This window comes from Pavona decussata, unplaced genomic scaffold (genome assembly GCF_977016875.1).
Source record: "Pavona decussata unplaced genomic scaffold, jaPavDecu1.1 SCAFFOLD_84, whole genome shotgun sequence".
In the NCBI taxonomy this organism is placed as follows: domain Eukaryota; kingdom Metazoa; phylum Cnidaria; class Anthozoa; order Scleractinia; family Agariciidae; genus Pavona; species Pavona decussata.
In genome coordinates this window covers 955073-1026893 of record NW_028145502.1, presented here as the reverse complement: position 1 = coordinate 1026893, position 71821 = coordinate 955073, and the positions used below count along the sequence as shown (strand labels likewise).

At 38.1% G+C, this 71821-nt stretch overlaps 3 protein-coding genes across 6 annotated transcripts in view; 2 read left to right on the top strand and 1 right to left on the bottom strand.

Moving 5' to 3' along the window:
* Positions 1-17477, top strand: part of LOC146475313 (neuronal acetylcholine receptor subunit alpha-7-like) — an 18517-nt gene extending 1040 nt beyond the window's left edge. Inside the window, exons 1-6 of one of the 2 annotated variants that reach the window (XM_085115694.1) lie at positions 1127-1340; positions 7701-7849; positions 10603-10647; positions 11225-11334; positions 13011-13246; positions 14021-17477. In XM_085115694.1, the coding sequence (XP_084971820.1) occupies positions 1313-1340; positions 7701-7849; positions 10603-10647; positions 11225-11334; positions 13011-13246; positions 14021-14748 (1296 nt within the window). In that variant the 5' untranslated portion in view covers positions 1127-1312 and the 3' untranslated portion in view covers positions 14749-17477. Of the gene's footprint in view, positions 1-1126; positions 1341-7700; positions 7850-10602; positions 10648-11224; positions 11335-13010; positions 13247-14020 lie in introns of those variants that run through there. The other variant, XM_085115693.1, reaches the window with a different exon arrangement.
* Positions 17478-33182: 15705 nt separating this feature from the next.
* LOC146475312 (uncharacterized) lies at positions 33183-41186 on the bottom strand. Its single transcript, XM_085115707.1, has 9 exons — positions 41102-41186; positions 38498-38721; positions 37385-37486; positions 36845-36890; positions 36184-36366; positions 36017-36080; positions 35377-35655; positions 34685-34947; positions 33183-33780 (listed from the first exon to the last, which is right to left on the bottom strand). Exons 1-9 carry the CDS (start codon positions 41136-41138, stop codon positions 33533-33535), a joined length of 1446 nt encoding a protein of 481 aa, XP_084971833.1. The 5' UTR covers positions 41139-41186; the 3' UTR covers positions 33183-33532.
* A 9053-nt stretch (positions 41187-50239) lies between these two features.
* On the top strand, positions 50240-70696 carry LOC146475311 (uncharacterized). 3 transcript variants are annotated; one of them, XM_085115697.1, is made up of 20 exons: positions 50240-50326; positions 53073-53359; positions 53939-54082; positions 55173-55346; positions 56556-56660; positions 57032-57100; positions 57790-57990; positions 58537-58785; positions 59875-59944; positions 61033-61116; positions 61463-61610; positions 62329-62461; positions 63074-63181; positions 63564-63707; positions 64437-64772; positions 65285-65611; positions 66639-66878; positions 67242-67361; positions 67653-67748; positions 68406-70696. In XM_085115697.1, the coding sequence occupies exons 2-20, from the start codon at positions 53081-53083 to the stop codon at positions 70002-70004; spliced, it is 4626 nt and encodes a 1541-aa protein (XP_084971823.1). In that variant the 5' UTR covers positions 50240-50326; positions 53073-53080; the 3' UTR covers positions 70005-70696. The 3 variants fall into 3 exon arrangements, with proteins under 3 accessions (XP_084971823.1, XP_084971821.1, XP_084971822.1); XM_085115695.1 differs by lacking the exon at positions 50240-50326 and adding an exon at positions 50352-50390; XM_085115696.1 differs by lacking the exon at positions 50240-50326 and adding an exon at positions 50606-50761.
* Positions 70697-71821: the final 1125 nt, after the last annotated feature.

Genomic DNA, 71821 nt, shown 5'->3' with positions numbered 1-71821 from the left:
GAAGCTTCCTTCTGAAAACTGTGTAATTACATATAGAACTTATTAAACCTTTTTTTCAGCTAATGGAAGCCACTCTAAAATACTTCAATAACGCATCATTTTCTCTCGAAAAACAAGCCGCATTTTTTATTTTTTGTGCAAGCTGTTTATCTTTTTTTCCAATCACGACAGTCAAAAGTATTAATTAAAAAAACTATAATAATAACAAACTTAAATCTTTTGTCAGAATGCATTTTTTATAATCATGAAAACCAACAAATATCACTGAAAAATTCTCGTCTTTGAATGTCACACCCAAGAATTTTCAGGAATCATCTTTTTTTTTAATAAAACCACCTCGTACAGCATAATGAACATTACGGAGTAATTAAAGTACTGCTAATCGGCTGTAATTTCTGAATAGAGTTGTCATACTTCACTGAGGATTAATTTCATCTACAGTCTCTAAACTTGAACTGCCTTCAGTGTACAGCACAAAAACACCACTGGATAGTTCTGCGCAATAGCTTTGATTTGAATGGCGCAAATTTAGGATTTTGGTCCACAGACGAAACGGCTGGAAACACTTTGCCGTAGAGGCTATTAAAGACAATAAAGTGCGTCACTCCATGGAACCTTCATCTTAATAGCTTGTATTGTAATGGTCATACTTTACTAACTTTAGGATTTCAGAATATAATTACAAGCACGCACTCCCGTCTTACGTCAGAACATATTGCCTTTGAAAGGCATCCGTTTGTAGAACTTTTAGCGATGAATTATAACTCGGCCTTACAAGAACTCTTTATATCATCGACTGAGCTTTGACGATGCATGATCTACCATGGAGCTGTTTTTAAAAGCTAAACTGTAATTTATGCACCTATCATTATCGGTCATGGTAATTGAACTGAGTGGAGTGCATTTTGGTCTGATGCGCGTTAGTTAGATTTTGAGATCACGCGTATGATTTCAGACCAAAATTGCACTCCACTTAGTTCAATTAGCACTTCATTACAACCATTTTGAAATTACACAGTTGGCTTGTGCAGGGAAATTTGATTGGTTATTGTTATTTTAATTTTCATTTTAATGGGCTAAAAAAGGGAAAAATGCGATTTATAGCAAAAACCGTGCGATTCGTGAATAAATCGACTGTTGAGAACCCATTAGATTGCAAGGAATACCAGTGATTTCAAAATGGGTGTAATAAAAATCATAACCACCTCATTTCTAAAGTTAATCACCTTTTGCCCCCATCACAGCGTGCATCAGTGTGATTAACGATGCATTTCACTGCGTGAATCGATTGGATCATTGACTCAGTCCCTTCATGAGCTCATCATTCTCGCAGTCAACTGGTGAGAAATATTTGAGGGGACGAAAACTTCTTGTTTAAAACATAACTTTACGTTCGTTTTGCACCATTAAACTGCAGTCAACGCCCCTTTGCGACTACCTCTTGAAATGAACACTTCCAAAATATACCAAACTTTTCCCCATCTCTTACAAGCGCCCGCGACTTTTTCCTCTCTAAGCGAACGGGAACGTTACGGGCTATTCTGTACTTCAACGGAAAACTTCTGCGAAAAATCTTGGGGAGGATTAACTCAAAGGAGAGCTCGCTTGCGAGAAAGGGCCGTCACTCCCTCGAGGTACCAAGAACTAGCCGCAACTGGATGGCAGAATTAACAGCGACAACTTCACTGACTTTTGGTCCCAACAGTAGTTTATTCTTGAAAGTCGAACTGGCATATGTTCGTCCAACAGTAAGGTTGTACTGAATCATGTAATCACTTAGCGCTACATACAGGGTTGTATATATGTGATTTGTACATGTATCCATTGTTGACGGAATGCAATAAGTGTGGATATGAAAAGCAATTACACAGGAGTGGACGCTGCAGTACTTTGAATAACGCGTAAAAGATTAAAAAGCCAAGTTTTAGCACCAAAACCTCCGGCACTATTGACTACACTTGTTAATTAAGGAAAACTTGCACTATTCAACTGTCCTAAATTAAAAGTTCTTGAGGTGCGTAAACGTTTTCCGAAGTCTCAGTGAACGACTCGTGCCGTGTAATTACCGTCATTACAGTTCACAAAGAAACTCACTTAGTATTTATAACTTAAAAGTTGAGCTATTCATACACAGAGCGGAGCAGGATTTGTAGTCTGTAAAGGCTGGCTTAAAGATAAATGACAAACTAACTAATTGTTGATTAATCCTATTGAATACTCCATAAAACGTAATTACAGAACGGTACTCATTTCAAGAGTATTCATTATAAATACAATATTTCAACAGGGAGCCAACGTCACAAAATGTGGTTTTCAGTGAGGCCCTGCATTTGAAACGAAACCTATCTACTTCAATTTTAAAGGGCATACAATTAGTTAATTACTATATTATGCCCTTCTCCACTCCTTTCTTACGCACTATACGATCATGCATATGTGGAGTAAATAAAAAAATACAAAATAGAAAATACTTCAAGCAACACTTCTAGAACCTCTAAGTTGATTAACCTTATTCAGGTATACGAAGATAATTTAAAATATTTCCTTGCATAGCTACTGTCGGCTTTTCTAATTATTTTCCCTTTAGTAAACAAGCATGATAAGGTTTTCAAGATCTTTTGCACAACTTGGCAAATTACTGAAAAGCTAAAACGGAAACTAAGGTTACCAGTTGCTCTTACTAATTGAACGATATACGATATAGAGCCAATAATAACATAACCTTAGAGGGGAAGTGTCATGATGTTTTTTACCTCTTTTCTTAAAAATGGTTCATGAAATAAGGCCTTAACTTAGATGCAAAATAATTCTAGAACAACAAGAGGAATTGAAAGAAATTAACTCAATTCTTGAATTAAAGGAACGACTCGTGATCTCTTCTAGCGCATTTTGGAAACAAAAATGCGAGAACTTGAAAAAAGTTAGGCTAATATTTTTCAATTTTCAATCCATCCCGACCTACTCTGTCTCTGACTAGAGACGCTAATCGACAGTTTTGTTACAATGGGGTGATAATTCATAACAAAACTAGACATTTTTTTTCTTGTTTCTGTTCACAGACAAACGTTTTTGGGTTTTCAAATGACATCAAATTCTCGTGATACTTCCCCTTTAAGCCACAAAATATACTTCGATAAAAATGAAATATTCCCTATAAATTCGAATACGAGTACGATAAATATCGACCAAAATTTCCCTAACACGACAACTCAGTCTAAAGGGGCGGGTAAGGTCAATTGACGCGTCCTTCGGTCCCAAGCGCCACATGACCCAACAAACTGCCCTGTGATGGATTAGCTTCTCATCCAGGGACAGGAGGAGGAGCAGTAATACTCCTAGTCACTTCATAATGGGAATCAACTGATGGACCATGGACCACAGTCCCAAGGGGAAGTGGGTGGGGGGCAGTAATAGTCCTAGTTGCTTCATATTGCTGGGGATCCTGTGATGGACTGGTATTCCATATAGGGGGAGTCGTAACTAAATCAAACTGATTGCAGGGCTGACACAACGGCAAAGGGCTTATTTATTTGGGCCAATATTTCAACTAGTACAACTAGTCTTGGACCAGAGTTACCTTCTACTACAAGAGATCCGGCAACGAAACGTAGTCAGGACAGTTTATTTTGCGTCGTGTGGTCCCCTGCATCTAAAAGTTTCGGAGTCGTAACACTCCTATTAAACTTCATGCTGGGTATACTGCGCTGGACTAGCATTCCATACTGGGGAAATAGTAATACCTTCTTGCCCTGCAGGCTGGGGAGCCTGTGCAGGACTATTGTAGGTGCTAAACTTCGGTTTCGATTTTCGATTATATATGTAAGCATTTCATGTACGGTTTTTGTAAATCTGATTAATATTAGGATAAATGCCCTTTAAACGACACATTCACTATCAACATCCGACAAAATTGAGTGGAGTTACAAAAGCTCAATTAATATTGGCTAAAATACCATACATTTATTACAATTTTGGCCATTGCCCCCAACCAAGATGTCGCCTTCCAAGGGTGCCATATTGACAGCAACAACTTCACGAAAATTAAAACAGAGATACCAAGATAAGAAATAACTGAAAGAAAAAAATTATTCACAGAATATTTACTGCATCCGTGTGTAGCCAGCGTCTGATATTTCCTTTGCTTGTACTTCCGCTTGAAGCAAGGTTTGCAATGCGTGACAAAAAAAAACCATTTGCATGTCTTGAGATGTCAACACTGCATGACCTCAACTTCCGAGCTAGATGCAGGAATAACAATAAAATAAATCCAGATTAAAGAATATTTTCATTGTTTAATCAAGAACAAGCAACATTTGCGAAAGTGAATTTCGGCTGAGTTGTTTTGATCAAATTTTCTGTATTTGAATATCATTACTCCTACAAGACGATTCATAATATCGCGAACATCATTGACATGCCGTGCAAGGTTGTTTATATTAACACTACTAAAGCGTGCCAAATCGCCACGCGAATTTCCTTCTTTGCCCTTTAGTGATCCACGACGAAACGGCATCCTTTGCAAACAATACATAAGCACTCCTCTGGAACAGTAGATTCTTGAAATATCCTTGATGACGTTAGTCGCTTGGAATTAATCGACCATTTCGAAATTACTTCAACATTTTGATATTTTAAAACTATTGCTGGAGCATAAAATATCGCTACTGCTGGGCAGATAATCTCAAAATTAAAAGAATTCCTAAACGTTTAGACTAAAGCCATGTCTTGAAACGAAAATATAGCTCAATAAAATTCATAATTTCCACATTAACACGTTTATCAGCGTTTATAAACCATGCAATAATTAAACATTCACTTAACCTTATTTTGTTCGTACATTTCGATTATTTTTAAGATATAGCTCTCATTTTTCAGGAAATCTGTTTCTTTTAAGCAGCTAAGTTGATATTTTCTATGCCGACGACTAAGCATCAAAATTTGTCAAACGTTTAAACTTGCGTCATTAATTCCATTTTCACTCCGTCGTATCATTTCCAAGCTGTGGCGCTTGCTGATATAGACGATGTAGTTCTTGTTTTATGTCCTCAGTGTCTTTTTCGATTTTGCTAAAATCATTTCTTAGTCCTTGTACTCCTGTGAAGATATCCTGTAACCCTGCCTCGAGTAGCTCTATTGTGTATAGCATCTCGCTCTCATTGAAATTCTCTTTTCCCTGTTCGGCAGCTCTTTGTACCAATCTTTGTATTATAAGGTTGTCGACCTCTGGACTAATTTCGGCCATTTGAGGGAAGAATTAGTTAGAATTGATTCCAGACGCAATGCTCTCGTCTTTACAAAGGTCCTCTTGGTACTCGATCAAGTCTCTTGCTTCAATAAAATCAAAACAATTTGTTTTCCTCGGTATAATCGGTTAATTATGTCCCGTTGTTGACAACATGAGTTGATATCCGACCTCGACCCCTTGGTGCCGTTTGAACCGGAAACCGCTGTTCACAGCCTGCCTATTGATTAATGTTTAATTGTTGCTGTTTCAAATAACTTACCTCCGCGGATATGGCGGATGTCCCTTCAGAAAATGAAAACAATTCGTCAGTGTGCCGGTTTTAAATAAACCGAGTTAATAACGCCGGGAAGCTAGAATAAAAATTTCGTGGTTTTTTTTTTTGCATAAGTAAAATAAATACATGCCAAGCATGATTTTAATATTCACAAACCGCTGATCAACTTTCGCTTCTAGCGAGTAGGCCTTTAAAAAATTAATAAATAAATAAATAAATAAGATTAAACACTTATCATGCTGACATTAACATTACACCAAACACCTGCGCTAAATTTATGACCGACCACAATCGCTTTTTTTTATTTTATATTTATTAATTTGTTTTTTTTTTGGGGGGGGGGGGGGCAGGAAAGGAGTGGGTCTGTGGAGGAACATTTTAGGAATTATTTTTCATTAAACTTTCCTCACGGATCCATTATTTGTTTTTCGTCTTTTTTTTCCCTCTATCTCTCTTTTTGTTTTGGTTGGTTAGCCGGACCTTTGGTCTTCTCTAGGAAATTGGAAACTTTGGATTTAACGTTTGCGGCTAAGTGGAAAGTTTTATCGCACTGAGTCAATTACTGAACAAGCCATACTTTCCTCCGGTTTGCGCGTAAAAATACCTTGACTTTCTGATCATAACTCCAGGCCCCAGTTGTTCAAAGGCCGGATAACTTTATTCGGTGGATAAGGCGCTTTTCAGGGTCTAAAAGATACTTCACGTTAAATGTTGTCAAAGGTTTTCGCACATTCCCAAACTAAGCTGTGATTAGAGTGTTCATATTCGCTTGTACAAGAGGAAATCTTTGCACTGATTGAAACTGTCGGAGAGTGACTTATCCACTGGACAAAGTTATCCGGCCTTTGAACAACTGGGGCCAGCAAGTTAGATTCTATTTTATTCATAATGTAGGCATGTATAGCAAGTTCTTTCCCCGCTGAAGGTGCAGGCTGACTGTCAAAAACTAACGTCAAAAGTTGTACAGATCTTGAATGCTCCCAAGGTCACCTCTAAACCCTGGAATAAAGGCAACCTCATTCCCGGGGTCTCTCCTCTTCCCGTAACCTGAAGCGAGACGGGATGGGATGGGACGGGACGGGACGGGAAATAAGGTTGGCTCCCGGATCGGGTACAAATCCGGTTATGGGAATTTTACAGCTCATTAGCATTTGAAATATAAAACTTAGATTTTTAGTGTTCTTGAGTCAACCCCCATCTGGACCCTGAGACTGGTATTATGCCGTTCCTCAAAGGGCAAGCCTTTATTATGAGGTGCTGTTGGGAAAGGGAACTTCAAAATAATTAGATGGAGATCTGGTGGATTAACGAAATCATTAGGGAGCTTGAGCAGCGACGACGGCAACGGCAACGAAAACGTGACCGGAAATATAACTTTGTGCTTTATTTCATTTGTGCTACTTAGCGATCATTTCAACTCGCTCAACTTCTACAGAAACGGCGAACTACCCAGGAACCAAATTGGTTGGAGCGGCGTTCAAGTAAAGAAAGAAAATGAGAAATCCACCGTAGTGTCCTCACGTTCTCCAAAAAACTTAGAATTTAGTCATTTCACGTTGTTGTTTTACAGAGGACGGCAAAGAAATGTACCAAAATGTAAAACGCACGTGCAGAGCGATTGTTTTTGCTCATTAAACCTATTGTTTTGCGGCATCGTTGCCGTCGCCGTCGTTGTTGCTTAAGGACGGTGCCTACTAATAGCGAAGTATTTTTGCACGGTTTATCACTATGCGGGAAAAGTAGATCTTGGTAGCGGCTATTGAAATCCAAAAAGAAAATTGGGGGTAACCACGCATTTTTTAGAGATAACTGAGCAACAATTATTCTAAAAAGCAGCAAAATACAAAGCAATGTATGGCGCTTTTTTCCTAATTGAAGCTTTATTCTCTCTGAAAAATGCATGGTTACCCCCAATTTTCTGTTTGGATATCAAAATCAGCTGCTAAGTTCTGCTTTCTCCGCATAGTTTTAAAGCGCGCAAAAATATCCCTGTAATAGTAGGCACCACCCATAGGAAACCCGAGTATCTCCAGATGCGCAGAACGTATGCGCGGTAACAATAGTAGGCACCGTCCTTAAGCTCCCTAACAGAACTTCTTGATCAATTTGTTTCCCTAAGTTCTAAAAAAAGTGATAGACCAGCCTTTTTGTATCTGATTTTTTTTTTCTGTCGTCCCACAGATTCTGTGACAGCTACTCTTGGGACTCCCGAACAGAGATTACGTCACGACCTTCTCAACCAATACCATCCTACTGTGCGGCCTGTGCTCCGTCAAGACGCCATCATTAATATCTCCTTCTCTTATAGGCTGGCCAGGATTGTATCACTTGTAAGTTGATATTATTGTTCATTTTATAAGAAGCAGACAACTCGCAGTATCGTACACTCAACCCCTGGATATTATGTGAGCGGGCAAGACCCCCTGATTCTGTCTCTGCTACTAGGCTATCAATTCTAACTTATAGCTGACCAATAAATTTCCTCAGAGTCTGATTGGTTTATAGAGATCACGTGATGATGGTGCTCATCCGCGGGCAGGCAGTATCTGTCAATAGATTCCGTGCGGCAAAATGCCCGGATTAAAGAAAAGTCATCTACAGCCGAAAAATGAAATGTCGGCCATTATTTTTTAAGGTCAACAAACAAGTTGCTTTCATTGTATTCATAGCCCTTTCGCTTAAAGATTAAATTGGATCCACGATCCAATCAAAGAGGTAGCCTCCCACGCAGTCCCCTAAAAACGACTGCGTGGGAGGCTAATCAAAGAGGGCGCTCACGTTTTTCTTCGAGTTCCGAAATACTTTCTCTTTAATATTGTCAGCAAATTTCACTTCCAGAGTAATCGAAAGAATGCTAGACACGTTTAAAAAATAAAGTTTTTGTAAAAGGTGTATTTAAAAAAAGTCATCCTGGAAACACGGACGATAAGGCTTGACTGCGATAGACATTACCGTCCTCATTGAGCAGTGGTACAAGATTGCGCTCCAAATCGTTTCAAAGCTCAATTTAAATGTTTGGAATGTTTTGCTTTCAGTTTATCTTTTGTCGTTATTTTCTGTGCTATTTTTTTATGTGAATTGGTTACCGTTTGATCACTACCGTGAGAGACGGCTTTATGTTAGCAACTACTGAATATAAATCAAAGATGGCGGTTGATGTTTCAGTTTTCTTGGAGTTCATATTATTAAATCCTTACCTTATATTTAAATCAGTGTATCAGTAAACTTCGCTTCAATTCAAACAGAAAAAAATTAACGTTTGAATAACCACCAAACTTACTTGAACTAGAAGTTTCCAAGATAGGGGTTCTGTAAAAATGTTACCACAACGAGTCGACAAAGCAAGGTGATTTTAATCCCTTTCCGACCGTGCGGGCCAATGTATAGGAAATTGTACGAACTTGCAAGACCAGCCATAGGAGTTTCGAATTTTTTGAGAAATAAAGAGATGTGCCTTCTTTTTAATATATCTTTCACCGTTGTTTTCTGCATTATCCTGTTTTAATCCGAATTGATTTGAGTATTACCACGACCACTTACTGGTAGCTACCCAAAAATCCAAGATGGCGGCAGTACTTCTTGTTCGAGTTCAAATTACTGCCTTTATAATTAAAAACATTCGCTTTAATTCTCAATTCAAATCATAGAAATCATATTTAGGGATATTGAAATTTTACTCAGATAAGCCTTAAAACGTAAACTAGGAAAATCTGTGAAAGTTTAATGACGAGTTCAATTTCCTCTCCTTGATTAAAGTCACCAGTGACCTAAAGTTTCCGTAGACTAGTTTTGCGATGCTTGTTTGAGTGTATTTTTTCGTCAAAGTTATATATTCCTAGCATAAAATAATTCTTCGTCATCTAATTCAATTCTTCTAGTCACAGTTATGTTCAATTACAATTTTATATTTGAGTTGGCGACCGATAAATCGAGATAAAGTCCTACCTCGTGAAGACCAAGCTTTCGAATCACGCAATCTTCCACAATTTTCCCTTGTGTGGCTTGCGTGACGTTTTTACCGCCCTTTACCTCGTAGCTATTTTGTTATTACAACCACTTTAAAATAAAAAGTCGCTGAACCAAACACATTTCTAAAATGTTCTGAAGCATTCTTCTACTGTATGCATGCAGCATCTGTCAAATTACTCCCCTCCAAGTCCAATAAAATCAGTGTATATTTTGCCAATGTGATAAACAAGAAAGTTGCGTGACAGGCTTTCTTCCAATATAAAATACACTTTAAACGGATTAAAAACAATTCGGATTAAAACAGATCCCTTGTTTCTTGGTCTAGCAATGATTGAATTTTATTCTGTCTACCTGAGTTTTCCTGGAAAAAAATCGAATTGCAATTAACAACGAAACATTCTTCTCTATTCGTCTATGGTAAACGCTGTTCAACCACTTTTTTTTTTTTTTTTTTTTTCGATCTTTGGTTGGAATCGAATTCGAAGAATTTTCTCACTTTTTGATCACGTTACCTACTCTTATGGCCTACCTGATTAATGGTTCTCGTTCTTGATCATTCTTTCTTAAATGTTGAGCAGCACTTCAGTAGTTTGTAGAATCTTTTAAGGGTGTGAAAATTGCCGGGTTGCCATGGACGCTAGAAGAATGCTATTCAAACAGTTATGTCCTTGATTTACGCACGGGTTAACCGGTAATGGAGATGAATCGTGATTGAATCGTGGAGGCGCAGTGGTGTAGTGGTAAGCGCGTCGGACTTTCGATCGGACGGTCGGAGGATCTGAGGGTCGTTGGTTCGAGGCCAGGTTGGTCTCTTCATTGCTGTGTTGTTTCCTTAGATAAGAAACTTTGCTCCACGATGGACTAGCATCCCATCCAGGGGGGAGTGGCAATACTCCTAGTTTCTTCATGCTACAGAAACCGGGCTAAGCTCCGGCCGTGTGGGCCACTTAGGCTCTCGTGCGACTTTACCTTACCTTAATAGAGATGACGGCTTCTTTACAGATGCAGGTAATAAAACGACCATACATGTAAATTGATTATTGGAACAAAATAAAAGATTGATCGATTGGATAACGTATTCTGATTAGGCTCAAACCTGTTTCTCTTGTCCTAGGACACTAAAGCGCAGGTTCTCACCACGGATGCATGGATCGTTCAGGTAGGTGGACGGTTCTATGCTTCTTTTTTGCTAAAAAAGGAAACGTGCAAGACCTCGCTAAGTTGGTTATCGAGAGATGCAGTTATAAAGATTAATCATCACATCTGTGATTAACCACCACAAACACACACCTGGTCAGACAGCTTGGGACTATATATACCTTCTGGATCCAAAATAATTTTTATTTCAAGCTTCATTTCCCAATTTTAGTATGAAATTTATAGTTTCTCTTTTCAATTGGGGTGGGGGGGGAATAGTTTATTTTGTCAATTACTTTGTACTTCGAGTCATTCTTTCTCAATCAATCAACAATCTTTATTTGTTCATAACATAAAAAAAGACATATCTTATGTTACAATAAATGTTATATATATTCTACATCACTTATGTCCTGAAATGCACCTAACCCTGAATTTGGGAACTGTAATTAGGACAGACCTTTTTGTCATTTTCATATGACTTCATGTGTGACAGAATTGTTTATGTTTTAGTAAGAATTAAGGTTTGGAGACATCTGGTGATGTCTATCATACAGTTCAAGCATCTCATGAGCGTACGTTTCTATACACTGTCATAGGAGTGGAAAAATCCATATCTAAGTTGGAATCAATCCCAGTATGGCGGAGTACATACACTGCATATGTCACCTAATGATATCTGGGTCCCGGATGTTGTACTTATTAACAAGTGAGTGTGCAAGTCAATCAGTCCCCTCTACAGGTTACCATCATTCCATGCGCTCCTCGTTTTCTCCTTCTTTCCATATTTCTCCCAGTTTCTTATTTTCTCAGCCTTGCCACTGAGATCAGCGGTTGTCACGCTGTCATTGCGGCGTTTTAGCCGTTTCCCAATCTCGGTGTACCCAGAGTCCTCAGGCTCTTTGGCCAGCGGTTGGTTGCCAGGGGAGACTCTGAGGAACTGGAATTTATTACCGCAGGATTTCTGCGGTAAAACAATGCAAACTGTTACGGGGCAGCCAATAAAAAAAAATTAAATATTTTCGAATTCTCCAGAGTCTCTCCTGGCGCCCACCCGCTTAGGACCCTGGGTACGAGATAGGTCGGTTCTGAGAAGAAGTGTTACAACCCAGATAAAGCGTGATAATTTTGTAACTAACCACCGCGTTTAGTTCTTACTATTTTGAGTAGTTTCGATATCTAATTAGTGAATTTTTATGCTGTTTTCATGTACTTTATATTGTGGCAAATTAAAGTGCGTGATTATTGATTTCTGGAGCAATTGCGGAGGATTGATAAATTTATAGTATCCTCAATTTTCAACGTGTTTATTGTTTCTTCATTGTTACACAGTATTTAAAAAATCCTGAATAAAAACCGTAAAAGGGGGGTTATTTTTGTCTGTTTTTGCCTCCAAAGCTCTCGATTTTCATTCTGCGCTTAAGACCATTGATGCGAACCAAACATATCGCAGGCTCATACGGTTTGGTTATTACTAGTAATTGTTAGAGTTGTTTAGATATATATTCATCTCATGACTACATGGAGACACTTTTGAATGCAGAGGTCCACACAACGCAGGAATTAAACTTGCTGGTAATTTTGCCGGATCTCTCTTGTGAAAGACCTCGTGTCAGGCGTCACTTGGACGTGAAAATACAAAACTGAATGCAAGGCTGGCACTTATAAATCTGGCCACTAATAAATCTGGCCTTTGCCGTAGTGACAGCCTTGCATTCAGTTTTGTATTTACATGGAGACCGTATATGTTTCATGTGTTCACAGAATTTTGATTTCATTTGACTACTTACTTATCCAACGCACCGCTAGGAGTTCCTAAAGTCGATAAAGCAGGCTATTCGTGCAAGGCCGGCGAAGGGAGAACTGACTCTCCCAGTTCTCTCCCAGGGTGATTCCCTTGTTCGAGTTTGTTTTGCCCTTCTGCGTGTGATTAGCTCACCTTGTCGACTACTAGTCGTTACATACTCCACCGATAGACTATATACTTATGTATTTGCTGTAAATACTTTTTTCCCTTACTGATGTATTTTCCTCTCCCGAGCCTAATTTAGCTAGCAGAGCTCTACAACCAGTGTTATAAATTGTACTTCTCCCCATTTTATTTGTAACTGCACAGAGGTAGTGGCCAACACGAAAGCCTTGCTCCTTTGGCCACTACGCACTTCTTTCTTAGAAGGTAAAATCACTTAAATAAATTTCTCTGCACGTTTAATTTTTTCTTACTATAAAAAAATATTGTATTTCATTCAAAAAGTGTGACTAAAAATTGAATTGAATTGAATTGAATTGATGCCCAAAGCCCTCAACGCACACCCTAGCGCGCGCCTCCCTTCATCGCAAAACCAAGGCCATCCTTGATCCCAACTCTTAATTAATGTTTCTCAGCGCGGATGAAGGGGTGACTATGGCGGGGTTTACGGAGAAGTTCAAGACTTATGTGGTGGTAAACAGCGAAGGTGTGAACATGTGGATGTCGCCAGCTACATTCAAGAGCTCCTGTGATATGGTCATCAGAATGTACCCATTTGATACACAGAACTGTAAATTGACGTTCGGCTCGTGGACATTTGACAGCAGGTTACTGAAAATTATCACAAGGGATAAGAAACATTCAAAATCAGGTAGGAACACGAATAGCATTCTACATATTACATGTCATACGTACTCATTTAAATGTAAGAACTTTTTTTTTTTTTAATATACTTTGCTTCTTTATTTTCACTACACACGTTACAAAAAAAGCAAAACAAGAGTACGAAAGATATATATTACAATACATTTGAAAATACTAATGACTAAATGTTACAGTTTTGGCAGTTTACAACGCGAAAAGAAAAAAAATGATAGCACCCTGAAAACTAAAACCTGGAGACTTAAAGTTTCAAATTTTATTTATTTATTAATTATTACAGATGAAGACTTGAAGTTTCACTTTAGGTATTATTTATTTATTATTAATAAATTTATTCATTATTTATCAATTATTTTAATGGAGCGTTTAAGGTTAGACTGGCATTGTGATCAAAACAAGCAGGAGTTGTTCACACTTCAAGATTTCATTCACAAATTTTAATACAAGCTTGCACAGCGCCAAAGCTAGTAACACTACAGGAAAGTACAAGGATTTCATACAGACACTTAATCGTAACAATCACATAATTTGTCTTAAGAGAGGGGGGAAGATTTTAAAAAATTGAACCACTAGTCATTAAGCATGATTACTGACTGTCATCATAAAGATTGCAAGATGAAATAAAGCGTGCAGTAGTTTGTAATCCGCTCAACGCATGTATTTATCTGCCCCTGGTAAAGCGTTGAAGATTAATATTTGCTCAAATAAACATTATGTTTTGTGTTGCATTGATTACTGTATATGTTTTCATGACTTTCCTCAGCTACGTTCATTGAGAGTGGAGACTGGGAATTGAAACTCGTGACATTCGAAACCGCTGACACGACTTATGAATGCTGCAAGCATCCCTTCTCTGACGTCACGTACAGGCTGCAATTCGAACGCAAATCACTTTATCACGTGCTGTATCAAATTCTCCCGTGTGTGGTGATCGTCTTGCTTGTTGTTCTTAACTTTATTATGCCGCCTGACAGTGGAGAAAGAATCAGCTTCTGCATCACTATTTTACTGTCCATGAGCGTGTATCTTCTTATCCTCTCTAACTCCCTGCCCGAAACATCAGACGATTTCGCGATACTTGGTGTGTATTACATGATGACAATGGTTCTTATCGCCTTCAGCCTGGTTAGTACTGTTGTGGTGTTGAGGTGCCACTTTGCAGAGGACCAACCAACTGAAGGTCTCGTGAAGTTCGCCAAGTTTGTTCTCAGGACTAAGGAAAAGAAAGCCAACAACAATAAAGTTGACAATACAACAATCGTCGACGAAGAAGCAAACGGTGTTTCGGAAATTAAGAAGACAGATGAGAATTCATTCAAGGCCGATCCTGCCCTAACGCTGATCGCCCAAAGCCTCAAAGAACAAAAGGAAAAAGAGAATTGGAAGGATTCGTGGAAAGAGATTGCGAAAGCGATGGATCTATTCATGCTCATCGTTTTTGTTGTTATCACTGTAATTGCTACAGTAGCTATCTGGATGCAACGACCATGAATCAGTCAGCGTCTCGAATACCAAGGAGACGGAAACGAACCCACTTACAGGGACACTGTCAGGGATACTTTGCTTTATTTTGATCAAAGCCTCTCAAACATCTAACATAGAACCTTTTTCTCTGACATAAAATTCCTTGTAGAGCACCACGAGGAAAGTATTGAATAACTTCACTAATGAAGAACAAACTATAAATCAGTTTTAGCAATTTCTCCAAAATACACAGTTGCAATCCATTTCTATCCAAGCCAAACTGCAACAGAAGATAACAAATACTAGATGATCTATACTTGTAGGGTACTTGTTAAAAATACTGAACCATTATTTCAACATTTCCATTGATACAAATATGTTTTTCAAATAAATGTGATGGTATATTTCAAGCCTGGTGAATGAATGAGAATGATGTATTATTATTGTAGAAAGTGACACAGGCATACTCGGAAAAAAGAAATACGAGTGCTCCTATCAGGAGTCAAACCTAAGACCTTCCGATGACTAGTATGGACGCTAGTTCCGATTACTAGTTCGGATACATCCGAACTAGTAATCGGAAGGTCGTAGGTTTGACTCCTGATAGGAGCACTCGGATTTCTTTTTACCGAGTATGCCTGTATCACTTTCTAGAACAATACATCATTCTCAAATATGGTTTTGTTTTATTTTCCTATTCAAAGCCACACAAAAAATTGTTGACGCTGCCCCTTTCAACCTACCATCAAACGTAACACTCCCGTCCGCGCAAGCTGCTTAACCGTCAATAGAACCTTTTCAACAATTTGTCACGTGACCAGTTAACATGAGACTTGTAGTTGGGACTGTATGATTTCAAAGATGGGAATGGAATATTTTAGCTAGCGAAAATACAAATTTTCAGATGAGTACGTCGTAAAATGGTGAAATTTTGTGTCGCTTTGAATTCTTCAGGTATTAGAAGCTTTCGTATGGAGATGACGAGTCCTTGTACTCCAAATTAATTTTCTTTGATTAATTAATCCTTTCAAACAGAATGGGGTTTTATGTAACTGTACGGAGCAAGAATAGCATGAGAAAATAAACCGTAAATGCACATTTCAGCGTTATTAAACCGCAAGAAAGATATTTTATGGGAGTTTGAAAATTTAGAAGGATGTTGGAGAACAAAGCTGCTTCCCATACAACTCCTTCGCAATTCAAACGGCCAGAGTAGCCCCCTCTTTGGGGTAGGTTGAAATTTCTTATTTTCTTTATGCTTTGTTCAATTCTAATAAGATTACTTCTCCAGATTGGATTGGTTACATGTTATTCACGTGACCAACTGTTGCAAAAGGTCGAAAGTCAATAAATTAAGACCGAGGCTTTTGTTTTTTGTTCAAAGTACTTAACAACAACAACAACAAAATTTATTTTTATACCACACTGGAATACAGAAGAAATAAATGTAAACACTACATATGCAAGGTAATGCCAGCTGGAAAATAACTAATAAGCTAATCTATCAAGGCTGCTGAAATAAAATGATTTTGGAAGGTTTGTTTGCCGAACCAAAAGAAGATGGAAAACTGCCAGTATTGATATATTTTTATCAGGTAACTTGACTTATATTTTATTGTCATACTCAGAGCATCTGTCATTTTAAAACAAGAGTTATTGAAAGTTTAGCTCAACCTAAACTATACTTAACCCTATCTCGACCTTGGGGGAGCGGCGTGGAAAGTTTGGATGCACTTTCAGTTGTATGTTCGGTTTTGTCAAAGAGTGGGCCTATTATGCCGAAAATCTCATGCAGTTGTTCCCGTCCATGCCATCATAGTTAATTCAAGGCAATGGTTATGAAACCTGACAAACGTCTTTGTTTTATGTTTTTGTTTGTCTTTTTGTCCTTGACCCTGCTCAAACAACAATAGAATTTGGAATGCGTTGGAGCAACTGAGCAATCGAAGCGTTTTTGTTAAGATATTTAACTATGGTGTGAACGTTAAAACAAAGGATTGTGCAGGGTCACGGCCCTTCCAACATAAATAGCAGCACCATCGTTTTCATGGCAAGGTTTCCAAACCAGTTCCTCGATTAACTATGGTGCCATGCCAACGCGCAAATTGGCGTGAATCTATTTTCTGTCTGTTGTTCAGTCGCAGTCGATCGTGGCTGCTTTTTTAGCTTTCATTCATTCAGTTATCTGTCTGATTTTGATGCATGACCCAAATGTTAATCTTATTTTGATTTATTTATACTTATTTTACATTTAATTACACCCCTTCCCCTTTCCTTTTTTTATCATTGTTTATTTCATCTGATTTCTTACGGCCCCTTGTATCCCTAATAATTAAAGCTGGTGACTTTAATCTGGGAACAATTTAATGTAGTCGGTGAGTGTATATTGACTTTGATGTTACGATAGCAAACGATGTTTGACAAACCGTTTCAGAAAATGAAAAATCCCTTTTTAAGTGACGAAAAATTACTTTTTTACTTTAAATGTTATGTTTTCACCTCATATTAGTGTTTTTTAAGTGGTTTGGATAACATTTCGTTCAATTTTGCCGCTTTCCTGAAGTTTTGAGGACATCCAAAAATCCAAGATGGCGGATCCAAGATGCCTGCCATTTGGCAATTATGACGCACTTACCACGTAATAGGACATCACCAACTGTCGTTGTGGAACAAAAAGGTAACATCTTTGGACGTACTATTTATACTCCAAGTATCATTGCCACAGCTTAATAGCCTCGGTGTTATCGAGGGAGGATACCTGCAACGTTTGCAAGTTCTTACATGGTTGGTCGAAAGGACAAAATAACGAACAACAGAACAACGTTCCCAACCCTAAACAATGCAGTGTAAAGTATTAGGATGAAGATTGGGCCAAAAGCCATAGTCTATAGCATTAGGATAAAAACTGGGCCGAAATCCATAGTGTACAGTATTAGAATGGAAATTAAGCCAACATCCATAGTGTATAGTATTAGGATGAAAATTAGACCAAAAGCCATAGCGTATAGTATTACGATGAAAATTAGGCCAATATCCATAGTGTATAGTATTAGGATGAAAATTGGGCCAAAAGCCATAGCGTATAGTATTACGATGAAAATTGGGCCAAAAGCCATAGCGTATGGTATTAGAATGAAAATTAGGCCACAATCCATAGCGTATAGTGTTAGGATGAAAATTGGACCAAAAGCCATAGCGTACAGTATTAGGATGAAAATTAGGCCACAATCCATAGCGTATAGTATTAGGATGAGAACTGGGCCAAAATCCATAGTGTATAAAAAAAGTGTATAAAAGTGTCTCACGGGACGTTTTCGGACATACTGATTCGATTGGAAGCTTATTAAGGGGTAAGTCCACGGTTTTGGATCAAAAATGACACAATTTTGAAGACGCCATTTTGCACTCCTTTATGTCCCTAGGGATCTCGGCGTGTCGTAAAACTACCTTAGTAATAATTTTTAAGTGCAAACAATGCCCGGAGAAAGAATTTTCTTTGTTACCCTAACCCTGACTTCATCTTTTGTGGGCTATTTCTTTGTCCCTAGTACCTTGGGAGGCCTAAAAAGTGCTTTGGAGAACGTTTTCGGACACACTGATTCGATTGGAAGCGTTTTAAAGAATATTTGTTTTCCGTCCAAAAATCAACTTTTCTCCAAGGGGTAAGTCCACGATTTTGGGTCAAAAATGGCCAAATTTTGAAAGTGGGAATTTTTCACTCCTTTATGTCTCTTGGGATCTCTACCTGTCGTAAAACTCCCATGGGAATCACTTTTAAGTACAAGTAACGCCCTCAGAAAGAAGTTTCTTCTCTACCCTAACCCTGACGTCATATTTTTCTGGCTATTTCTTTGTCCCTAGCCCCTTTGGAGTCTAGGGTTTTGGGTCAAGAATGACCAAATTTTGAAGTCGACCTTTTTTACTTGTTTATGTCCCTAGGGATGTCAGCGTTTCACGAAACGCTCTTTGTAGTCAGTTTTAGGTGCAAATAAGGCCCTGACAAAGAATTTTTTGTTAATCTCTCACCCTGACTTCATCTTTTTTGGGCTATTTCTTTGTCTCTTGTCCATTGGGAGGCCTAATAAGTGTCTCAGAGGACGTTTTTAGACACACTGATTCGATAGGAAGCTTTTAAAACAACATTTGTATTTTGTCTAAAAATCGACTTTTTTCTAAGGGGCTAGTCCAGGGTTTTTGGTCAAAAAATGACCAAATTTTGAAGACGACCTCTTTCACTTGTTATTGTCCCTAGGGATGTCAGCATGCCTTAAAACGCTTTTGGGAATCATTTTTAAGTGCAAATAAGGCCCTGGGAAAGAATTTTCATTTATTTCTAACTTTGACTTCATCTTTTTTGGGCTATTTCTTTGTCTCTGGTCATTTGGGAGGCTTTAAAAGTGTCTCAGGGGACGTTTTTGGACACACTGATTCGATAGGAAGCTTTTAAAAGAACATTTGTATTTTGTCTAAAAATCGACTTTTTTCTTAGGGGTTAGTCCAGGGTGTTTGGTCAAAAATGACTATATTTTGAAGTCGACCTTTTTCACTTGTTTATGTCCCTAGGACTGTCAGCGTGTCACAAAACGCCCTTGGCAATTATTTTTAAGTACATATAAGGGCCTGACAAAGAATTTTCTGCATATCTCTTACCCTGACTTCATCTTTTTTGGGCTATTTTTTTGTCTCTGGTCCCTTGGGAGGCCTAAAAAGTGTCTCAGGGGACGTTTTTAGACACCCTAATTCGATAGGAAGCTTTTAAAAAAACATTTGTATTTTGTCCAAAAATCGACTTTTTCCTAAGGGGTTAGTCCAGGGTGTTTGGTCAAAAATGACCAAATTTTGAAGTCGACCTTTTTCACTTGTTTATGTCCCTAGGGATGTCAGCGTGTCACAAAACGCCCTTGGGAATCATTTTTAAGTGCAAATAAGGCCCTGACAAAGAAATTTCTGTTTATCTCTCACGCTGACTTCATCTTTTTTGGGCTATTTCTTTGTCTCTGGTCCATTGGGAGGCCTAAAAAGTGTCTCAGGGGACGTTTTTAGACACACTGATTCGATAGGATGCTTTTAAAACAACATTCGTATTTTGTCCAAAAATCGACTTTTTTTTAAAGAGTTAGTCTAGGGTTTTTGGTCAAAAATGACCAAATTTTGAAGTCGACCTTTTTTACTTGTTTATGTCCCTAGGGATGTCAGCGTTTCACGAAACGCTCTTTGTAGTCAGTTTTAGGTGCAAATAAGGCCCTGACAAAGAATTTTTTGTTAATCTCTAGCCTTGACTTCTTCATTTTTGGGCTATTTCTTTGTCTCTTGTCCATTGGGAGGCCTAATAAGTGTCTCAGAGGACGTTTTTAGACACACTGATTCGATAGGAAGCTTTTAAAACAACATTTGTATTTTGTCTAAAAATCGACTTTTTTCTAAGCGGTTAGTCCAGGGTTTTTGGTCAAAAATGACCAAATTTTGAAGACGACCTCTTTCACTTGTTCTTGTCCCTAGGGATTTCAGCATGCCATAAAACGCTTTTGGGAATCATTTTTAAGTGCAAATAAGGCCCTGAGAAAGAATTTTCATTTATTTCTAACTTTGACTTCATCTTTTTGGGGCTATTTCTTTGTCTCTGGTCATTTGGGAGGCTTAAAAAGTGTCTCAGGGGACGTTTTTGGACACCCTGATTCGATAGGAAGCTTTTAAAAAAACATTTGTATTTTGTCTAAAAATCGACTTTTTTCTTAGGGGTTAGTCCTAGGTGTTTGGTCAAAAATGACCAAATTTTGAAGTCAACCTTTTTCACTTGTTTATATTCCTAGGGATGTCAGCGTGTCACAAAACGCCCTTAGGTTTCATTTTCAAGTGCAAATAAGGCCCTGACAAAGAATTTTCTGTTTTTATCTCACCCTGACTTCATCTTTTTTGAGCTATTGCTTTGTGTCTGGTCATTTAGGAGGCCTAAAAAGTGTCTAAGGGGACGTTTTTAGACACACTGATTCGATAGGAAGCTTTTAAAAAAAACATTTGTATTTTGTCCAAAAATTGACTTTTTTCTAAGGGGTTAGTCCAGGGTGTTTGGTCAAAAATGACTATATTTTGAAGTCGACCTTTTTCACTTGTTTATGTCTCTAGGACTGTCAGCGTGTCACAAAATGCCCTTGGCAATTATTTTTAAGTACATATAAGGGCCTGACAAAGAATTTTCTGCATATCTCTTACCCTGACTTCATCTTTTTTGGGCCATTTTTTTGTCTCTGGTCCCTTGGGAGGCCTAAAAAGTGTCTCAGGGGACGTTTTTAGACACCCTGATTCGATAGGAAGCTTTTAAAAAAACATTTGTATTTTGTCCAAAAATCGACTTTTTCCTAAGGGGTTAGTCCAGGGTTTTTGATCAAAAATGACCAATTAAGTTTAAAGTCGACCTTTTTCACTTGTTTATGTCCCTAGGGATGTCAGCGTGTCACAAAACGCCCTTGGGAATCATTTTTAAGTGCAAATAAGGCCCTGACAAAGAATTTTCTGTTTATCTCTCACTTTGACTTGATCTTTTTTGAGCTATTTCTTTGTCTCTGGTCCCTTGGGAGGCCTAGAAAGTGTCTCAGGGGACGTTTTTAGACACACTGATTCGATAGGATGCTTTTAAAACAACATTCGTATTTTGTCCAAAAATCGACTTTTTTCTTAGGGGTTAGTCCAGGGTGTTTGGTCAAAAATGACCAAATTTTGAAGTCAACCTTTTTCACTTGTTTATATTCCTAGGGATGTCAGCGTGTCACAAAACGCCCTTACGTTTCATTTTTAAGTGCAAATAAGGCCCTGACAAAGAATTTTCTGTTTTTATCTCACCCTGACTTCATCTTTTTTGAGCTATTTCTTTGTGTCTGGTCCCTTGGGAGGCCTAAAAAGTGTCTCAGGGGACGTTTTTAGACACCCTGATTCGATAGCAAGCTTTTAAAAAAACATTTGTATTTTGTCCAAAAATCGACTTTTTCCTAAGGGGTTAGTCCAGGGTTTTTGGTCAAAAATGACCAAATTTTGAAGTCGACCTTTTTTACTTGTTTATGTCCCTAGGGATGTCAGCGTTTCACGAAACGCTCTTTGTAGTCAGTTTTAGGTGCAAATAAGGCCCTGACAAAGAATTTTTTGTTAATCTCTCACCCTGACTTCATCTTTTTTGGGCTATTTCTTTGTCTCTTGTCCATTGGGAGGCCTAATAAGTGTCTCAGAGGACTTTTTAGACACACTGATTCGATAGGAAGCTTTTAAAAGAACATTTGTATTTTGTCTAAAAATCGACTTTTTTCTAAGGGGCTAGACCAGGGTTTTTGGTCAAAAATGACCAAATTTTGAAGACGACCTCTTTCACTTGTTATTGTCCCTAGGGATGTCAGCATGCCATAAAACGCTTTTGGGAATCATTTTTAAGTGCAAATAAGGCCCTGAGAAAGAATTTTCATTTATTTCTAACTTTGACTTCATCTTTTTTGGGCTATTTCTTTGTCTCTGGTCATTTGGGAGGCTTAAAAAGTGTCTCAGGGGACGTTTTTGGACACACTGATTCGATAGGAAGCTTTTAAAAGAACATTTGTATTTTGTCCAAAAATCAACTTTTTTCTAAGGGGTTAGTCCAGGGTTTTTGGTCAAAAATGACCAAATTTTGAAATCGACCTTTTTCACTTGTTTATGCCTCTAGGAATGTCAGCGTGTCACAAAACGCCCTTGGAAATCATTTTTAAGTGCAAATAAGGCCCTGACAAAGAATTTTCTGCATATCTCTCGCCCTGACTTCATCTTTTTTGATCTATTTCTTTGTCTCTGGTCCCTTGGGAGGCCTAAAAAGTGTCTTAGGGGACGTTTTTAGACACACTGATTCAATAGGAAGCTTTTAAAAGAACATTTGTATTTTGTCCAAAAATCGACTTTTTTCAAAGGGGTTAGTATAGGGTTTTTGGTTCAAAAATGACCAAATTTTGAAGTCGACGTTTTTTAATTGTTCGTGTCTCTAGGGATCTCAGCATGTCACAAAACTCCTTTAAGAATCATTTTTAAGTGCAAACAAGGCCCTGACAAAGAATTTTCTGTTTATCCGTCACCCTGATTACATCTTTTTTTGGGTATTTCTTTGTCTCTGGTCCCTTGGGAGGCCTGAAAAGTGTCTCAGGGGACGTTTTTAGACACACTGATTCGATAGGACGTATTAAAAAGAACATTTGTATTTTGTCCAAAAATCGACTCTTTTCTAAGTGGTCAGTCCAGGGTTTTTGGTCAAAAATGACTAAATTTTGAAGTCGACCTTTTCCACTTGTTTATGTCCCTAGGGATATCAGCGTGTCAGAAAACACCCTTGGGAATCATTTTTAAGTACAAATAAGGCCCTGACAAAGAATTTTTTGTTTATCTCTCACCCTGACTTCATCTTTTTTGGGCTATTTCTTTGTCTCTGGTCCCTTGAGAGGCCTAAAAAAATTTCTCAGGGGACGTTTTTAGACACACTGATTCAATAGGAAGCTTTCAAAAGAACATTTGTATTTTGTCCAAAAATGGACTTTTTCCTAGGGGGTTAGTCCAGGGTTTTTGGTCAAAAATGACCAAATTTTGAAGTCGATGTTTTTCACTTGTTTATGTCCTTAGGGATGTCAGCGTGTCACAAAACGCCCTTGGGAATCATTTTTAAGTCCAAATAAGGCCCTGACAAAGAATTTTCTGTTTATTTCTCACTTTGACTTCATCTTTTTTGGGCTTTTTCTTTGTCTCTGGTCCCTTGGGAGGCCTAAAAAGTGTCTCAGGGGACGTTTTTAGACACACTGATTCGATAGGAAGGTTTTAAAAAAACATTTGTATTTTGTCCAAAAATGGACTTTTTTCTAAGGGGTTAGTCCAGGGTTTTTGGTCAAAAATGACCAAATTTTGAAGTCGACCTTTTTCACTTGTTTATGTCCCTAGTGATGTCAGCGTGTCACAAAACGCCCTTGGAAATCATTTTTATTTGCAAATAAGGCCCTGACAAAGAATTTTCTTTTTATATCTCACCCTAACTTCACCTTTTATGGGCTATTTCTTTGTCTCTGGTCCCTTGGAAGGCCTAAAAAGAGTCTTAGGGAACGTTTTTAGACACACTGATTCAATAGCAAGCTTTTAAAAGAACATTTGTATTTTGTCTAAAAATGGACCTTTTTCTAAGGGGTTAGTCCAGGGTTTTTGGTCAAATATGACCAAATTTTGCAGTCGACCTTTTTCACTTGTTTATCTCCTTAGGGATGTCAGCGTGTCAGAAAACGCCCTTGGGAATCATTTTTAAGTGCAAATAAGGCCCTGACAAAGAATTTTCTGCATATCTCTCGCCCTGACTTCATCTTTTTTGATCTATTTCTTTGTCTCTGGTCCCTTGGGAGGCCTAAAAAGTGTCTTAGGGGACGTTTTTAGACACACTGATTCAATAGGAAGCTTTTAAAAGAACATTTGTATTTTGTCCAAAAATCGACTTTTTTCAAAGGGGTTAGTATAGGGTTTTTGGTTCAAAAATGACCAAATTTTGAAGTCGACGTTTTTTAGTTGTTCGTGTCTCTAGGGATCTCAGCATGTCACAAAACTCCTTTAAGAATCATTTTTAAGTGCAAACAAGGCCCTGACAAAGAATTTTCTGTTTATCCGTCACCCTGATTACATCTTTTTTTGGGTATTTCTTTGTCTCTGGTCCCTTGGGAGGCCTGAAAAGTGTCTCAGGGGACGTTTTTAGACACACTGATTCGATAGGACGTATTAAAAAGAACATTTGTATTTTGTCCAAAAATCGACTCTTTTCTAAGTGGTCAGTCCAGGGTTTTTGGTCAAAAATGACTAAATTTTGAAGTCGACCTTTTCCACTTGTTTATGTCCCTAGGGATATCAGCGTGTCAGAAAACACCCTTGGGAATCATTTTTAAGTACAAATAAGGCCCTGACAAAGAATTTTTTGTTTATCTCTCACCCTGACTTCATCTTTTTTGGGCTATTTCTTTGTCTCTGGTCCCTTGGGAGGCCTAAAAAAATTTCTCAGGGGACGTTTTTAGACACACTGATTCAATAGGAAGCTTTCAAAAGAACATTTGTATTTTGTCCAAAAATGGACTTTTTCCTAGGGGGTTAGTCCAGGGTTTTTGGTCAAAAATGACCAAATTTTATAGTCGACCTTTTTCACTTGTTTATGTCCCTAGTGATGTCAGCGTGTCACAAAACGCCCTTGGAAATCATTTTTAAGTGCAAATAAGGCCCTGACAGAGAATTTTCTTTTTATATCTCACCCTAACTTCACCTTTTTTGGGCTATTTCTTTGTCTCTGGTCCCTTGGAAGGCCTAAAAAGAGTCTTAGGGAACGTTTTTAGACACACTGATTCAATAGCAAGCTTTTAAAAGAACATTTGTATTTTGTCTAAAAATGGCCTTTTTTCTAAGGGGTTAGTCCAGGGTTTTGGTCAAAAATGACCAAATTTTGAAGTCGATGTTTTTCAATTGTTTATGTCCCTAGGGATGTCAGCGTGTCACAAAACGCCCTTGGGAATCATTTTTAAGTCCAAATAAGGCCCTGACAAAGAATTTTCTGTTTATTTCTCACTTTGACTTCATCTTTTTTGGGCTTTTTCTTTGTCTCTGGTCCCTTGGGAGGCCTAAAAAGTGTCTCAGGGGACGTTTTTAGACACACTGATTCGATAGGAAGGTTTTAAAAAAACATTTGTATTTTGTCCAAAAATGGACTTTTTTCTAAGGGGTTAGTCCAGGATTTTTGGTCAAAAATGACCAAATTTTGAAGTCGACCTCTTTCACTTGTTTATGTCCCTAGTGATGTCAGCGTGTCACAAAACGCCCTTGGGAATCATTTAAATTGCAAATAAGGCCCTGACAAAGAATTTTCTGTTTATCTCTTACCCTGACTTTATCTTTCTTTGGCTATTTCTTTGTCTCTGGTCCCTTGGGAGGCCTAAAAAATTTCTTAGGGGTTGTTTTCAGACACACTGATTCAATAGGCAGCTTTTAAAAGAACATTTGTATTTTGCCCAAAAATTGACTTTTTCCTAAGGGGTTAGTCCAGGGTTTTTGGTCAAAAATGACCAAATTTTGCAGTCGACCTTTTTCACTTGTTTATCTCCTTAGGGATGTCAGCGTGTCAGAAAACGCCCTTGGGAATCATTTTTAAGTGCAAATAAGGCCCTGACAAAGAATTTTCTGCATATCTCTCGCCCTGACTTCATCTTTTTTGATCTATTTCTTTGTCTCTGGTCCCTTGGGAGGCCTAAAAAGTGTCTTAGGGGACGTTTTTAGACACACTGATTCAATAGGAAGCTTTTAAAAGAACATTTGTATTTTGTCCAAAAATCGACTTTTTTCAAAGGGGTTAGTATAGGGTTTTTGGTTCAAAAATGACCAAATTTTGAAGTCGACGTTTTTTAGTTGTTCGTGTCTCTAGGGATCTCAGCATGTCACAAAACTCCTTTAAGAATCATTTTTAAGTGCAAACAAGGCCCTGACAAAGAATTTTCTGTTTATCCGTCACCCTGATTACATCTTTTTTTGGGTATTTCTTTGTCTCTGGTCCCTTGGGAGGCCTGAAAAGTGTCTCAGGGGACGTTTTTAGACACACTGATTCGATAGGACGTATTAAAAAGAACATTTGTATTTTGTCCAAAAATCGACTCTTTTCTAAGTGGTCAGTCCAGGGTTTTTGGTCAAAAATGACTAAATTTTGAAGTCGACCTTTTCCACTTGTTTATGTCCCTAGGGATATCAGCGTGTCAGAAAACACCCTTGGGAATCATTTTTAAGTACAAATAAGGCCCTGACAAAGAATTTTTTGTTTATCTCTCACCCTGACTTCATCTTTTTTGGGCTATTTCTTTGTCTCTGGTCCCTTGGGAGGCCTAAAAAAATTTCTCAGGGGACGTTTTTAGACACACTGATTCAATAGGAAGCTTTCAAAAGAACATTTGTATTTTGTCCAAAAATGGACTTTTTCCTAGGGGGTTAGTCCAGGGTTTTTGGTCAAAAATGACCAAATTTTATAGTCGACCTTTTTCACTTGTTTATGTCCCTAGTGATGTCAGCGTGTCACAAAACGCCCTTGGAAATCATTTTTATGTGCAAATAAGGCCCTGACAAAGAATTTTCTTTTTATATCTCACCCTAACTTCACCTTTTTTGGGCTATTTCTTTGTCTCTGGTCCCTTGGAAGGCCTAAAAAGGGTCTTAGGGAACGTTTTTAGACACACTGATTCAATAGCAAGCTTTTAAAAGAACATTTGTATTTTGTCTAAAAATGGCCTTTTTTCTAAGGGGTTAGTCCAGGGTTTTTGGTCAAAAATGACCAAATTTTGAAGTCGATGTTTTTCACTTGTTTATGTCCCTAGGGATGTCAGCGTGTCACAAAACGCCCTTGGGAATCATTTTTAAGTCCAAATAAGGCCCTGACAAAGAATTTTCTGTTTATTTCTCACTTTGACTTCATCTTTTTTGGGCTTTTTCTTTGTCTCTGGTCCCTTGGGAGGCCTAAAAAGAGTCTTAGGGAACGTTTTTAGACACACTGATTCAATAGCAAGCTTTTAAAAGAACATTTTTATTTTGTCTAAAAATGGACGTTTTTCTAAGGGGTTAGTCCAGGGTTTTTGGTCAAATATGACCAAATTTTGAAGTCGACCTTTTTCACTTGTTTATCTCCTTAGGGATGTCAGCGTGTCACAAAACGCCCTTGGGAATCATTTAAATTGCAAATAAGGCCCTGACAAAGAATTTTCTGTTTATCTCTTACCCTGACTTTATCTTTCTTTGGCTATTTCTTTGTCTCTGGTCCCTTGGGAGGCCTAAAAAATTTCTTAGGGGTTGTTTTTAGACACACTGATTCAATAGGCAGCTTTTAAAAGAACATTTGTATTTTGCCCAAAAATTGACTTTTTCCTAAGGGGTTAGTCCAGGGTTTTTGGTCAAAAATGACCAAATTTTGCAGTCGACCTTTTTCACTTGTTTATGTCCTTAGGGATGTCAGCGTGTCAGAAAACGCCCTTGGGAATCATTTTTAAGTGCAAATAAGGCCCTGACAAAGAATTTTCTGTTTATCTCTTACTTTTACTTCATCTTTTTTGGGCTATTTCTTTGTCTCTGGTCCCTCGGGAGGCCTAAAAAGTGTCTCAGGGGACGTTTTTAAACACACTGATTCGATAGGAAGCTTTTAAAAAAACATTTGTATTTTGTCCAAAAATCGACTTTTTCCTAAGGGGTTAGTCCAGGGTTTTTGGTCAAAAATGACCAAATTTTGCAGTCGACTTTTTTCACTTGTTTATGTCCTTAGGGATGTCAGCGTGTCAGAAAACGCCCTTGGGAATCATTTTTAAGTGCAAATAAGGCCCTGACAAAGAATTTTCTGTTTATCTCTCACTTTGACTTCATCTTTTTTGAGGTATTTCTTTGTCTCTGGTCCCTTGGGAGGCCTAAAAAGTGTCTTAGGGGACGTTTTTAGACACACTGATTCAATAGGAAGCTTTTAAAAAAACATTTGTATTTTGTCTAAAAATTGACTTTTTTTAAGGAGTTAGTGTAGGGTTTTTGGTTAAAAATGACGAAATTTTGAAGTCGACCTTTTTCACTTGTTTATGTCCCTAGGGATGTCAGCGTGTCACAAAGCGCCGTTGGGTATCATTTTTAAGTGCAAATAAGGCACTGACATCTTTTTTGGGCTATTTTTTTGTCTCTGGTCTCTTGGGAGGCCTAAAAAGTGTCTCAGGGGACGTTTACGGACACACTGATTCGATAGGAAGCTTTTACAAGAATATATGTATTTTGTCCAAAAATCGACTTTTTTCTAAGGGGTTAGTCCAGGGTTTTTGGACAAAAAATGACCAAATTTTTATGTCGACCTTTTTCACTAGTTCATGTCTCTAAGGATCTCAGAGTGTCACAAAATTTTTTAGAGAATCATGTTTAGGTGCAAATAACGCCCTGACAAAGAATTTTCTTTTTATCTGTCACCCTGACTTCATCTTTTTGGGGATTTTTCTTTGTCTCTTGTCCATTGGGAGGCCTAAAAAGTGTCTCAGGGGACGTTTTTTGGACACAGTGATTCGATTGGAAGCTTTTACAAGAATATTTGTATTTTGTCCAAAAATCGACCTTTTTAAAGTGGTTAGTCCAGGGTTTTTGGTCAAGAATGACCAAATTTTGAAGTCGACCTTTTTTACTTGTTTGTGTCTCTAGGGATCTCAGCATGTCACAAAACTCCCTTAGGAATCATTTTTAAGTGCAAATAAGGCTGCATTCATTATGTATGCTACAGGGGGGGGCAGAGGATTTTTTTTTTAAGCGGCTCGGTTTTTTATATCCCCCCCAAGGTCCATACAAATTTTCAGAACCCCCCCAAGCAATCAGCCGAAAAATGAATACCCCCCCCCTCCCCCCTCACAAGAAATATCAAAATAAATATCTGTATAATAGTAAGAGACATGTTTAATAAGAACATCGAGAGAGCTTTGATTGTTTATGTCATACCTATGCCAGCCAGTTTAAGTAGCGCGGCTTAATTATTTGTTGTCTTGATAAGTGGCAGATATAGCAGGGGTGCATGTGGACCCCTTTCAAACTGGTACAGAAAATTCATTGAACATTTAAGTGCATATTTGTTGTTCAATTTCATAAAACTGTGCACTGAATTACATTGTTTTCTTTTGCATTCGTTGATTTAATAAAGTTGCGCTGCTTAGACTGAGGTTGCGTTAAATATTTCCATTTTAGATGTTTTACTTTCTATACTGTATCGAAACATTACATCTACAGGCCAGGCACACTACTTGAAAAACTTCAAAATAGGTACTATATATAGTCTCTCAGAATAATAGAGGTACCCTTGTTGCTTACAATCCTTGAAAGAAGCTGCTGTACTTATCTTTTCTTTTCTCACTTTTTAAAACCATTACAAAAGCTAGACAGAATCTTACAAAAAATAAGCATCCCCCCAGGAGATATTTAAACAATTTTCATATCCCCCTTTTTTTGCTCTAAAAATTTGAGATCCCCCCCTAAAATCCTCTGCCCCCCCCCCCCCCCCCCCCCCTGTAGGATACATAATGAATGCAGCCTAAGGCCCTGACCAAGAATTTTCCTTTTATCTCTTACTTTGACTTTATCTCTTTGGGCTATTTCTTTGTCTCTGGTCCCTTGGGAGGCCTAAAAAGTGTCTCAGGGGACGTTTTAGGACACAGTGATTCGATTGGAAGCTTTCAGAAGAATATTTGTATTTTGTCCAAAAATCGACTTTTTTCTAAGGGGTTAGGATAGGATTTTTGGTAAAAAATGATTAAATTTTGAAGTCGACTTTTTTCACTTGTTCATGTCTCGAGGGATCTCAGCCTGTCACAAAACGCCCCTGGGAATCATTTTTAAGTGCAAACAACGCCCTGATAAAGAATTTTCTTTTTATCTCTGACCCTGACCTCATCTTTTTGGGGCAATTTCTTTGTCTCTGGTCTCTTGGGAGGCCTAACAAGTGTCTCAGGGGACGTTTTCGGACACACTGATTTGATTGGAAGCTTTTCAAAGAATATTTGTATTTTTGTAAAAAATTGACTTTTTTCCACTTGGTTTTGTTCCTAGGGATCTTTGCGTGTCGTAAATCGCCTTTGGGAATTATGTTTTAGTGCAAATACCGCCTTCAGAAAGAATTTTCTTTTTTACCGTAACCCTGGCTTTATCTTTTGTAGGTTATTTCTTTGTCCCTGGTCCCTTCTGAGCCCAAAAAAGTGTCTTTGGGGACGTTTTCGGACAAACTGATTTGATTGAAGCCTTTTTAAAGAATATTTGTTTTCCGCCCTAAAACTGACTGTTGTCCAAGGGATCTAGGCGTGTCGTTAAACTCCCTTGGAATAATTTTTAAGTTCAAATAACTCATTCAGAGACAATTTTTTTTCTACCTTAACCCTGACTTCAACTTTTGTGGTCTATTTTTTTTGTCCCTGTTGCCTTGGAAGTCGTAAAAAATGTCCCATGTGACCTTTACGGACATACTGATTCAATTGGAAGCTTTTAAAAGAATATTTGAGTTCCGTAGAATAATCGACATTTTTCCAAGGGGTAAGTCCACAATTTTCGGTTTAAAATCACCAAATTTTGAAATCGGCATTTTTCACTCCTTCATGTCCCTAGCAATCTTGGTTTGCCGTAAAAGTCCCTTGGCAATCACTTAAAAGTGGAAATAATGCTCTAAGAGAGAATTTTCTTTTTTACCCTTACCCTCACTCCATCTTTTGTGGGCTATTTCTTTGTCCCTGGTACCCTGGGAGGCCTAAAAAGTGTCTCAGGGGACGTTTTCGGACATACTGATTCGATTGGAGGCTTTATAAAGAATATTTGTTTTCCGTCCAAAAATCGCCTTTATTTTCCAAGGGGTAAGTCCAGTGTTTTGTGTCAAAGATGGTCAAGTTTTGAAAACGGCATTTTTCACTCGCTGATGTCTCTAGGGATCTCGGCGTTTCGTAAAACTCTCTTGGGAATCATTTTTAAGTACAAATAACGTCCTGAGAGAGAATTTTCTTTTTTACCCTAAGCCTGACTTCAACTTTTGTGGGCTATTTCTTTGTCCCTGGTCCCTTGAGAGGCCTAAAAACTCTCTTAGGGGACGTTTTCGGACTCACTGATTCGATTGGAAGCTTTTCAAAGAATATTTGTTTTCCGTCCAAAAATCGCATTTTTCCGAGGGGTAAGTCCATGGTTTTGGGTCAAAAGTGACAAAATTTTGAAGTCGCCAGTTTTCACTCCTTTATGTCCCTGTGAATCGTACAGCAGAGTTACGAGGACACAGCTTTGGTAGAAGTTCGACTTGGTGTGAGTGCTGTAGGTGGAGGAGCGTCATACCATGCGAATTATATTAAGAGAGTTTCTCTCCTGGTTGAGATGGCTTTGGATGTCCAGGTCTGCTTCCCTTATACTGCTGATGATGCTGCTAAGATAGGAGAACCTGTCCATATACAGAAGATCTTCATTCGAAACCTGGATTGGGCTTCTGTTGGTGGTTTTCACTGCTAGAACTTTAGCCCTCTTGGTGCTGATGTTGAATTGCTTTGCAAAGATGTTAAAAGTCCCCCCACTCCGACCAGGCGATAGTTTATTTATTTATTTATTCACCACGACATACAAACATAGAAAGTTACAATGAATAATAGACTAGGATTGTACATAAGTTTAGAATAAACATAAATAATAATAGTAAAAGAAGAAGTAAGAAGTGGCGAGGAGACCCCAAGAAACCCCCGGGCTTATACTGAGAGGTCTCCTCGGAGATATGTCAGGACTTTAAGACCAGTAAAGACATTGTATTGAGATTTTTTAACATACGGTGGTAAGACTATAAAGACATAACAGAGTCGGAAGTTTCATGTAATTAACTGAGGAAATCAAGAAGCTCTCTTTTGAAGGTGAATAGACTAGGGGAAGACGACGTAATTGATAATGGCAAAGCATTCCAGTAAGTTTATTTCTTGTGATTTTTTTTCTTAAACTAAGGCTAGATTATCCTCAATAGCATACTGTATAAAATGTCCATTACGTTAAATTAATCAGTTACTACTCGCTTTTTCCTGGTTCCGACAAAAGTTTATTTGATCTAGAAGAATGCAATGTAGATTTCTAATTTATACTTTCTACCTTGATTAAAGTGTATATGACACAAAATCTTTTATTAGCTTATTAGGAAGAGCTTTCAAAATGATGAAGAATGGCATTTATTTTATTGCGATAGCATTCTTGGTTGCCGAGTTATTCAAGATTTAGGCTTATGCAAATTAGACAACTTGTGACGTCACAAGACTGACACAAAATGAAGGGAAATCACAAAAAATAGAATATCTCTTAAGCCTTTTTCTGTATAGAACTGAAACTTTGTAGAGTTGTTATACTCATCACAAAGTTTTATGATATGATCCACTATGACATTTCCATGGCAACACAATGGGCTCCAGGCCCTCACCATCCAAAGGATAAAATCAGAGTTTCCCTTCCCAAGAAGCGCTTTTTGCTCTTGATGTTTATTCAGTGGGTGTGAGGGAATGTGGACATAACGCAGCACAAGTATAAGAAATTCTGTTTGACTGTGGAGCAATAAATAAGGCATTTGTCATTTTGGGAAGGTAGAGGTCTGGTAACGAGTACGTTGCTATGGTGACATCATGGCCACTATCACAATGTGTAGTTCTGTCAGCACATCAACCCTGCAAAATTTCAACCCTGTAGATGTAGTATTTGCGTAGATAATCCAAATTTTGTGATTTCCCTTCATTTTGTGTCAGTCTTGTGACGTCACAAGTTGTCTAATTTGCATAAACCTAAATCTTGAATAACACGGCAACCAAGAATGCTATCGCAATAAAATAAATGCCATTCTTCATCATTTTGAAAGCCCTTCCTAATAAGCTAATAAAAGATTTTGTGTCATATACACTTTAAACTGTCGCATTACTGTATGTATTACACTACATAATACATACATTATTGCATGTATTACACTATATGTATGCCTCTGTATTTTTATGGTTTATGGAAAATAAAATTGAGACAAATTGGTTGAGACAATTTACTAAATTTTCATGTGTTTGCTCTTCTTAAAATTATCTATACAGCTATCTTTGTATTTGGACGTCCATTGCGTTTAGTTCACTAGTTGTGCATACTTGAACTCGGGTAACATACGCCTGAAGATGACACCTTTCGTCAAGGAACACTGGTAACAGTACCAATGATCTCAAAAAAGCTCACGAGTTATTTTCTGTAAGCCATAGAGAATCCTTCTCCTACCTTCATGCACACTTGCTCAGACTCAATTTGTCTTTTTCCAGCAAACAAAGTCATTCTTCTCATCGCATCGTCTAGCCATCCATTTTCCACCATCATTATTTCCCTTGATCATAACAACACAGTCTTCGTCAGCAGACTGAGAGCTGGGCTGTCCCTGAAACCAGTTTGTAAATGTTGCAGTGGCTCTGTTACTCCAGACATATGTTCCCTCCAATGAGAGGTCGTTGAGACCCAGCCATACTCCTGATTGGGGTGTCTGTGGCTTGTGCACTTTAGAATCAAAGAAATGCAGACCATTATTTCGGCCTAAGCGTAAAGACACGAGAAGAATACTGGTGCTGGTGCGTAGGCACCTCTGAGGCTAGCCCTGCGATGGAATAGAATCCCATCCAGAGGAAGAAGCTACTAGCTCTCAAAAACCTGTTTTTTTCCCGTTGGTCCATTATATATACTACCTCTCTTGCTTATAAGAACTAAGGCCATTGTTATCACTCTCACCTATTAGTAAGACCCATTTGTGTGCCTCTGTTGACTCCCTTAGGAGAAGAGGAGTAATACTGGTAATAATCCCAGTTGTTAAAAAAGAATTAAACCGGTCACATTGGCCACAGGCTCTTGTGCCACCTAACATTACCGTAAATGACCGAGTTAGCGCCGCGGCGCTTATTTCAAACCTCTTGGGATGCGGCGCTAATTCGGGCAGGGCGCTTAACCGGGTAGCGGCGCTAATTTCTAGACTGCTAAAAAACAAAATCCAGAGAATATAGAGGATCACGTTGCGAACGTATTAAGTATTGGTTAACCCTCGCTTCATTACACAAAAAATAAAAACGACAAGATAAAAGCAACTTGAAAGGAGCTATCCAACCAACGTTAAACACTGTTAAGGTCGCGAACTGGTTGTTTACTCTATTGTCAAACGTTTTCATGCAGTTGTACCTCTTTATATTACAGTACTGAAACCAGGATATGACTTTTTTATATGTACTCGAATTACCACCGCGGCGCTTATTAAATTTTCAGGGTGTAAATGCGGCGCTAATTCGGGCAGGGTGCTTAATCGGGCAGCGGCGCTAACGCGGTAATTTACGGTATGTTTTTACTGGGTCACGTGCTGTGTAATTGAAAAACAGCTGGATAGTAATGTCTGGTTTTAGAATGAACGTATACGTACCAGCTTCATGTTTGATTTCATTGCTGCTCAAAAGTCTGTTAAAGACCTTGAGATTTCTGACCAAGCCATAAAAGGTTTGTCCTGTATCCTTTTTGCTTCCTATTTGGTAGTAGCTGTGTGAGTTGCTCATGATTTCATAGCTCGACAAACCGTTTCTAGCGGATTTCGTCGCGTCCTCTGTGCCATTTTGGAAGATCTTAGCAATTCTACTGCCTTGGTCCCACGTGACTGCCACGTGGACCCAAACGTTATAGGTGATTGATCTGTAGAATTAATAAACATAAAGTTCGTCGAGTGATCTTCAACTATTAACTCCCTCTCCCCCATATTCCAGCTATAATCCTTATACTCAGTCTACTCCAATGCAATTTTAGATAATAAAAACTGTCGAGATGGCACAGAACGCTTGTGTTATTTGACATCAAACTCTTCAAGTGATTTTAAACTATTAACCCCCTCTCCCCCGTATTCCAGCTAGAATCCTAATACTCAGTCTACTACAATACAATTTTAGATAACGAAAACTGTGGAACGCCCAGATATATCTCAAATGCCCGTTGCACCTCTTTATCGTTTAAAACCTGAGTACCATAAGCCTCGGAGGGCGATTCATAACTCTCTCGAACTATTGGCAGAGTTTGAAATGCCACTGACGTATATACAGCCAAACAAGATGCTTGTAGTAAACTTACGTGTACATGGAAAGCACATCCCCTCCTAGCTTGTTTCTAAACTGGAAAAACAGGACCTTCCAATCACCATGTACCCAAATAGAAAACTGGTGTGGGTAGGACCAATCAGCGTACACGTAGCCTGGAGTTTTGGCGGGCTCTAGGACCTTGATCCAACACATCATGGTAAAGGCGGGGAATTGAAGACTGACGGATGGCGTGTCAGCATATGATCCCTTTCCATCCAGGTAAAGAGCTGTTTCGCCACCTTCATTTCTGTAGGAAGCCCCGTTTCTTAAGCTGTAAAGTCGTTAAACCAAATAAAAACAAGAATTTGGTCATTCAAACGAACAGGATGAAGTAAAAACATACACAATCCAAGCAAATGTCCAGCCCAAAGTTGTGGGAAGGAGGTGGGAGTGGGGCTGAAGGGTTGTGGAGGCAGGGGTGGGATGAGTGTGGGGGATTGAGGAGGTGGGGGTGGGGGTGGAGGTGGTTGATTGTGGGGGTGGGGGGATTGAGGAGGTGGGGAGCTTTGGAAAAGGAAACGATGAAATATAACGAATATAAGGTCAAACATGATTTTCTACGTTTGTTGATTTGGAAATGATGTTTAACTATTGATAACACACTGGAAACACAGAATTTACGCTAATCATACATTACGTCTGGTTCAGTGCCGTCAAGAAGCCAGCAGGCAATCATGTCAGCGGTTGTTTCACAGCCTGCAACGTTAACACAGACGACATTTCTAAGACACGATACCCTCGCAAGGAAAATAAATTTGCTGCAGCTGCTAAAAGAAAAAATACGTTGTAATGAACATACTTTTTTCCTGTTTAGCTGGTGGCAGTAGATTCCTGTACACAAATTCATTACGTCCCATGTCTGGAATGACGGCTAGTTCAGCATCAATGGTCTTACAAAAGGCTTCTGCTTCCATCCATGTCTTGTTGGCAGAAAAATACTTATAGAAGGCATCTCCTTGAAAATACCATCCATCTGGAAAAACTACAAATGTCACAAAAAAGTTTATGTGGACACCTTTGAGCGTTCTCTAGACGGGTAACAATCGATCTAGATTCTCAAGAGCTAACCACGACTATAAACTTTACTTGAGAAGAGCGGTTTGTAATTGCTACAGGATATATTGTACATGCCGAATCATTATCTGTTTTTAAGACTTAAAATTTGCTTGAATATTTATTGAATCAGTAGCCATCGAATTTTATCTAGTTCTAGAAATTTTAAAGTAATTTTGTAAGTTTTTAGTTAGGGAAATTGTTTTTATACAGGGTTAACTTTCCCTATGCAGGATGTTTTTGTATTTGCGTTGAAGCCTCCTGAATAAAATGTCATGTCATGTCATGTCATGTTATGTTATGTTATGTTATGTTATGTTATGTTATGTTATGTTATGTTATGTTATGTTATGTTATGTTATGTTATGTTATGTTATGAGAATCAAATATTTCAATAAGCATCTCACTTGCTCTTCTAAAAGGTGAAGTACTTCCAGAACGGTACGTTTCAAGCTGAAATGTAAATATAGAAAAAATAAACAAAGTGATGTACAGCTTCCAACTCATTTCAGGGAATCAACCTGTCAGTAAAGAGCCAGACAGAAAGACAGATAGAGTTATTTAACCGGTCAGATAGAACCTGTCAGACAGGAATGGTTAGTCACTGAACCATCCAATCATATCAGCCAGAGTCAGTCAGACAGTTTAAGAAGGGTGACACTTGCTAGTCTTTCAACTAACCAACCTGTGCTTCTCGGATATCCGGCCGAACTAGGACTTGGAAGTATTGAGGAACCGAAGAAAAACTTAATACAAACACATAATTATAATAACAATATAGCAATACAATAACAATAAAAACAACATTGACGACGACGATGATGATGATGATGTTGAGAATCAATAATAATTTTCTATTTAAGGCAAAGCAATGGTAATGGTAATGTATTTATATACCGCATTTTCTATATGCATATTCAAATGAAAGTAAGTGAAGGAAACCTTACCATGAATCCTCTGTACTCAAAGCCAGATTTTTCGAGCAACATTTCAGGGTCGACTTCCTTCGTCGAATTGTTAAGCTCACATAAGTATGATCCTTGTTTTATCTAAGAATATTAAGACAAGTAGACCTCATCTCATTCAAACTCAATAAATCAAGCCACAAATGTACCGTCAAGTCATAATTAAATATGCATGACCGCACGTCTTCAAACCCACATATCTTATGAACAGAAGAACTAAGATTAAGATTTACTTCAGTAAACGCTCCACAAGATTTTAATCTCCGGTTGAAGCTTTCCTTCTTCATCACCAGTTTGGTATATAGAGGATAAATCAGCCAGGTCCTTTCTGAATCAACGTCATCTTGATGAACACAGTCCACACTAAACGACCCGGACCTTTTGTTTGAGGACGGTGTCTACTTTTGTTACTGTGCATACGTTCTGCGCATCTCGAGATACTCGGGCTTCCTATGGGTAGTGCTCACTAATACAGGAATATTTTTGCGCGGTTTAAAACTATACGGAGAAAGCAGAACTTAGCAAGTGCTCTTGGTATCTCAAATGAAAATTGGGAGTAACCATGCATTTTTTCAGAGATAATAAAGCTTCAATTTAGGAAAAACTGCCATACATTGCTTTATATTTTGGCGCTTTTTAGAAACATTGTTACTTAATTATCTCTGAAAAATGAGCGGTTACCCCCAATTTTCTTTTTGTATCTCAATAGCCCTTGCTAAGATCTGCTTTTCTCGCATAGTCATAAACCGCACAAAAATACTTCGGTATTAGTAGGCACCGTCCTTAAGCCAGGCCTAATAAATACTAACCGATTTCATACGGGACAAGCACAATTCAAGAACTGAGTTGCAAATGACTCTGTTCAACTTTTAGGCCATTAATTACCTCTTATTGCAACCTCATTCCCAGGGACTTGCATCTGGGAACGAGGTTTCCACTAGTTGCTGGTTTGGTTATCGGAGTGATTTTCCAGGTTCTCTGGGTTTGATCGAGTCACTTTTCGACTGGATTGCGACGTAAGGATTGAGCTTACATCCGGTACAATTCATTGCCGAAACAATCCTTAATGCCTTCCTTTACCCCTTCTTTTCTTACCTTTTTGACATTTATAGAGAAGCATTCAGCGTTCGCTCTGCAACGCCATAAGCAATCGTCAAAATGGGAAGACGTTGACTCAATTACGTGACCCTCCAAAGCATAACCCGTTTCCTTGAAGAACTGAATTGAGTCGCATTGGTGTGTTAGACTGGGATGGATTAGAATTCCACATACAACAACGCTGCAGAGAACATAAGGCCATTGGTGTATAATTCTAAAGCCTGGAAAAGAAAACTGAAGATTATTTTCGAGAACGGTAAACAGTGCTTGTTGATTTGATTTTATATGTGTAAACATGCGACAAAAGAGCGTTTTGTCGTCACGAAACAGCCTTTGTACGCAACGTGTGCAATAAAAATTAATTTAAAACTAGAAACCAACCATAATGATGAGGATAATAATAGTGATTAATTTGCTTTTTGATAATTTGATCTATCCCAGTGCACCGCGAAGGCACCAGTTTCCATGGGAGCAACTAATGGGGGAGAGAGAGGGGGTGGTGCAGCTGATGGAAATCAATTAACAAATAACAGAAGTTCTCTCTTTCTTTTGCAAGTCGACAGCTTTATCACCACTCAAAAGAGACGTGCTTACTTCTGCTGTAGGGAAGGGGTGGGGTTTGAGTGAAGCCAAGTCAATCAACAGGCAGATCTTCTGCTCTTGGTCTTAAATGATGGCGTCAGGCTTGTTATCCTTCATTTGTTTGTAATTGTCCGCCCGATCAATGGAATGATTTTACTAGGGGGTACCTACTTAAAATATAAGAAAGTGGTACAATGCGATACAATACAATACAAACTTTAATGACACTCCCTGGAAAGGGCTTTTCAGTGACAACAATAATAAATTTGCAACATTATACGTCAAACGATAGTAAATCTAAAAGTTAAAATGATGCAATGATATATAAGAAAAGTAAAAATTAAGCTAACGAATGATCGCTAAAAATAACAAGATAAAATCGTTATGTAAAAGCTAAGACAGACTAGAAAGGAAAGCGGCGAATAAGTTGGCTCAAACTTTACGATTAAAAAAAAGAACAAAGGTACAGAGTTTAAAGGAATTGTCCAAACTGTTCCGCAGACTTACTATACGGCAATAGGATGTCCTTTGTCCAGATCTAGATTTAAATAGGGGGGTTTGCTATAGTGTTAAAGAAAACTACAAAGACACAATTTGAAAATTAACAGAAAAGGTTTTACAGCGGAACTCCCCGTTAAAACATGTACAATGTGGACGTAATAACGGGATGGTCGGATTAACGGGGTTGAAAAACTATGGAAATGACTGGACTTTCAATTCGTTCTCGGCACAAAAAAGAGGTCGTAATAAGAGGTGGAAAGGCGGGCTTCCACTACGGTAATAAAACTTTCTTTACACGGCTGGAAGTGTTCAGGAGGGCAGGTGTTTATCTAAAGACAAACATAAAAGGTGATATATTCGCAAAGGCAGATATTTTCCTGTTTATCCCATGTTTCCAACATAACTAACAAATTTTAGTAAACTGCTCAATCGAAATTTTGCTTAGAAGTAGACAGGAACAGAGTATCTCTTACAACAACGTATTTCGCAGAAAATGACAAATATTCTAAGTCGACGTATTTTATGCATTTCACAGGTGTTAAATATATTTTGTTGCTTATATTGGGATCAGCAAAATTGTGTAAGAACGACGATTACAAAAGGAATGGAAAAAATACTAAAAATAATATTGTCAATCCTAAACTTTAACGCTAACCTCAAGTTAAACCATTGAAAACTAACCTGACAACGAAAAATAATTTTATATGTTCTTGAAATTGTAACTTATCAGTCATTGCTTAAGCAAACTAATAACTGAAAATATCAACATGATTGCAGTAAGTTTGCTTTTAGCTTTCCGCTGAGATCAATATGTCAGCTATATATCCGGCAAACGCACCGGAAAGTGGCCAACATTATCGGAGATTATCCGTCTTCGTAGAAGATTAAAGTAATAATGTCTAGAACCTGTAGAACCCTTACAGCTTTCTCCTTACACGATAATGCTTGCAATTACCCCGAAATTTGGTCAGTTTCCACGTATTCCTGACACAAGCCATAAATTACGTGAGAACTTATCATGACATCAGTAAAGTGATCTTGCCAAGGACTCATCAAGGAGACTGCCTATGATCATTATTAGTTGGCTCAACTCGGATGCACAATCTCCTGTCAGGAAGATTTAGCCCGGACAAAAAAAGGAGTGATGGATAAATAAAGTGATATTTCATTCAAGTGTTTCTTTTTTATTCGTTCGTGCGCAGCACGAGTCGTATATTTCAGAATGTTGAATTCAACAACTTCCGCGAAATTGACGTGGTAAATATTGCAACTACGAGCTAAAAATGCTGGATTGTCTTAACTGCATGGTGAAAATGGTAGAGAACAACGGCTTTGAAAATATTCCTTTTTCGTAAGAAGACAAATATATCGGTATAGGTCTTTCTTACAAATGAGGACTGAATATTTTACTTAAAAGTATTCAGCTTCGATAAAAAGTAACTCACGACAGGTCAAAAGTCGATAACGGTTTGATCGATGAAAAATATAAGTACAGGAGTGAGATAATTGCTAGTGTACCTTCAACCATTGCGATATTCCTTAACGGAGCAGCCATTCTTGCGAGTCCTATTTGACCGTATGAAATTTTTAACAGCTTAGCACACTGACATGTAGGGTGTGTGGTAAACATGAACAAATTTGAATATAAGATTATTTTCAATATTCTGTACCTGTCCTCTGTTGCTATGGAATTTAATTGGGTTTTGGATCTCGTTACAGGTCCATTGTAACAAACAGAAATAATTATCAGTTGGTACAATTGATTGACACCAAGTACGACGGTTATTTTTTTTTCCAGTAATAAAAACAATTTTAATGACGAGATATTGCGATATAAGAGGTGCTCGATAGCAAAAGAAATAAAATAAATGAAATATAACGACAAAAAGAAACAAAATAGGTTTCAGTTTTGCTCTTCGAATCAATGGCCTGAGTTGATGTAGCAAGCACTCAGGCTAAACAACATCCGCTTTCTTTTAAATTTTCTACCTATTTCTTGCCTTTTACCTCTTTGACGTGTTCCTACCATTTTAGTGAATGTCTCATTGAATTAGCCTGATTTACATAGGCATCCCTTAAAGACTCGTTTTCAGCGCCCCAGAGTTGTAGTGTTGTTAGTTAATTCAACATTGCACGACAAATAAAACAATCCTTCACACGTAACAAGCTTCTAGTCAGAGACATTACACCTGCTTCTGAAAGCAAGTCCACGAAAAAAAATTATTTAAGTAAAACTTCTCAAACTCATTAATAATTCATCAAGAGAAAACAAAGAAAATCACTACCGTGACTGTGGTTTGGATATGTGATCCTAATTACCATAAAATCTTTGCCAACTTAAGCCTTGAATTTCTCCAAGAATTATTGATCATTTGAGAAGCCATATCAAACACTCGAAAGAGTGTTTCATCAGATATCCAAACACCTCGAAGTCGTTTTAGAAAACTCGGCTGCGCCTCGTTTTTTCAACCTACTTCTCAGTGTTTGGATATCTGATGAAACACTCTTCGTCGTGTTTGATATATTACATCAAAATAATTTCCCATCCTTAAAAGTAAGAAAATATTACCATGTGTAACTTTCTTTAGTTTCTTTAGATTACGTATACCGTTTTGTTTTCTTGAATCAGTGGTTTGTTTCTATATAATGTAATTACTAAATTATTTCTGTTAATAATAATGTTTGACATGACACAATAAATATCAGTTAGTATTTCTATACTGAGTTTGTAAACAAAAATATGTTTCCCCCACCTAGCGACCCGAACACAATTAATATAGGACTGCCAGTCTGTTCGTTTATATATTTTTTTTTTATTTAAACAATATTAAGGCCCGTTTGAACGGCTGCAACATTTGACTAACATTCGTTCAACAGAAAGTTGAACGGATGTTGGGCAAATGAGAACAAAGGAAATGTTGAATCGATGCTGAATGAAAGTTTAAACCAATATTTAAATTTGATTCAATACACTTTCAACAATGTCGTTGAACGACCTGTTCAAACGCCCCCGACATTTGGTTCAACAAAGTGTTAAACGCATGTTGAAGCAAATGTTGAAACCGTCTAAACGGGCCCTTAAATTCCAACGTATATCTGTGATCTCATCAGGGAAAAGGCATCAATCAGAAGCTCTTTGAGATCTAATGACCTCACTTTGTTAGAGGTGCCTCGAACCAAATGTAAGACTTTTGGTGATCGAGCATTCGCTTTTGCTGGTCCATCCAAGTGGAATAAGCTTCCTCTGGCAATTAGGACTGCCAAGAACTTAAATACTTTCAAGAAATACTTGAAGACATTTTTGTTTAAAAAAGCATATGACATCTGATTATTCTTTACTTTGTTTATTTTATTTCTTACTTTTTGTTTGATTGATTATTCTTAAATTTTATATTTTATTGATTTTGACTAAATTTTTCGTTTTTATATTGTAAGCGCTTTTGAATATTATATAAAAAGCGCTATATAAATTGATTATTATTATTTCCTCTCACAGCATTAAGTACTCACCAGGGGTGAGTTGCAGAAAATATAACGTCGAGCGTAACTGCTAACGCCAGACCTTCATCTCAGTCACATTCAGTATTTTAACGTCTGACGATAGCATTTACGCCAGCCGTTAAGTTTTATGCAACTCGTCCCAGGGGTGCTCATGCTGCTGTACATTACTTTGCACGTCACAATCTGACAATTACAAGAAACAATTACAAGCAAAACACAATGCAGAAGGAAATAAAAAAAAGTACAAAGCTGAACGGTTAGACAACAGATTTTAACAAGTTAACATTAATTGTATTTTATTAGTGTTTATTTTTCTTATAGGATAAAAAGAGATAATAGATAACATTTGGCTGCTTATTTGTTTGCTTTCTTATTGTCTTTTTGTTTTCGCATATCTATAATAGATACTCACGCGTTATAAAATTTTATATTATTATTATTATTATTATTATTATTATTATTATTATTATAATTATTATTATTATTATTATAGAAATGTAATGGGAAGTCACATGCACACACCGAGGACCTATTTTTTCATGCAATTCCAATATAATTGTATTTAATTTTTAACCCTTTGCCAGGTAATGGCGAAGAAAAATTTGAGTCTATATGGATGAAATTGTTAGGATGGAGTTTTCAAATGAAAGTTAATGGGTAGTTACTTTAATGGCAGTGCTACTGTTTATTATGTTGTACAACAGTGGTTCTACTTTTGAGCCTGTGGTTAAAAACCTCTTTTACGTATGCCCATTCAACGAAAAATTTACGGAGTAGTAGTACTTGCCTGTGGTTCTGTGTATTTCGTTGTACAAGTCTGAGTGTGGATAAAATCCTTAACTGTTACCATTGAAATGAAGCTACTGAGCAATACTTTCCTGTAGAGTGTTTATTATGCCGTAAAACGGTGGTTCGAACTTTTACGTCTGTGGATGAAACCCTTTGAAGTTACCATTCAAATGAAAGCTCCTGAACAGTACTTTCCTGTGGTACCGTTCATTGTGCTGTACAATATGGTTCTAACTTTTGATTCTGTGGGTGGAATCCTAAAGTGTGACCATTCAAATGAAAGCTACTGAGCAGTACTTAACTGTGGTGCTATTTATTATGCTGTAAAAGGTGGTTCTAACTTTTGAGTCTGTGGGTGGAATCCTAAAGTGTGACCATTCAAATCACGGAAAGCTACTGACCAGTTCTTTACCGTGGTGCTATTTATTGTGCTGTACACAGTGCTTCTATTTATGTTTCTATAGGTCCATGTTAAAAGAATGACGAGTACTGTGGCTTTGAGCTCCCCTCGGTGGCTTTAAACTGTCAAATTATTGTAAGCACTGTAATAAATCTAGTCACTTAGGTTTTCTGAAGTTCCAATTTTTATTTGCACGGAACGTGACTCAGTTCAGACCTCGATTACCTCAGAGAAGACTAAGAAATGGCTTCCATGAGCGGAAACTGCGTGTTTATTACACTGAATTTTAATTTCCAAAAAGCTATCTTTCATCTTGAAGCACCCACAATTTCCTTTGATTACTTTGTGGCCGGCAATAACAAACACATTATAGAAATAGCATGCGTAAATCCATAGCTTTTAAAGATTGTACGTGCACAACATCATACAACTTTGAGGTCTCCATGGCAACCTATCAGCCTGTCGGATGTTGGGGATTTGTCATATTCCCGAGTGAAAACGACAGTTTGTGTGCGCGGCTTTTTTTAATGTTCTTAAAATGTGATTTTCTGTCGGAACTAGTTTTAAATTTGTTATCTATTTTTGACAAGCGTTTTGGGAAAAGGCGTTTATTCCTCGAATCGTAAACGTGCCCATATCATATGATTGTGTCCATATCATTGACAAATACAGCTGTCTAGTCACAGTTCCCTTTGTCTTGTTAACAGATGAAGCTTAACTTTTTATGGCGCCTTTCGATTTATATTTAACGAACAATAAGAAGGATTATCTCGTCTTTTCCTTCGAAAAAGAAAAGTTCTCAAATAGATCCTTAACTACAATACAAAATCAACTGTAAGCTATGCCGGTGATTTAGTGGTCCTCCCGGCGATTTAATTTTCTAGACAGTAAATTAAAAAAAGAAATTTATCAAAACAGCTGCGTTTTCAAACGTAAGTTCCCCTTTTGATGTAAATGTATTAATTTAGCATTTTCAATTTAAACGAACATTTGTACAATAATATCTTGATAGAGTGTGTTGACTACTCATTAAGCCATGAATAGGTGTGTTATCAAGAAACCTCCTGAATATTGAAAAGATATTATCTCTTCGTTAACAATTCATAGGGCATGAAAATGGCAACGTGAACGCACGTACAAACTCTTTGTTTGTTTAGAAATGGTCGACCTTGGCTTGTGTGGTCTTCTTGTAAGCGTTTTTCTATTTATCGCTCCCTCAGCTATTTATTTGACGTATGGTTGGATGTGTTTCGGCAGAACACACCGATCTTATTTCTGCTGGAACGTTACCGATGAAACTGCTGCTGTGTTGATAGTCTTCGGATTTGTGTTTCTCGTTTTTGGAACAATAACTTGTGGCTTTACATTTGTGGTTTGGCGATCAACTGTAAAAACCAACGCCAAGCATAAAGATGATGATGAGTTCAAAGCTAACTTGTCGGAGTGGGTATAACCTCTCTTTGGTTGTAACACGGAGAACTTGGTTCTAGCAATGAAATTTTCATCGTTTTCACCACTGAAGAGAAAATTCCGCGACGTACGTAGAGTAAGCGGCTTCAACCCCATGAGATTTCAAGGGGTAATGGCTGTGCTTTTTTGAAACGTTTGGTCACTATTTTTTTCAATTTTGGACGAGCAAACACCTCCTTTTTAGCTTACTGCAAGAAATCACCAATATACAGCAGGTCGAAACTGAGCAAATAGCGTTGTTCAATGTATACAGAGAAACAGTGAGTAGACAAACGGTTCGCTTTGTTCGTGAAACAGAATCAATTATTTGTCTTTTTATACTTCATTGTAGAAAAAGAAAAACTCCCAATGAACTTGTATTTATAGTAGTATTACGTTAAAAAGAACTACACTTGTGAAGTTTGTAGACATGCCTTGAATCTCCTACATTCATGTAAATACACTTTATACCGCAAGTTCTTCTACAGTGTTGACATACACAAGGAAGGGCTGTCAATCGCTGATGACAATATTATATGGAAAAATAAAACAATGGAATTGAAGGAGAGTGTGCAAGAGAGGAAGATAAAAACAAAACTATAGTTTTGAAGGGAAAGGCCAATGGAAATGTCGGTTATGGTGTGACTCATCTGGAAGGTCGTGAAGTCGGCTTGCAAATTTCCCTTGTGTAATCTGTATTCAATCTGTTTTTCCCAACACTATAGTATACTTAAGTTATATAACGGCCAGGTGAAATTACATTTTAAATAAGAAAAGATATATTAATTACCTGATTTTTCCACAAATTTTCAAAATATGACGAGCTGATGTAGCAATCCTAGGGATCTAATAACAATAGCAAACTTTATTTGATCGAATAGAATGTCTTCTACTTTGATCCTCGCAGTTAGTACGCAACTTTAAAAGCAGTTGCGTAAAGAAAACCTGAAAAAAAAGTCAGGCTTGAACGGGATTTTTTTTCCAGGCTTTCTATTCGCAACTGCTTAAGTTGCGTACTAACTGCGAGGATCTGCCTTCTATTTGATCTTTCATCCGCAGTTCAAATATATGTTTCATATATTTACATTCATTTAAACTTTATTCGGTAACACAAATGAAAACCAGCAGGTAGCTTTTGAGTTTTTTGAGGTGGACAAAAAAAGAAGGGTATGTTGAAATAAAAGAAAAAAAAATGGTAACTCTACAACAATCAAAGGTTAATCAGTTCTCGGTGAGATGCGCGCGCAGGATGGCGGCAAATCACAAAACCAAACAGAAGAAAATAAAAGGAAAAACCCAAAAAATAAAAAACAAAAAATATCGTTTCTTAAATTTAGACTTCAAGGCACGTGATTCGATCTGGGAGACCACAATATAGTCATTTTCAGTTTTCAAAATTTCAAGAAGGAATTTCTTTCATCCGGCACAAAAAGTAACCTATACCCTGTATCAAACGCTCAGTTCATGATCTAAGAGCGCTCTCCATTTGTATAGCAAGCATGGCCCGTGAGAATGTTTCACAAATAGAACAGCACAATCGTTCGATCGATCGTTCGTTTCGATCGTTGTATGGAGAAACCGGTTGTTCTTGTCTCCCATCGATAAAACCTGTTTTTCATACTAATGAAACTGAGCACTTACAGACAACACTTACAGGAATCAAGTAGGTTTTCTGATGCGAACCGAATTAAAACTGAAAACAGTACAATGATAAAACACACGCTCAGCTGAGCCGGTTTAGTTATGAGGATAGTACTCTAGTTGAAAAGCTTTCAGATACTTGCTGATTCTGAAATCAATTTGGTCGATGAATCGTTTGGCCATGGCCACCCGTTTGTGTACAGATCAGGAAACCAAATTTATGTTTATGTTATGAGGACTTTTACGTTTTTTGGTCAAAAGTGTGGTGAAAATGAGACTAAAACCAGACATTATGAGGAAGACATGATGTCATTTTATGTCCGATCAAGTCTGACTTCTTTAGAAATTAATTAAATGTTTGGTTTATCAACAAAGTGGATAACTAAAAAAAATTGGCCACCGTAAAGAGATTCGAGCGCTGACGTTTCGCTCTGACAAAGGGCTAACACTCGAAACGTCAGCACTCGAATCTCTTTACAGTGGCCAATTTACCTTTAGTTATCAACTCTGTTGATAAACCAAACATTCGTTTCTACTTCCCCACCGACGCAGCACCGCAGTTTCTTCTGAAACTAACCCCTTATTATTTAGAAAATAGCGCTCAAGATCAAAGTAGGGCGTACCGACCGACAACGTTCAAACGCTCTTAATGTTAATAGTTTTTTTACTCCCTTTTTTGTACACTGCCACATTGACCACAATGTGTTCATTTTGTGGTTTTAATTAAAGCAAATATCTACTTTTCATTCTCCTCCCCTTCCGCCGGTCTTGTGAACTATTTCTTTTTAGAGTGGGTCGTTATACTTACTGCTGCTAAAGTGGCGGAGGATTTAACGCCCCCACCTTTACTTAAGACATAGTTGTTTATTGTTTACCTGTTGTTTGTAACAAAACGCGTCATTTTGGTGGCCAAATTTATGCCAACCAAACGTGGACTTATTATTTTGATATTTTTAGCTCTTCAGCAACAAAAGAATTTCCGGTCTGATGACAGTATCTCGTTATTTCGTTGATATCGGTACTGATATAAAACCTTTTCTCGTTCACAAAATGCTCTTAGAACACCAAGAGAAAGACGTCAGGTAATTTTATCAAAGGGAGGACATACCACAATCAGGTTTTTATCAATTTTTGAGCGACACAACAGAAGGACTTGATAAAAATGGGCCAATTTGTTCAAGTTCTATTATCTATTTCCATCTTAGACATCCTCAACCTTTTTTTTTGGCAAGTGACACTAAAAATAGGAGTCATTGTCCCTTTTTAGCATCTGAGCAATACAAGGACAAACCCTTTGAGGTGTAAATAGAATTTTTTTTTAGGAATCTAGAAACATCTGTAAACATCAAAGTTGTTTACTACCAGCCTTAGTTTATTGCCAGTTTGTCCGAGGGCGCGCCTGGTGTACCAAAGCCGATTAATACCGTGACTAACAAAGATTCTGAAAAATCCTGACCAAAGGTGTGAAGACGTTTTTCAACGATAGCTTTCAGCTTTAACTAGAGATTAAACAAATTTAAGAATGAAGGGAAAAAAATTTCACGCTGAATCTTCATTAAGAGCAACTGATGAATGTCAATGTGTGGCATATGCCTGCGAAATGGAATAAATGTGATGGTATATTGAGTTAACAATTTTATCACTGACTTCTAAAATACCAACCTGACGTGAAGAGTAAGAGTTTGACATAAACACATAGTCCGAGAGAGTCTTTGAGAGGGAGCGATACTGCGCATGTCAATCGATGGCAGTGTCCCTTTTAAGATGCAAATTCCCTTCAAAACATACTAACGAAAATTGACAGAAAACACCTTTTATTTCACATTGTTTATGTGCGGACAATCCATTAAAAAGGTCTTGGAATATACCATCAATAAAGCTATTTCGAAACTGATAAGCCAGACTGAATCAAATGCATTTAATTAATAATTTCTTCTAGCTACACTGCTCAAGACGTGATGTGGCCATTGTAATGCAAACTACGACGTAGTACTTTCCAATTCTGTGGTGACGTTAATTGCGCCTTACATCTCTTCAAAGCCTTTGTTGCAATTCAAACGAAAGCTGGTGTGCTGTTGAGTTTTCGTGTGGCTCTGTTTACATTACTTCAGAAGTTTACGTTTGGTAATTAAAGTCTGTTTAAATCCTAAAGTGTGACCATTCAATTGAAAACCACCAGTTTTATTGTGAGCCTAGAGACTGTAGGATTCATTGGGTTTCTCAGGGCTTATAACTTTGGCTGCCTGTAAGGATCAGGTATGATTAAATGCACACTTTAAAAATTTGACAATGTTTTGATGGTCACACAATTAATATCACGGACACAAGATTGACGTCAATTTGATCATTGTAATGACTTCAGAGCTAACCGAATCACGCAGAAACATTTTCAAGTCTCCGTCCTTAATTCGTACTTTTGTTTGCCTGTCCTTACATCGTACAATGTTTCAGGAACCACAAAGAGTTCGCAATGTTAAAACGATGCTCTCAGTTAAATACTTTCCCCGGGTCTGAATACACTGAAATGTTTTCGTTTTTGCGTGCCTTCTGGACTATGGATCCGTTTTGAAATAAAGGTCAACACCAATTAAAATATTATATGGTGCAAGCACAAAGCGGAATCAATTGAAAGAGGGTTTATAAGAGTCTTTTCTGTGAGTGATGTTGTTAATAATGAAACAATGAGTTCAAAGCTTACAATTTTGGCCTTTAAGTTCCGGACTTGGATAATCGACTTTGGCACGGAACTTAGTGGAAAATAGCAAGCAAACATGCTATGTAAACAGAAAACTTTGAGGATTAATTTAATTAAACCAGATGCCGACTAATTAAGTGGCGAAAAGGATTTCTAATTGAGATTGATGTCATATTAAACAGTGAAAACAATTTTTGTACACACAAAGTTGAAGAATTCTGCTACAAGAGAAACTAGAAAACTTACGACGAGCATAGCTGACGCAAAGGTATGCTTTAATATTATGTGAAACGCCCATTGTTTAATGCAGGATGACGTTCACGAGACTCCAGGTAAAGCCGCTTAATCCTGTTTAATCCAAGCTCTGTCGTAAATACGATTAGTTCGCTTTTGTAATATTAACTCAAAGAAGCGATGTTAATACATCTTTGTGTGTGGCCTTTTTAACATTTCAGGAGGAATAATGGAAAATGTCACAGACAAACAGTTCAGTTTAAATGTTTGATCTTGTGTGGCCAAAAAGCCGTCATGAACTGGGCAATTATGTAAATCTTAAAGACGTGTTGCGTGTAATCCCAAGAAAACGTTGTCAGAAAGTAACTATGATGTGTTAAACACCAAAGTACTTGAACACCTATTAAGCACCCCTATCGATATCAAGGAGTCTGTGACCAAACAGTGCGTTTAACAAGAAGGACGGCCGGTGGGTAGATAAATTAATCACTTAACATGACACACCGACCAGTTTTAAGTATTGCACGTAACAAGAAGCGTAATGTCGGATCTGTTAAATTGTTTTCCTTCTCCCAATCACGAAAACATTTCATATTTACCATGACCAGCGATAAAGTCGCGCTGCGATGGTGGGTTATTTGAAGGAAAATATGTCTACTTTCTGGTTTTCTTTATCAAAGGAATAACTTTAAGCGAAGTACTGTAATTACGTTGTTATTTTAACACAAAATTCCATTGTAACGTACGATAAAGTTTGGAAAACTTGATTTGTTTTGTGGTCACCCAAGACCCGTGATCCTGGAGGATTATATTCCTCAAGGTAAGATAGTGGATTAAGAAGGAAACACGTTAGCTTGTTCCAAGGCGTTCAGATATGCTCTTTATTATTCATTTGTATCGCAATTTTTCCCCGCTGCTTTCCACTATATGAACGCCATGGAACAGGCTACGAATACGTGGGCGACCGCCATGAAAATATTGTTCATTTTTTTTAAATTTACATTGGCGCCAGTAAAATCAATGAGAAAAATCCAGAAGGGCGACTTTAGTTGTGTGCAAATAAAATAAATTCAACCGAACAATTAAGAAATGCCTGGCTGCCGATTATAACGTGTTTTAAATTTCTTATTTTAAGGTGCGACTAAATTTATTCTACGAGCACTTTGTACACACGAAAAACATTGCAATCAATTTCCGAAAGATGCGGTTGTTCTAAGTCGCTGATGAATTTTTTCGCTGTTAGGCAAGAAAAAACACGTTACAAATTTGGGTAAATTTATGTTCACAAAAACTTTGATCAATTATACAAATTGAACGCCGAGGACAGGAAATAAATGACGAGGTATGAACTGAGAAATGAGAATCGAAGAATTCAGTGGCACGTTTTGTTACACTGACAACAAGGAATTTCCACGAGTCAGTTTCCATATAAAGAGGACATATACGAGAAAAACAAAACCTTGGTTGGTGCACATAAGATAACAGGCTGGGCAATTACGTTGATGATTATTCAGTTACCTTAACGATTATCACCGCTCGTAAGAATGGACGCGTTCAAATTGACATGTCTGAAAGTTATAATTAGCACACAACACCTAGGCTTTTGATTGCCAATAACTTCCACTTGAGGGGTCCCAATTCAGGAATTTCCGATGCAGATGTTCAATGTATTGCTTCAAAATTACACTTAAACTTGTTGTTTCACGCTTTTTGCGGGGCGTTTTAACCTTCCTTATACTTAGCATTATTGAAAATTGGATGATCATTAGCAAGAGAGGATCAATTCTCTTGTCATTAGATAATGCAATTTGCAGAGCTTTGATTGGCTTAGCAGCCATGGGATCTCAATTATTATACCATGCCTGAAAAATAGCTACCACTACATGTAACTCGACTTCCGGTCTTTTTTGTAAAATAAATGCAGTAGGATCTAGAAGCAATATATCAGTCTATTCAGCCTTTTGTATATGGGATGAAGTCAGGCGCCTCATTGGCTATCTGTCGTCTCATATCCAACCCAAGCTCGTGGAATAATTGTTAAGTGTGTGGCTAGACATTGAATACTGTGGGTGAAATCAATTGAAGCCTTTGAAGCAATCGTCACCTGAGTTTGTCAACAACCCACTTAAAGTGTATTTTTTCGCTAGAACAGAGGTTAACTTGACCAGGAAAAAACTGCTTCTCGTTAATTTGTATTTGAAACAAGCTCTAGCGACTCATCGCCTACACAAGAATTTCTGTAAGTAAAACTTTATTTCCTAAGCGCAATTTAAAACAATTATAATGTTGATGAACCAGAGCGAAACTGAACTTGAGGTTTTGGTGAGAAAATACGTTTATAGCGGGACAAAAGGTTTCGAGACAGCCTCATCGAACAGGTCGACTGAAGTGAGAATAAGAGACGCTTTGAAGTTAAAGCAAGTGCCAATTCATCAATAGACACTTTATTCCACATTTACCTCATAGAATGCAAACCATTTGACATTTAAATCGAAAGCTATCGAACAGCACTTTCCAGTGTTGCAGTTCAGTGCTGTCAGACAGGTACAAAGCGTTAAATAACTTATGGTACCGTCAATGCCCGAAGTCTGTTGTTTAAATCCTTACGGGTGACAATTCAAATGAAAGCAGTGCTTTCTTCTGTTGCTATTCAGTTGTGCCCCAATTGGAAAACTTTGCAGAATGGAAATACGGATTTTTGTTATATTATACTTAGTAAGAAATAGTTTGGGAGCGCATAATTAACAAGTTTACTGTTTGATTGTCTTTTTCTCTCGCAGACAGGACAATGCAGTGGCTTTTCAACACCATTTTCTTCGTAATTCTGTGCATAAATCTCAGCCAAGCAACAAATAATACAAACTCTACAAACGCCAGCGTTCCCACAAATAGCAGCAGTAACGCTACAACGCCTCTTACCACGCTGTATATCGGAGCGTTTTTTGACCTCGGAGAGAAAAATGGATACGGAAGTCTACCAATGGCGGAACAGGCTATAGAGGAAATCAACAATAACACGGATATTTTGCCAGGTTATCGGCTTGAGTTGGTGGTAAATTCAACGCATGTAAGTAATTAGAAATACTACTTGAGACTGTTCTCGCAGGTTGAATCAGGCGATCAGTATACTGGTTAAATATACGCAACAAAACAAATAAATTTGGCGATCGAACTCAGTTATTTAGTTCCGCATTTTCATGATAAAAATCACGTAAAATGCTTACTATTTTTTAAGCGGCCAAATATATTGACTGATTGGAGTGGCTGGTGCCAGAAACAGTACAGAAAATCAAGGGGACTAATATTGAAGTTGGGAACATTGTTCTGTTGTTCGCGGTTCATTTGTCCCCCTGACCAACCATGTAAGACGTTGCAAATGGTGCAGGTCGCTCTGTTAAAAAGTCGGGTATGGTCAATTTGTTGATGCGTGTGGTGTATATGTTGTTTAGGATGCTGTTTTGTTGCTATGGTGACATGTCGATTCCTTTGCCTTGCACAACAATCAATGGTAGGAAATTACAACTAATAAAGGTTTAAGATACCATGAACAGTCGGAAAACTGTAACGTGGATGACTTAAGTGTGTAAAATAGTCAATAACCGTGTTTTCATGAAATTTTTTTTCTTGTTTTTTTTTACGTACACAGGGAAGCTTCGGCTTTGGCCAGAAAGTTCTCCACGAGTTTCTTAACACAGGACCGAAGAAAATCATATTGTTGGGACCAGGGCAAGATGCATTAGCGAAGTCAGTGGCAGCGTACGCTGGAATTCCTGAAGTTAGTCTCTTACAGGTTAGTAAGAAACTGTTTGATTCCTGTTTTGTCATGATTTTCACTAAGATGAATCTTCGTGATTTAACCTAAAGAATCCAAAGTTAAAACAAGTCGTGCATCATAATAAATAGTACAGACGGGAAGTACTACTTAATTTCTTAAATTTGAATTATTACACTTTAGGATTTCGTTTACAGACTCAAAGCTGCGACCATTTTCTACAGCGTAATAAGCAGGGCACAACAACGGTGTAGTACTGCTCAGTAGCTTTCTTTTCAATGGCCACACAAAAGTTAGAACCCACCTTGCACATCATAATAAAGGACGTGCCCTTGATGAATTTTTAAGCCATTGACACTCAATAGGTGCAATTATGCGTATTTTAAGTTTTTTAAATAACATGGTAATGTTTTATCACTTTTAAATGTTTATTTTAGATTTCAATTGTTTATATTAGATGTTATTGTAATTGGTATGTGAAAACCCATTTTGATTGGATCTACCAATAAAGCTATTATTATTATTATTATTATTATTATTATTATTATTATTATTATTATCATTATTATTGTTATTATTATTATTATAATTATAATAATTATTGTTATTATTATTATTATTATTATTATTATTATTATTATTATTATTAATAATAATAAACAGCACCACAGGAAAGTACTGCTCAGTAGCTTTCATTTCAATGGTCACACTTTATAATTTCATCTACAGACATAAATGTTAGAACCATCCTGTACAGCATAATAAACAGCACCACAGGAAAGTACTGCTCAGTAGCATGGTAGTATGTTGGAACCATCTTGTACAGCATCATAAACAGCACTACAGGAAAGTGTTGCTCAATAGGTATCACTTGAATTGGTCAGACCTTATAACTCTTTTTCCCAAAATCAAACCTTAGAAGCTACTTCGTACAACATAAAGCCATGCATTACTGGAAAGTCCTGCTCAGTAGCAGTTCCATTCTACTAACAAACTTCAAGTCCATTAGTCAACAAAGGTTTTGGGAAAGTAGTGGTTGGTCTAAAGGATATCAAACGAAGCCATGAATTATATTATAATTTAATTTTTGCTTCTTTTTCTCCTCCAGTTTTCCTTTGGGACCAGTGATTTGGAGCTCGCGAACAATCGTAACTTGTATCCAAACTTTTTTCGAACAACAACATCCTTAGCCTCACTGGATGCACCGAGAATATCATTTATCAATCAATACGGCTGGGATGAGGTGGGAATCATCTATGGCGACAGTTTGCAGTACCTGCAGGTGAATACACTCGATTGCAAAAACGTTGACACCTAAAAAGCATAAACCATGAACAATGAGACCCAACGGAATTGTGCGTAGTGTTTAAAAATTGGCCCTTGTTGGCCAACTTGACACTTTAAGGAAAGCTTGGACAGTTTCCATCATTCACCACGTGCAACTCATTTTGATTATCAACTGTCGCACGAGAATAGAATATTATGCAAATAAATTTAGTACACTTATACCAATAAAGCCGTTGGGTCTCATCGTTCACGGTTTATGCTTTTTAGGTGTCAACGTTTTTGCAATCGAGTGTATACTAGGAGGATGAATCGCTCTTTCTGCTTTTTTTGATTGCTTGAATAATCTGATAGAACAGTTTTCACTTGATTGAGCAACTTGATTGTCGAAAGTAATTCCATTTTTGCTTTCAATTGGTTTTGCTTTAGTTCACTCTGTGATTGGTTAGTAAAATTTGCGCCACTTTCTTAACCAATGAGAAGCAAAACCGAAACCACGGGTTACGAATATTTAGTTTTATCAAGTAACTTGATAATGTAATTTGGACACCGTAAAGAGATTTGAGAGCCGACGTTTCGAGCGTCAGCCCTTCGATTTGTCAGAGTGAATCTCCGTTAGAGCGAAACCAGTAATGACTTGCTCGCACACGTTTTTCCGCGCTTGGCACCGGCTACATGTACTTGCTTCGTGTTCGGATTGGTTCATTGCGATGCTGACATCTGTTGGCCAGAGTAATTACTTTGGTCTTGCTTTTTAGGGGCAGTCAATTGAAACGGCTCAAAACAGAAGATAGGACGGGGCCAAATTGGCCACCCTTCATGCACTTTCTTCTGAGCATGCGTACTAAGTTACGAAATAAGACCCCAAAGGGAATGAAAAAATGGCTACGAAGTTCACCAACATACATTTTTAAAACATTGCCTATCGTACATGGATTTGTTTTAATATGACCTCGCTTGTGAAGGAAAAAAACAAAATCTGTAAATGACTGCGTGAAAGGCTGGTTTCAGATTGCATCCATAGCAAAAGCCATTCATCGAATATGGAATCAAATGAAAACAAATTTATATTTACGTACCTTAGTTGTACTCTTTTCTAGATCCCAGTGCTTCTCAGATGCCATCCACGTGTAGTCCAATAAACCACGCCCTGAAAAAGAAGTTAGTCTGCAATTACCTAAGGCAAATGATTATCTTTATTCTTCAGCTTTCTAATCAACTAGCATCTAATTTGAAACAAAACAAGATCAATGTGCTAGCCGAGGTGCGACTGCAGGGGAATGATCCTACAAGAGCTATCAGAACTATAAAGGTAAGAAAAGAGATAAGAGCTATACGTATGCAGGTAGTATGCAAATACAACATATTTCGGCCTAGCAACGAAGCCTTCACATCCCGCTCAGCTTGAAGGTAAATTTTATGAATCCATTGTATCGCTGAACTGCAGTCAAACGTAAAAGTCCTTTATAGATAAGGTTTTTACCTTAAGCTCAAAGATAACAAAGTTTTTGTGTGTCTGCGAGTTTACTAAATAATTTTACGATTTACTAAAAAAGTGAAATACAAACGGCCTTGCACAAAGTGTTCCCAGGGCCTAACGAGTACACCTCACCCTTATTTCGAACATTCAGTCTGCCGGCACTTATCAACTGGCTTAATCAAAGCATTCACTCATTTCAACAGGACAAGCAGATTCACGTGATCCTTGGAATGTTTTCACTTGATGCGGTGGCACGGAAAATGATTTGCGAGGTACGTACATTTTATCTTTAGTTATCTTCTTTGATTTTTTAGGTTTTTATCCACAGACTCAAACGTGTCAGAGCCATTGTGATTGGGGAAAAGGTTTAAACTTAGGAGCATATAAACTTTACTGGCTATGTTCGTTGCGTGTGAAGAGTGAAAACTAATCTATTTCCTGTGTCCGTGAGTCTCTTAATCAGGAGTGATTTGAGTTGGAGTATTTGTTTCTTCTTACATTCTGATAGTCACCCTGAACTTGTGTGGTTTTGTTTGCCCGTTCCGAAGTTCATAAAGGGACTAGGCCCTAGTTTACACATTGTTCAAATTGCGTCATTTGAAGAAATGAACCCCACCGCCAGAAAGATCACAGTAAAAATTTAATAAGTTTACCAAGTTTAGTTACGTTTCATTGGGTAGTAACCAGGCTGTGACCTGTCAAAGGTCGCCCAAATTCCATACAAATGTCTCTAATTCTGAGATGGCGTCCCCCAAATCCATACAGTTCCGATATTTAAAGGCCTTCTACATGGTTGCAATCTAACGATAAAACCAAAAACTCGGTAAACTGACTAATTTTAATGTGATTTTTCTTACGATGGAAAATTTTAAAACTCTTCCCCAGTCTCCATTTGAACATTGGAACGGGCAATAAGGCTAAAATATTTTTCTTGTTTCATTTCATTTTCCTGTTTTATCAGGCTTACCGCCAAAAGATGTATGGTCCTCATTATGTCTGGATGTTGATAGACAGCCAAAACAACAACTGGTGGATACCCGGAAAAAACGAGGAGAGCGCATGCTCAGATGTAGAAATGCAATGTCAGATCCAGAACCACTTCAGCTTTTTCAACAGCAAAGTACTCTTCGGAAAGGGTCGCTATTACGATTACGCTAAGAAGGTAAGTTAAGAGGCCTGTACACAGCTGATATCACAGTAACTAATAACAACAAACATTGACGAGTCAGAGTTCTAATCAAACAGAAGTAAATGGCGTCATGGCCGGCAAAGCGCATGCGCAGAGTAAGTCACGATTGATTTTCGTTTAACTCTGGACTGACTGTGTTCTTAGTAAGCTGGAACCCTGCCTTAAGACTACCTCGTTATTACGACCACTTTTTTATGCCCCGAACGAATTTAAACTGCAGTCATTTCCTTAGTTTAACAACCTCGTTAATCCGACCACCCCGCCATTACGACCACATTTCACAGCCCAAAGGTTGCCGTATTAACGGCGTTCCACTGTATGTTCTAAAAACTTTAGTTTAGCTCAGCCTCAACGTTCCTATAAAAAGAACAGTGTATATCAAGAATGGAAGAAAGAGAGTGTCCGATGGCTATTGCCATGTTTTAGGTTGTGATAATTACCAAACATTGCCAAAGGGTGGATAGTTACGCAACAAAACATTGCGTGTTTTAGTCACCATAAGTTACTGTTTTTCGACAGAATGGGACTCAAATAATTGACGACTACAGGTCCAGAGTAGACAATGGGAACGATACGTCAAACAGAAGCGACATTTACCTTAATGTTTACGATGCAGTTTGGTCGATAGCATTTGTGCTGCATAACTCGAGAGATGAGCTTCGTAAGCAAGGAAAAACCTTGGAAAATTTGACGTACGGGGACACAAATGCAACATCTGTGTTCAGAACTCAAGCAGAGGATTTAGACTTTATAACACCAAACAAAGGAGTAAGGAAAATGGAGTGTTGTGCAATACTTTTGAACTACCTGTAGCCTAAAAATTAATGTTGAATCCAGAAATTGTCTAATACATTATTTTAAGTAAACTAGAGTAGTGAAGAACGGAAGGTAGAAAGCAACGTACAATGTAATAGCGCCATTCAAATGGTCATAACTTCATCTATAGATTCAGACGAAAAAGCCACATAAACTGACTCAAGTTGATACTAGTACGAGGATTAGGAAATCGTGTAGGGAACGCAATCCGCCTTCTTTTCTTTTTTCTTTTTTTAATTCTCTATTCTTTCGTATCGTTGTGGTTCAGTTACTCAAAGAAAGCCAGTCGTGGAATTTACATTGTGACACTGAGTTATCGAAACCCATAAATTAAAGTCTATTTTTGATATGTACGATACTCGATGATTTTCAGGGTCCCTATAGTGTGGGGCCCCCGCATAGTTACAAGTCAGGGACCTCAGGTGCCAGATTCATGAAGCCCTCCTAATCCTATGTATTATAGGACTAAGAAAAGACCATCATTGGACTAACAATAGACCATTGTCAGATTCAAAATAGGCTATTGTCCAGAAACAATACTTAGGATATATCTTAGTATTCCTTAGTATTCCGATGTCTTATAGGATAGTACGGAGGCAGCTGTGTACAATTAATATTGGTAATTGAACTGAGTGGAGTGCAATTTGGTCTGAAATCATACGCGTTATTTCAAAATCAAACGAGCACGCAGCGCGAGTTTGATTTGAAATCACAAGTATGATTTCAGACCAAAATTGCACGACACGAAGTTCAATTACCACTTAATTACATCCATTTTGAAATCACAGAGTATCATTGTCAATATAAATATTCTATTTGTGTTACTTCATTTCCATTTTGATGGGCTAAAGAGAGGATGCGATTTAGAGCAATAAATGGTGCAATTTGGGAATAAATTGCACCATTTTGGACCAATCAGATTCCAAGGATCACCATTGATTTCAAAATAGATGTAATTACAACAATAATGCAGCTAGAAATTCTGAATTTATATTTTTGGCGCTTATTTACTTTTACTCATTTTTTAATCATTGCTTACAGTCGCGTGTAAGATACTACACCGATGGAAACAGAAGAAACTCGGTTGTCTTGAAACAGCTAGTCATCATTGGTAAGATATTATTGTACAATGTTTAGTTTATTAGCCGCCAAAAAGATATACTAAGGGTGCGTTCCTTCGGGATGATCCAGATCAGGATCAATGATCCAAGATCACTCGGATCATAGTGCATCAAAGGAAAAGAGGAATCTGGGCAAGGAGTCGTCAGTTCCTTTGATGCAACATGATCCGAGTGATCTTGGATCATTGATCCTGATCTGCCGGGATCATCCTACAGAAATGCACCCTAACTAGTTTATGAAAACCTTATCCGACCATTATTTTCTCTGATGTGATCCGGAATAACTCATATGTATCCGTCATTTTCTTGTCATTAGACTAATAAAGTTCATCAAAATATTCATCAAAATTGTAATCTAAGCTTATTAATTAATCAAGTCCTGATGAGGTTGTACTATTTTGATATCAGTTGCGCGGTGTTGTGGAACATATATAGCATCCAACTATTACTCCAACAACTTGAATAATTTTTTTTCCAAGGTGAAACATGATAAATGTATCAAGGAACTCGATTTTAACAGTCTGTCAATACAAACACAACCGAGGACAATGCCACACTTTAAATTTTATTAGTAAAAATCAAAGATGTATGTCTTATTAATTTTGGTCGTAGTTAGAGTTATATAGAACACGACCCCACCAGCAGGTGTATGCTTAAACCATTATCGTATTTAAATGGAGGATTGTATGTACTTTAAGTTATTTATTACAACCATGTTGAAATCACTGGTGATCCTTGCAATCTGATTGGCTCTCAACAGTGCGATTTATTCCCAAATTGCACCATATTTTGCTGTAACTCGCATCCTTTCTTTGGCCCATCAAAATAGAAATGAAGTAACAAAAATAGAATATTAATATTGACAATGATACTCTGTGAAATCAAAATGGGTGTAATAAAGTGGTAATTGAACTTTGTGTCGTGCAATTTTGGTCTGAAATCACTCCACTCAGTTCAATTACCATTATTAATCATTCACGAAAAGTAGCTATTATACGGATGTAATCTGCAGAGACATATGATTGAACTCGATCAGTTGGGAAGTGTATTGATGTTGGTTATTGTTTATTCACTACAGACGGCAAATTTAAGACGATTAACGCTGGTAACTACGACGTGGATACTAAAGGATTTACTGCATCCACTGAGATACACTGGTTTGGTAAGTCCCCGGCTTTGTTAAACAAAACAAAACAAAAACAAATTTGAAGCCTTTCTAAAGGAGACTCAAGAGTGGTCTCTAATGTTATCATCATCATCATCATCATCATCATCATCATCATCATCATCATCGTCATCGTCATCGTCATCGCCTTCACCGTCACTATCACCATCACTATCACTACCATTAGGATCATCATTCTCAGATTGAAGAATGTCTTCTTTTCAGTTATACTTTGTTGTTTGTTCGCACCTGTACCAGAACTATCATCCAGTACTTTATTTGCCTAGCCTATTTCGCGATTTCCTACTCAATAATTTAACCTTGAGTTATTTGGACGTTGCAGCCGGCACCCCTTATACAAAGACAACAGAGACATACACTTACCGCACAATTGACCGGAACCTCTTTATCGCCTTGGTTGTGCTTGCTTCCCTTGGAATCGTTTACGCTCTGTTCTGTTTCTTGACGTTGGTGTTGAGCTTCAAGAAAAAGTAAGTCTGTCACGAGTCCGTGCATGCGCACTTTAATTATCTGCAATCCTAACAAGCTTAATTCGGTGGAGAACAATGTCCATACCTTCCTTCAGAGCATCTTTCGCCTTTCCAATCCTACTCTGATCGAACGCCTCAATAGCGGACTCGAACTCGAGAACCTTCACGTTGTGGTCAAACTGCTGTTAATTGTCCGGCTTTATAATCTGTTTGCCTTCAATCTTCACCCATTGTCTCTCATGAATTCGGCGCGAAAGGTTTGTTAAATTCCTCCAAGCGAGCGCCAACTGCCTTGACCAGGGATTCTGATACGGTCACTAACGGTTGATCGACTATCGCCCAGATAACAAAACGATCTAGCCCAATTGTGACGGCGATCGTTGCAGGATCCTGAACTTCAGACTGAGAAGATCTTTGTGAGGTCATGAAAGTTAAAATAAAAACTTCGGATAGAAAAAAATTGTCAAAGCGTCGGTCAGTGCAACGACCGAGAACTGACTCGCATACTAAAGACGCTCTATTTACATAAAAAAAAACTCCACACGCATATATAACTGCACGCCTAAATTCCTCCAGTAACATTACATACAGCTATAACAATAGCGAACAGAAATTAATTATCTTCCAACGCTACGCAACCAAAGAGAATTTCAATACGCGCATCAGGTTTTGGATTGCAATATATTCAATTTAATGAGTATATCACATTCCTTTTCAGAATCGTTCAAAACTCTGGTCCAGTGATCAGTATGCTAATTATCATTGGCTGTATTTTGAATTACGTCACCGTTATTCTTTATGGCTTTGATTACTCACTTGTGGCTACAGACATAGTCACGCAGCTTTGCAGGGTACGTATAACTCTCGTGTTCCAGCGTATTTTTGTAATTATAATTTGATCGAGGGGCTCAGACCATTAAGAGAGAATTAATTAAAGGGGCACTGCCAAGGCATTTTGCTGTATTTTGGTCAAAACAGCTCTTGACTAAGAAAAAGCTATCTGACTAATTGACTGAGAACTTCTTTTCTAACACGAAATTGCTCCAATAGCACTGGAAGGGAAATATGAAATGATTTCTCCAAGGGAGAATAACCTCTGATCAGCATTTAGCAATTTTTTCAAAATACTCGAAGGGACTTGAAAAAATTGGCGATTTTTTTCAAGTTGCAATCCATTTCCATCCTAGCTATTTGCATCCAAAGATGAATGAAACCAGTTTCTGTGTCCTGGTAGGTTCTTGTTTTGCTCACACAATCTACACACTCAGACTACGACTGGAATAACTATGAACCTTTTAGGTTGATCTGTCGCGTCCATATTGTTATTGCTAATTATCAGTATCATTTCTGTTGATAACTGAAGGTCCGAAAATTCTTAAAAGTTCATACGATATTGTTAAGGCCTGCAACAAACCATAACTTGAACCTTTATCAAGAGTTTATATCTTCCCTATTTGTTGTAGGCTCGTTCCTGGACATTTGCAATCGGCTTCACTCTATCCGTCGGAGGCCTAGCTGCTAAATTGTGGATGGCTTACAGTGTACTAAAAGATCGATTCGTCAGGAGTAGGGTAAGTCAATATATATTCACTGCACATTCTTTCCATTAGTCAGAGACAAGATAGCGGACAAGATAGCGACTCGACGCCTCGCCCTTGTAGGTCACTGGCATCATCATTCTGAGCTCCCTGCCAACCCGGTGTCAGCCACAGGGCTCGCCTTAAGAGGAGCGAAAGGATAGATAGAACTGATGGTGATGGTATGAGATTCTTCCAAGAACCACTCGACTAACAACATTAACCTATTAGACTTTCTAAAGTGATCGACCGCGTGGGTGTAGCTCAGAGAAAGTTCGTAGTTGGACACATTAACTAAATTGCTGGACAGACGTCGGTTTCGACAACCTCAGCGAAAGTCATTTCTATATTGTAAATAGCATTTTTTTTTTCACAGAATGTCATGATGTTCTGGATGCTGGGAATACTAGTCTTTCTTGTTATTATTGACATTATAATCTTGGCCTTCTGGACAAGCCGAGATCCATTGTATCGAGCTCTTAAACAAGTCAGATCCCAACCAGAGTACAAGTGCTTTGAGGTAAGATGCAAAGTCAGCGCAAATTATTGCAAGACATATACAATAATAAAAACGAACACCGCCGTGAAGTACTGCTCAGTACCTTTCAATGATCTGAAGGGTCTTACTTTAGGATTTCGTCCATAGACTCAAAAGTTAGAACCAGCTTAGTAGAAATAACGCTATATAAAAAAAGATTATTATTATTATCATCATCATCATCATCATCATCATCATCATCATCATCATCATTATCATTATTATTATTATTATTATTATTATTATTATTATTATTATTACTATTATTATTTCCGAGTTGCTTTGAACCTCATTTTGAAAGAGAGGCTAAGTGCAAAGTCCTTATGATGAAAATTAGTTTTCATTCATATGCAAACAAAACTAATTTTCACATGAAAAGCTTTGCACTTAGCCTCGTTTTTAACATAAGGTTCAAAGAACTCGGAAATGGTCTATTGTAGAGCATAGTAACTGACAACATCCCAGGAAAATATTGCTTAATAAATCACAACAAAGCATTCTATCCGCAGATTAATAAAACGTAAGAAAAACCTTGTATTTTGCATGATATAAACGACAGACACGGGAACTTAAGCCGTCTATACCGTTCAGTTTAGGATCTTAATTCCAGGGGGCTCTGCTGCTACACTCAGTTTCGACCCCTACATTTCCAACGCCAGAATTCAAACAAGGAGTAACTGTGACACTGTATTTCACCTTTATATTTTTCAGCCAATTACTGCTGACACTTTCCGTGCAGACATCGAAGTAGTCGAGTATTGCGACTGCGCAGACTTGATCCTCTGGCTAGTAATCATCCTTGTGTTCAAAGTGCTAATTCTCCTCACCGGCGCATTCCTTGCTTGGCAGACAAGACGCGTCTACATCCCAGCGCTAAACGACACTCAGCATTGCGTGTCGTGTATGTTCGTTGTGGTGCTGTTTTGTTTGGTCGGATCCATTGTGGCCTTCACGACAATCCTCTATCCGAGTATTTATTATGGGTTTATTGGCGCATTAATTATCGTCGCTACAACATTGATCCTTGTGCTTCTGTTTACGAGTAAGGTAAATTTTCATCATAAAATTAAAAATGTTCAAGAAAAATAAAACATGAGAATGGTGTATTATTCAGTAATGACACAGGCAAACTCGAAAAAAAAATTCTAAGTGCTCCTATCAGGAGTCGAACCTAAGACCTTCCGATTACTAGTTCGGATGCTCTACCACTGAGCTACAGGAAACTTGTGGGAGCTAAGGCCATTAAACTAGGTTCATAGGACAAACACCCTGCATACTGCTAGGATTGGAATGTCAATGTGTGGCATATGCGCAATGAAAGGAAATGTGATGTAAAAAGAAAACATTTTCTAATTTTTCTTTGTTGTAGGAACAAGAGTACTTTAGAACGACGTTTCTATCGCTCTTCGGTCACTGACCAAGTTCAATGTTCAGAATAACCTTTTTACCGTTAAGTGTTCTAAAAAACCTAAGCTGATAAGGAACAAGAGTAGTTGATAGAATGAGAAACTCTTATGAGCAACATTTATTAATTCTCTTTCTACATTTTTTGTCGTCAGATTGTTCGATTAACCTGCAGACGAAAACGAACTAAAACATTGAGGATTTCTGAGGCATCAGCGGACAGCAATAAATACGCATGCGCTTGCGGTACGGCCTGTGCAAAATTCTTTTCATTTTGCGGATGCTCCTCCGCCTGCTGTATTTCCTGTTGCTCGTGTTTTCCGTTCTGCAACTTGTATTCCTGCCTCCGATCGATCTGCTTTGGGTCCCAGGTCCACCCAACCAAAAGTGGCGGAGAGGAGAGTAAAGCTGAGTTTTATGTCGGTGGTATTGCGCAAGATAGAGATGCGGAGATTGTCTACCTCAGGAATGAGATTCGGGAGGTCTGTTTTATCTTTCTATTAATCTTAAGAACGAAATATTTAATCCCATAACTGTTTGGCACACCATACAATGGAGTGCGTGACTGACATTCACCCAGATATAGACCGGTATCCGGCTCGTCGTTGAATCTCGGGGGAATCAAGAGCTTTGTTTTCGTACTGCAAGCCTCGACCAGACGCGAATTCAGTGCGAGGCTCGCCGTGGAAAAACAAAGCTTTTAATTCTCGTGAGACTCAACATGGCCGCCGTGTGATAAAGGTCTATCAGCGCTAGTTTAGCAAAAATAATTGCTGTATACGGTAGTGTCTTCCCTACAGTAGACCTACATCTTTTAAAAGCTCTATTTTCACTGGACCCTAATAACCTGCATCTGTATTTTTTTTAGGGTTGAGAGCATTGTTCTGTTGTTCGTTCTTTTGTTCTCTCGACCAATCATGTAAGACCTTGCAAACGGTGTAGGTCGCCCCCTTCCCTGGACTTGGACCTCTCGTCACTTGGCGGCCTTTCATGTCACAAACGATAGTTGTGACGGAGCTGCAAATGACTTGTGATTTTGACAAAAGTGTTGTATTTTCTTGGTAAAAATAACTTCCCTTTTCTATTGATGCCCCATTTCCCTTGAAATGACCTTCCTTTCTTCGAATCGGGGGTGCTAGACATTTAAGGTTTACACTAATTTTTTTTTTTAAATTCATATCTTAAAACTGCGGATGACAGAATTTAATATATGAGACACCATCGCGGTTGATGTACAAAATTTTAAAAATAGGCTTGCTGTTCGTCTTCTTTTTCTTTTCTTAAGTTGATCTTTTATTTATCAAATTTCTTTAAATTTCATGCTCAAGCATTCTCTGGATCCCATTTTTGGGGTTAGAAGAGATAGTGTGGAGTAGCGAAGCTACGTACAGTGCAAAGTTTTTATTACGAAAACGGCCTATTGGAATCACCTTTTGGTGTCTCAAATCAGCAAAGTTCTCCTGGGCATCTGACAAAATACTCACTATCCCGTGCTTTCTTTCTCTTTAGAAAAATACACAGCTAAGCAATCTCGGCCAAAAACGCACAGTCAAAAGCAACTGGACTCAAACGATGGACAACGGAAGTTCTCTTTGGAATGGTGATGATTCCGATAGTATGTTCAGCGACGGAAACGCGAGTGACGTGGAGAGTGCACAAGGGTCTGAAGCAAGGCAGCGCTTCCAGCGCGCGGCAAATAAATTCAAAATCTTTAATCAAGCGACCGATTACTCACATGTTAAAAGCAAGGTAAATGATTCACTCTTATGATAAATTCTTCCTTGAGCCCAAGTTCAAGCTGTAAAATTTTCTAAAAAAGAGAAAAAGAAAACAACAACTTAGTTTAATTGTAAATGTTTTAATGCAGGACCTCTCTGAACACAAGCCTCAATGCTGACTGGGCCACCCTACCTAAAAATAGTTACTCAAAGAGAATGGTGTATTATTCAGTGAGTGACACAGGCAAACTCGGGAAAAGCAAATCCGAGTGCTCCTTTTACCGAATTTGCCTGTATCACTCACTGAATAACACACCATTCTAATTCATTCACGAGGATTAAGAAATATCTACCATCACAAAGTTGCTTAAAGTTAGTATTTTTTCTCTCTTAGGTAAATACAGGGATGCGACGTAACACTCTCGCCCCAGGCTCTCCGCAGGTCAGGAGGGGCTCAAGAATGTCAGTGCATTCTGATGAGGACTTGATAAAACTAAAATCAACACTGGCAGAGGTACTGGAAACCAGCTCACTGATTCTCTTACAATTACAAACCAAAATTGAAAGATGCTTTATAGCAGCGCGAATTATCGCCTATTTTCAAATTGCACACAAAAATGTTTTCAAAAAAAGAGACGTTTCCCAAGATTGGCCAAGATTGAAAATATTTCTTGGCGTTTGTCGTTCTTTCAGTTTGACAATCACAAACTGTTAGCAAATTGAAAATGGCTTAGAGCGTGGTTTTGTTCAACACCGTCTAAACTGTCTTTTAATAACTGACCCTTAGTGTTTATTCTTTCAACAGAAAGATGACGAAATCACAAAACTGCGAAAGGAGCTCGAAGGACTTAAAACAAAGCACCTTGCCGTGAAGTCTAAACAAAGTACCCCGCTCCAGCAGGTAACGAATTCATATGCTCGGTATTCTTTTCCTTCTCGGTGCAAACAATAGTTTTCATTTGAATAGTCAATCTTAGAGATATTTTTCAAAGACTCAAAAGGCAGAACATAGTTAATTAAAGGAAATGGTTATGAAACGTAACCTGACAAACGTCTTTGTTTTATGTTTTTGTTTGTCTTTTTGGCCTTGACCCTGCACAAACAACAATAGAATTTGGAATGTGTTGGAGTAACTGACCAATCGGCCGTTTTTGTTAAGATATTCAACTGTAGTGTGAACGTTAAAAAAAGGATTGTGCAGGGTCGCGGCCCTTCCAACATAAATTACAGCACCATTGTTTTCATGGCGAGGTTTCCTAACCAGTCTCTCAATTAACTATGGTTAGAACGAGCTTTTACAGCAGAATAGGCAAAACCACAGAAACGTATTGCTCCGAGGCCAGTGGCCAGATTTATGAAGCCGTCGTAAGATAAGTTGATTCCATTCAAACAGATACAGGTTTGCGAATATTGTTCTGCCAGAGGTGAGACTGAACACAAGTTTGCATGTACAAACTTGCGACTCTAACTAGCAGCATTACTGACGTGATCTTTAACAGTCGTAGTAGAGAGGTGATTTCAATTAACCAAAGTTCTTTTAATTTGCCTCCTTTCTTAGAAGCCGTCTTCCAACACAGAAAAGATTATTTTGATCGAAACACCAGCCACGCCCATTCCACCAGAAGTCCAAAGTACAACCATTGCTCAACTTCCGGTAACTTCCATTCCCCCCACACCGGAAGTTTCACCCAGCAGAGACAGAGATACGACATCCGGGAAGGCTGCAACCGAAGTTAAGACGCAGGATAGGTCAAACAAGAAATCCTCGCTTGGTCCTGCGGGGTCATGGCTTTTCAAATCGACCAAAGAAAATAATAAAAATTCCGAGAAGATCGCACAAAGAAAAAACAGTAAAGACAACGACAAGACGAGAAAACGTGACAGTGAAAACCCAAAGACGAACACACACAACAGCAAAACCTCCCCAAATGGAGGAGAAGAGGATGAAAGAAACAGAGAGACCTCGCCGGGATCTAGATCTAGCTCAGAGCCTCATGATAAAGTGGAGACAAATGGTGATAATCACATGACGTCAAGTACCAAGATCAGACCCCAGGTGAATGAAAAAGCATCGTTAACACACGTGACATTGTCTGAATTTCCCGCCAAAAGTACGGAAAGTGAAAAAGCTTCAAAACCAATTGACGACGCAAACGATGGAAAACAAAAGCTAAACGACGGAGATGGCGGAACTGGCAGTAAAGAACAGGACGAAACAAGTTCTGGAAATCTTCAAGAACAAACTGGGAACACAAACGAAGCGACAAAAGTGAAGAAGAAATCTCTCAACGAAAAGATTTCAAGTTGGCTCTTTGGAGATAAGGAAGATGAAGATGCCAACAAAAATGACACAGAAAAGGACAAAGATGAAAACAAGAGGCAGGATAAGAACAGCAAGGAAAATGAAAAGAGAAAAACTGCTCACGGTGTGACGCCAAGTGAGGAAGTGAAGCAGAACTCTTTGACGGACGGACAAAACAATAAAATGAATCAGTTAAGTGGAGGAGACGGGAGTTCACTGCCAGTTGGCAGTAACAGTGATGCGGTTGGTGCAGAGAAGAACTCTAACAATGGCGACGTTAAAGATAAAGAAGCAAAGAAAGGAAACATCACCCAAGATGTCACAGGGCCTGAAAGCGAGAGATGTGAAAATGACGATGAAAGAGATATGGGAATGATTGATGAGGAAGATGGAGATGATGACGATGATTTTGGTGATGACGATGATGATGACGATGACGATAATGACAACGACAAGGGTGAAGCCCAACGTGGTGGAAAGCGTGTGGGTATGGGTGCTGCAGGAAGGAGAGGATCCAAGAAAGGAGGCAGAAGGCGCAGAAAGACATTTGGAAAGTTGCAATGGAACGCTCAATCTAAAGTGGACACTGGCTCAAGCAGGTACAAGCCGAGGGAAAGCATTGTAAAGATCCCTAATTTTAAAAAAGACTACTCTCACGTCAAATCGCGAGTTTCTAAAGTGGGTGAGGCTAATACCGCGAACGAGGACACGGTTAACAGTGAGACAACTAAAAGACAACGAAGCCTTTCCCTCAATAAAAACCCAAAGCCAGATTATTCCAATGTTCGTCCACGATTGTACAACGGGGCAACGAGGAAATACAACAGCGAAATGCCGAGTGCGATTCCAAACTGATCTGGTAAAACAGTGTTAATCATAAAACAGTAGAGATAATCTCTACCATTATCAGTGATAGAAAAGAGTGAATTGCGTTAAAGCAATGCTCTGCCGAGATATTGCACTCGGATGTCTTGAGATACTAGGAAGTAAAAAAAATTCTCTAGCTAAAGAAATAAAAGTTTAAATTCAGAGACGATTCAATCACAAACAACTGAAGTACTGAAGTACTGCCGTTGCGTCACGCAATCTTCCCGAGAATACGAAACGAATTTGGCTCTCGAGATTCTGCTACATCTTCTATAAGAAGCTCAAATTAAAAGAGAAGTACTCCAATACTATTTGACACAGAGCAGTTTTCAAATGAATTGAGTGCCGGAAGTAATTGCAAGTTTGCTTTGGTTTGCTTCACTCTGCTCTGTGATTGGTTGGAAAAATTCACGCCGCTTTCTGAATCAGAGTAAACACCAAACATTGCTCGCGTTTTCTCGCGCTTGGCGCCAGTTTAATGTATTTGCTAGCGCTCAGATTGGTTCATTGCGCTGTTTCATTTGTAATTAATTATTTCGGTTTTGATTGGCGGTTTTGGTTTTACGACACCCAACTGAAAAATTAATTATGCCACCCTTAGTCTTATACTTTGTATTGTAGAAAACTGTCGTCAAATCGAATAAAAAGGATGTTAAATCAAAGATCTTTGAATATTCTGCTTGAAAGACCAGTTAACGTTTCGTGTCTGGTTTGCTCTCAGCATTCTATTTTCCCGTTCGATGGCCGAGTTAGCCAGAGGGAAACCTGGGGAGAGCAAAAACTACCCAGAGGACCCGAGTGGGGATATCTACGCCATTCCCCATCTCCATCTTCAAACTTTTTGTACCTTTCTCGTATGGCGAACTCATTAGGGAGTTTAACCCTTTAAACCTTACAGTTATCAGCATTAAATTTCTCCTTGTAATATCAATGCTTATTCAACCCCTGAGGTCATGAGAATTAAGAATATGATCACCCAAGGTGAATTTTCTTGATATTTTAGTAACTTCTCCCCTGTACTTTTAAAAGAAAAACATGGGGGCAAGAAAGGAGAATTTGTTTTTTGAGCTTAGGGGTTTGAAAAGGGTTAAACAAATCACTGTGGCGTTCTTCTCAAAAAATAATATATGACGGCACTACGCGTGTCCACGCTTAGGTCCACATTCCTTTGAACGAAGCCATTCAGTCGCCAGAAGCTGACCGTAACAAAAGATACTTGCCTCATATTTCTACTCCTGTAACCCTGGATTTCCAATTCCATTCGCCCTCAATTTGCCAGAAGTACTCTCTCCAGGCCTCTCGGTCACGTTTTGCCGTCACAGTGCCCGCCCTAGTACTTTGCTAGCAGCGGTCACCAATCAGACGCGACCTGTACCTACCGCCTTGAAAAGAGTCGGATAAACGTGAGTTTTGGTGGACGTAAATAAAAAAAAAGACGTCGAGATTATTTTCAATTCTTAAGGCAACGGAGCACGAAGAGTCGACAATTTTCCCCGCAGAAACAGATGGCAAAACTTTATCAAAAATGATTTCCATGCCTAATTGACTAAGAAAAAAAAAGCATCGTTTAAGCCTAGTTCCCACTGGTGCGATAAGCATAAGCATAAGCTAACGATGTTCCCACATGTGAAACAAGCACAAGAAAATAAGGCATGCGCAAGCGTTGGTAGTAACGTTGGAGGAGATCTGGAAACTGATTCAAGATGGCGGAATAATCTTGCTTGTGCTTGTGCATGCTTACCTCACGCCGGTTCCCATTTGTGAAATAAGCACAAGCACAATTCAAGGAATGGAAAAAGTTTATT

Bases quoted from the DNA above. Each gene is read 5' to 3' on its own strand.
- LOC146475311 (XM_085115695.1), top strand. From the start codon at position 50,363: ATGCAGGATGACGTTCACGAGACTCCAG. The intron at 57,991-58,536 runs GTAAGTTAAGAG...GTTTTTCGACAG, and splicing joins ATTACGATTACGCTAAGAAG to AATGGGACTCAAATAATTGA. The intron at 67,749-68,405 runs GTAACGAATTCA...CTCCTTTCTTAG, and splicing joins AAAGTACCCCGCTCCAGCAG to AAGCCGTCTTCCAACACAGA.
- LOC146475312 (XM_085115707.1), bottom strand. From the start codon at position 41,138: ATGGCTGCTCCGTTAAGGAATATCGCAATGGTTGAAG. The intron at 36,081-36,183 runs GTATGTTCATTA...TTAACGTTGCAG, and splicing joins ACCAGCTAAACAGGAAAAAA to GCTGTGAAACAACCGCTGAC. The intron at 33,781-34,684 runs GTACGTATACGT...TTGATTCTAAAG, and splicing joins TGAAATCAAACATGAAGCTG to TGCACAAGCCACAGACACCC.